The 72,089-nt window shown below is 33.2% G+C and overlaps 1 protein-coding gene across 1 annotated transcript; it reads right to left on the bottom strand.

Annotated features, from left to right (window-relative positions):
* Nucleotides 1-19,018: 19,018 nt before the first annotated feature.
* On the bottom strand, nt 19,019-52,818 carry LOC146746000 (uncharacterized). The gene is made up of 16 exons (XM_085499459.1): nt 52,725-52,818; nt 43,645-43,902; nt 42,869-42,955; nt 29,569-29,826; nt 28,565-28,831; nt 27,209-27,505; nt 24,339-24,460; nt 23,477-23,623; nt 23,104-23,317; nt 22,880-22,990; nt 21,894-22,048; nt 20,946-21,065; nt 20,615-20,726; nt 19,649-19,745; nt 19,429-19,525; nt 19,019-19,075 (listed from the first exon to the last, which is right to left on the bottom strand). The coding sequence occupies exons 1-16, from the start codon at nt 52,816-52,818 to the stop codon at nt 19,019-19,021; spliced, it is 2,493 nt and encodes an 830-aa protein (XP_085355585.1).
* Between the last annotated feature and the right edge of the window lie 19,271 nt (nt 52,819-72,089).

Genomic DNA, 72,089 nt, shown 5'->3' on the forward strand with positions numbered 1-72,089 from the left:
ATATAACAGTGGATCATCACAATGGTTTTATGTGTCATACAGACAGATAAAAATCAATGATTTCATCAGATCAAATAAAGTTGAAATGCCACCTTATCACATCGATGGCTTGAATTCATCTACTGAATATGAAATATATGTAACAGCTGAGAATGTGATAGCCTGGAGTGAACCAAGTAAGACTATCATATTTAAAACTACAGGTAAGAAAAGTCCATTTAGCAAGTATATATTCGTGACAGATAATACATGTACAATCCACGATTCAATTGTATGACAAATAAATTATAAGGCAAAAGAGATGAAATTGATTTCACCATCATCTATAATTTCTAGTATTGCAGTTTTCTGTGCTTTTTATTTGCGCCAAAACCCATTGATATGGTTGATCATTTGACTCTTCTTTATCTGATTCTTGATATGAACATGCCTATATTTATAGTTAGAGTATTGGTGTTTTGGTACATATATCAATTATTTTCTGTGCGATGGCCATCCACTACGTCCGCGCCTTTTAATAAGTTAAACGACGTCGTACAGGAGCGTGTTATCCCCGTTTTTATCGATGTGTATATGGAGGGATCTAGCTTAGTAGAAAGACAGGTTTGTTGTTATTTGGGCGGTATGTTTATGAAGCACCTACTATTGGTGGGCGACATTCTGGTTGATGAATGTTGCATGTCAGTTTGCATTTCTATATTTCCACCATAATGTAGGATTCAGCGCATTCCAAATGGGTCTGCAGTAAAATTTGTAAAGAACTACTCATATTTGCGTGTTGTTATAAACAAACGTAATGAAGTTTCTGAATCGCAGATTTTCCCAATGTTTTCAAACTACAGCTTTTTCAAATTAATTGTGTTTGTATGTCATAAAATAATGCACTCAGAATGTTGCTTAACCTTGGACACAATACCAGTATGACTCAAAACTATTTTTATAATCGAATTTATTCTTTTGAGGCGAGGGGAAGGAAAGCCATGGTTAATGTCTACTTAAGAGCTATGACTAGTAGCAATACGTTGATTGCATTTTTATTAAGTCCAAATGTAATGAGATTCAGCAGTACTGTTTATAGTTGGTTGGAGAATGTTTTTAATCATTGTTGTATCTGTACTTATTTATTCACTGCTTTGACGGTGTACTTTGCTTTCTCTTCATATTGTGTATACATTTTCGATTGGCTAGATAGTTCACTGTATATGCAAACGTGCAAAGGTAGTTCGCCCCAATTATATTGTTATTGGTATGTGGAATGTGTTTTGTACTTGCTATACCAGTGCTTGTTATTATGCCTGTATTGCCATCAGAATTGTCAAAGTTTAACAGCTCATATCTAAATTATTTTGAAAAGACATATTATACAATACTACATGTCCTTGACCACACTAATTCATTCGTTCATACTACCTCATTCTAGATAAGCAAATTATATATGCATTGTTTATGATTGGTAATAACTTCGAGTAAATTAATACTGTTCTTGTCATTTTTTAAAATAACAGCACCCATCGGCAATGAACACTTGCCTGAAAACGTCTCAACCAATACTGGTGTTTACATTGGCCCTTTGGTTGGAATAGTTGCAGTAATTGCAGTAATTACTTCAGTGGGTATAATACTCATGAGAAGAAAGGAGAAACGGAATAATGGTGAATATATATATCACTGCAATATTTGAAACACAGCGATAGAATTATTTAATATAGACATACATAGCATACGTTTTACAATACACGCCCTTTGTCGAAAATTACTGTACATGTACAAGTTATTAACGACAGTAAGTGTATTTCAATATTTGTCAGACACTATGGTACGAGGAAGACATCACCATGAATTGCCGGAGAGAACTTCAACAGGTAAATTAGAAATCAATGGGTTATTTAAACGATTGCATTAGATCTCAGTAAAACGTAATGCCTTCATTATATATGGTTAAACGACCTATACGTGTTGCAGGACATTTACATATTATATTGCAGCTGATTTAAACTAGTTGTCCCAGAAGATGTATGCAGTGAAACCTATTGGAAACAACACGCGTAATCTTGGTCTAACTTTGTGTGACACATGTATTACATACACTCAATGTGAAACATGCAATCTATTTTTTCATCATTACGTTTAGTTAATCATGTTTGATTCAATAACTAATTTAGAATGTCTTAAATATGTCGGAAACAAAATAAGCGTGCACACCCGTTGTTTTGCAGTTTGGGTGTAACTGTCTGATTAATATAATGTATTGTTGGACACATAGTTCGAATATATGTTCTGAATATGCTTGCAAAGTTTAATTATCAACCTCCATAAACCTCCATGTCTCTGCTTGATTGCTCTTTTTTAATCATGAAATATACACTAAATCACGCCGTGAGTTTTTTTTGTGCATGCAGTAAATAAATAAATAGTAAATAAATAAATCGCACAGTAAAAATATTTTCTTAATTTGAAAACTCCTCGAATACATATATCATGTGTGTCATTATGTATACTGCCGTGTATGCGCGAATTTAAGTTGTTCGTCATATATGTGACTTAGTTTACATACATCTGTTATTTGATTAAATTAGGTAATGAGAGCAACCACATAATAAACACCTAAATAAACATGGTAAGCCATATATTCGCGTTGTGTATTTTAGGTTATGGAAATAGTACAATACCTACGGACTCAGATATCAATGTGCCTATCTACGAGAATGTTAGGCCGAAATTATTAAAAAAGGTAAAATATTTAAATTGTTATTGTTTATTCAATCTTACTATAGGAAAGTTATGAACAAACGAGATATGCAAAAACGTACTGTACCACCAACAGGAAATATATTAAATAATTATGTTTGCTTTTGTAATAGCCTACTAACGATGACAGTGTGTACGCCTCGCTTAACCACGATGGAAAAGAAAATATTTACATGAAAGCAGGACAAAAACTATTAGAATTTCGAAGAAATGATATAAGCATGAAAAGTATAGTATCTACTGGTCGATTCTATGAATTGGCAAAATGTGTTGCTTGGAGTGGAGCAGGGGGTCATTCAGATGTTGTGATTAAGAAAAACATCGGTTAGTAATGTTACGTCTTTCATGGATACGTGTTCCATAGTTTATGCCATATGTGTCTCTGTTTGTATGACGATATATTGATATGGCTCTTGATAACAATCATATATGGCGATTATTATCTTGTCTGACTATTATGACATGTGGATTATAATATTCCATGTCATTTGAAGGTTTTGAAGATAATATATGAAGGTAATAGATGCTATTTTGTAGATCCTTTGAACAATCAAATTGAGGAAGAGGTCTCCAAGGAAATTGAAATAATGCAGTATATATCGAATCATAATAATATTGTACAATTTCTTGGATGCTACACAGACACAGGTGAGTGGGCGATACATCATCATTGAAACAAAGTGATTCTTGTTTTGTTAATAATCATCATCATAATTGTTTATTAATATGTCGTTTATACCTAGTTCCTAGATATATAGTAATGGAGTTACAGTCATCAGATCTAAAATGCTATCTTCATTCTAAACGCATCGAGTCTGACTTAAACGATATTAATCAAAGCAGTCTGTTATATTTTATGGTTGACATTGCAAATGGAATGGGACATCTGTCTAAATTACAGGTTGGTTTAACATCGCTCACCAAACATGTAGATCCAATATTTCGTCTAATAAAGATTGGTTTCAAATGCTATCCATATTTCCATTTAATTACATGTTATTTATATTTCAAATGTTTTACACATGCGTTTGTCATTTATTCTTATTCCAGATTATTCACAGATATTTGACCACTGAGCATATCTTAATGAATAGCCATAGACAATGTAAAATATCCAATTTTAGCTACGCAAGTGACGTCATCGATGATCTACGTTTCTTTGAAAAAACTCAGGTATATAAATATATTAGAACGTCTTTTTTATCCATCGGCTATGTCTAATTCTACGTGAACGATTTTGTTGAGACATACACAATACCGTGTACAAAAGAAGCAAAAAAGTACAGCTGAGTTTTTCTTATTTAATTGCTTAAATTGACTTCATGTCATCTATGTATACCTTTAATGAACAGGAGTTACCATTAATGAGACATCATGCATTGTTTTCTAGAACAACTATCCATATCAATGGATGTCTGCTGAAACATTGTTGAACAGAAGATTTTCACTGAAGAGTGATATTTGGTCTTTTGGTGTCGTCATGTGGGAAATTGTGAATCTGGGTAAATAAATGTATTCATGTACACTATATTTAGGGTTTCTAGCCATATGGGGCGAAACTCTATTGTAATTGCTTTGGTTATTATTATTATTCCGCTGTTTTTTAAAACATTGTAACTTAAAAAATAATGCTCCAATTGATTAGGCATTTTGTATGCTGATAAAGGGCCATGAGTTGTGGTGCATACCCAAAAACAAGCTATGTAGGTCACATCACCTGGCCGCCACCTTAGGTAGTACACAAACAGGAAGTGCTCAATTGCATCATTTTCTGGTGGTTTAGAAACTTCGGATTTTTTGTGTTGCATAATTGGCTCATGTCTAGCAAATATCATCAATAAAATCTTTAGCGGTCTTGTGACCAAAAACTTTGAAAAAAATCTATTTAAAAATGGCTCATTCTACAAAGTTTCTGAAGCAGATTTTTTTAAAATGGCTTCCTTTGGCAGCTATCTTGGATTTAGTAAAAAGTGAAATTACGCTATAACTCACGAACAATTGGCTTGATTTAAACCAAATTTGGCATACAACTTGGCATCCTTTCAGTATGATGATTATGTGTTCATGAAAATATTTCTCATGATTCAAGTGGTTTTGGCGGCCATCTTGAGTTTATCAAAAAAACGCAAAAAAAAACTCAGAAAAATATCTTCTTAAAAAGTGTACCGCTTGTTTGACTAGCAATTTAGATTATGGCACCTATGTTGATAGCTCTACAAAGTTACTGAAACAGGTTATTGACAAATGGCTTCTATTGGCAGTCATCTTGGATTTAATAAAAAAGAAAAAGTTCTATAACTCATGAACTATTTGCCAGACTGATACAAAATTCGATATGTAGAATCCTTGCATTAAGTTTATAATATTCATGTGAAATCAAATCCATATATTGTGTAGTTTGTCTTCCATCTTGCATTCTAGACATGAAACGTTCATCAAATAATCACATCAAGCAAGTGCAATTTGCCTTGAGCCATGCAGGCTCGGAACCCGTCATCGCTGCTATGCAGCTATATTTTATATTTAAAACTGCGTCAAGTCAAGTTGGAGAAATATTGTACGACAATCTCACCCACCTATGTTATTCTGTTTAACACCAGGTGCAGTGCCATACCAAGGAGCGTCTGAGCAAAAAGTGACAAGCATGGTACGAGAAGGAAATCGAATGCCAAAACCAGTACATTGTGGAAATCATATGTAATTATAATTTCTGATTTTGTAAATGCTTTAAATACAGACAATATCCCACCAATGAGAACTCAACTTTGAAACTATGTCAATACATATATCCCTTTAGATTCGAATTACTGACTTCATGTTGGAGACGTCATCCAATACACCGACCATCATTTACTCAACTAAGAAAATCTATTAGCCAGATAATTCAAGACAAAAATGTAAGTAAATTAATTTTGAATTTGTTATCAATTGTATTGAGTAGCAATTCGCGGTAGAAGTACAATACCTCTTGATTGACACGTGTTTATTATTTATGTTTCTTACAGGTTCATATTAACGTTCCACTACTTGAGTCGCCATATGCAAATGTTTGAATATGAAATAGAGTTATGAGTATACTTGAATTTAACATGTACATCCTCGTGGAGTAGATTCATAATTTCTAATTACTTGTGCGATTAATTTTAATATTAATGAAAGTATTAGTTACCCAAATGCAAAATAGTTGCCTTAAATACATTATATTTCCTTAAACTTTGTACTCGTTTATTTTCATCTTACTAATATTTTCAATATATAATATGCAGTTGTCTATAAGTGAATTATAATCCACAATTAAGAAATATATGGCTAGAGCATTGACAAATAACCGAGAAAAGTATAATGTTAATCAATTATAAAGTCGATGACGATATTAAACCTTGATAATAATATCTTAATAAATCGCACTCTTTTTTAGCTATGTTTATATTTCAAATCAGTGTCACGTTGTTGATTTATTCTTATTTGTATTGTTGTACAAATATTGTATTTATGATTCACTGTAGTTTTATCCTTAATGTTGTAATCGATCCATTTAGCTTACTATTAGTTATTTTGTATGTATGGACTGTGACAAATATCATTTCGTAGAATGACAGTTATGATCCCGAGCTTAATAAATGTATATGTTAATTTCTAAGCATCTATGTATAAAAATGGTGTTATCGTGTTCCTAATATGCATTAAAATTAGTATTTGATATATAGTATACGCATCTCAGTCGTAACTGATTGGTAATACCACGTGACCATGTGATTGTAAGTTAGTTAACATGTCTATATTGTAGTTGCTGTTGTTCATCATAACGTAAATGAATCACCTGTTTTATACTATTTTTTATTAAACCTAATGTTTATGTACTATTTGTTATTATTGCTATGCGAATTAAAGTGTTTACAATCCAAGTAATGTTATGCACAGTTTCACATAATCGAACTGTGATCTTATATTAAACGACCATTCAAGTTAATAGCATATCCGTTGGCCTTAATCTAAGTTATTAAAAATAGCAACACAGGAATTGTATTTCAGCTTTGATTTGAATACACGGTTAGAAGACAGTGAACACATTTTTTATTCTCGGAATGCAGCAGTAGAATGTTGTTTTATATTGAGTGATTAAATTGCAGTGATATCGATTTGTATTATCTTTGTATTATTGTTTTCTACATACACGTGTAAAATCGGACAGATCGTTTTGATACAATTTTTGCTCCGCTGAGTGATTAATAAACATTTAAAGAATTGTGCTTGCAAACAAAATCAACACTTTTTACTACATTCAAAAATGACTTTTGAACTGTGAAACAAATTCCATATGCAATGGATGCTGTGCGTAGTTTACTATAGGAGTGTATAGTAGCGTTTACATTCAATAAATTATATACACAAATAAATATTTATTCTGTCAGGATCCCAACTAAATTATATGTTAACGCATTTGTATATGTCGTAATTTGTGTTAACGGTCGTGGTACACCATAACCTACGACAGGGAAATGCGTGATGAATAAATGTTTTAGTTAGCTAAATAACAATATAAAAAATACATAATTTATATATTGTGTCTTTGCTTTGACGGACATAAATATTTACAATTTTGTTTTGATATGATGTGTGGCTAGTATAAAATTCAAATATATGATGTTGAAATAGTTTTAAAAATTGAGTCCCAGGCAATGATAACAACACACGCTAAAACCGCAAAGGCTCATGGGTAGAAACTTGTTTGTAAACAGTGACACGCTATGGCCATCTGACGCATGCTCACGTGACAACTCCCGCGCTTTAATTATATGCCCAGATTCGAACCTAGCCACTGGTTAATCGTTTCTGTGAATAATTTTGTTATTAAGGTGTACATTCGTCGCTCGAACATTCACTATAATTGAGTCATTCATTTAGTCTTGCTTGTGTCTAAGCTATAAAATCCTTACATCTCATTCTTTTACAAGTTGAAATATTTATATTAATTCATCGTTTGTCTACTTATACACAAGCGGCATAGTCATATTTATATTTTTCGGGACTTCCTGTTTCAATAGGATAACTTTGGACTATATCAACGTGGGCAACCGATAACCTAATACATGTAACAAATATTGACTTTTTCTAACTTCTTTGTATGTAAATAACTTGCTAAGTTTTTGATCTCTCAAATGATGTGTATTTTTATATCGCGAGCCATTGCGTTTTATCATAATATTAGTGGAATTAAGTATGTGTATACTTTGATAATATGAGCACATGTAGTGTATAATATGCGTTTCTGTGACACTATGTAACGCTTTTTGGAAACATCTCATTTAAATTGATATCGAAATATATTCTTGTATTTATCATTCATTTGACAACTGGCCAAACATAAGTAAAAGTAAAAATAAACTAGAGCGAACAATTTTATTTTGACCTTGGAGCAATGAGACGGACTTTTCGACCTTTATAATTTAATTGCCCAATGGACATAGACATCTTGGTGCTGAAAATACCAAGAATTGCACCTTGATTCCACCATGTGAACACACAAATTTAAAATAATAATATATGTTTAGATTGTTTTAAATATATTTATCACTCCGGTTCATTTTGAATGTATTAACTGCAAGTACATCATGATACACTTTGATATACGACAGGGAAGTGCGTGGATAAATGTTTTACGACGGGAAGAGCGTGATTAAATATTTGTATGTAACGCTACATAATTTACTTCTTACAAGTTGAAATATTTATATTAATTCATCAGCTGCCTACTTATATACGAGCGGCATAGATCATATTTATATTTTACGGAACTTCTTGTTTCGATAGCACAACTCTGTATTGTATCTACGTTGGCACCTGATAACATGATAACAACATTTTCTTTTTCAACAGCCAAACTTCGGTAAAATTAAAAATTACCGAGGACGAACAATTTATTTCACCTTGGTGTAAGGAGATGGACTTTTCGAACTTTATAATTTACTTGTTAATGGACATACATCTTGGTGCTAAAAATACTTTTTCAACAAATAAACTATACATGATATGTAGGTACACTGCCAAAACACAAAATAATACGTAACACGGTGACGCCGTTCCACGGCAAAGTCCATGAATCTTAGATTCTTTAGCGAAACTGCCAAACCACAGATCGAATTTCACAAAGCGCGATTGAGAAACTTACTGCAAGCGCTACTGAAAAACATGTAGAATGTTACAAAATCCTAGTCGGCAAGCCTCTTCGTCTTGAAAACAGGCTCTTTCTTTGGTCGCTAAAACTGTATACCCAAACTCGATTAGGGTGAACATTTGTATGTAATATCAAAATCACGTAATATCATATACACATCAGGCAATGATGTCTCGTCATCATAACATTTGTACTGCATAGTGTCATATCTACATCATTTAACGTCATATCTGCAACACGTGTTAAATACTAAAATAGTAATTGCAGAATATGTAGATTACAAAACTCGTATAAATTAAAGTTGGTAATTCCGTGTAAAACGTATTGTTTATGCATAAGATCCGACATGTTATATTCATAGACCTTTACAGATACAATCTATGGAAAAACAACACCGGCAGCCAAATACGGTTGCTTCGAATTGAGGTCAAAGTGCAAAAAGGATACACACAACTCAAGCACACTGTGGTGGCAGTATTGATCATTTCGCTCATAAAGTGTCTGAATTGCAGAAATCTAATTTGCATATCAAAGGTATTGAGGACATGAACCTAAGTTTCTAGTCTTTAATTCAAACACAATTGACCTTGTGCTGACCTGTATTGTTTACCGCATTCCATGGTATTCAATGGATTTTTGAGCTGTGTGGGTTGTAAAGACTAGATAAGCGTTTTAATTCAAATGAATGACTCCCAGACTCTTATTACAGTAATGTTCACAATCAAACTACAATTTTTATATGTGTCGTGTTTCGTGTTATAAAAAACAATGAGAAATCCTACTTCGCATGGCTTCTTTTTCTTTCCAATAATAATAAGTTATCTGTAACAATTACGCATAGCATATGAATGCAACTATAGAAATTAAACTCCGATATGAAAACGGTCGTAGGATATCACTCGTGAAAATAACTTCGATACTCCCAATACATTAGGGGCAATACCATGGTTATCCGTTACAGCATGTGAGGTTAGGTCTTTGCGTCACGTTGATACCAAATGACATGATGTATATATACTATTACCTAAAGCAGGAGTTGTACTATTTGATGTATCATGAGATGGTACAATTGGTAAAATATTTTGGAATCATATAGGCTTTCCACAATAGAATACACTTCATTTAACAACTTTTTTTTTCTACTAGAAGTGATATGTCCACCTTATAGCTGGAATGATCCTGATTGTGTATTATTGCTTCATTAAATTATATTATTGAAAATTATTTGATAACATTCTCACATGTAACTGGTAATGTCCCGTAGTGGCTTAGTAATTTTTCTGGTGTGTCTGTAGATAACCCCGGGAGATCCAACCCAATTAGCATATACTGTAAATATCCTCAGATTAGGACTGATTGACCAAGATGCAGAATTAGGAGATGAGAATCCAGTGATAACACATTTCAATGTAGCGTCATTACCTTCTAAGATATGGATATCGGAGGGCCCTGTAACCTAATTGGCAATGCATGTACATGATTGAAAATAGAATAAACGTAGTGTTAGTTTCGGAAAACAAGCTCTGTGATCAACGAAAATTATCCCTATATTAATTTGATTAGTTTTGTTTATCTTTTGTTTATTTTTGTCGCACAATCACTGGTTGGCTCTTGTACACTAAATCATGTTTCCAAAGAATAAACTTTGTAATAGGCAGTTTCGCAAGTTCTAATAATATATTTTGTAATTTTTTAAATGTAGAATTATAAATAATAGCTAAATAATATATAAAAATGTGTGGCAAATAAGTAAACAAAATATTAACATCCGCGTTATAATGTATCGGTATTCCAAAGTAATCTCATGCAATCTAACACACATTATATTCGAAGGCAAACCGATTAGAAGGCGCATTACGCATTTGCAAAAACTGTGATGAAATTTAAATTCCAACAAAAGGCATCAAAAACTGAATTTCATACAAATCAGACGGTTTCACATGTATACAGCAGTTTGAATAGCACTCAAAAAATCCAAAAAAATATTCTTTTAAAAGGTAAAAATAAATGATTTTATCAAGAGTTACTTGCACATATAAAGGCAGGCGATGTAAATAAAAGTCAAGAGAAGGACAAATTAACATCAATGTCTTACTATTTACTCTGCCACTACAATAAATGACAGTCATACATTTTGACAAATATGTGTGACGTCAGTCTTTCATAAATTATTTATTAGCACATGTGTGACATTTGTTACAGGAATATATGTTTACACAATCAGATTTTAAATATGCATAAAATGTAGGGTATACACAGACAAGTATCATGTAGCTGGTGAAACTATCGTATTACCAAAACTTTCCGTGTCCCTTTATTTGTTCTCATGGTATCTACCTGGTATAGAATAATTCGATATAGAAAATTGACATTCCTTACCATAAAACCATGTCTACAAACATATTAGTAATTAATTCTCTGGTATTCCTCACTCTTGTGTAGTAACCGCCCATACAGTAGTATCATTCCAAGCAGCACGGCCGCTAATCTGAAGTCATTCGTCCGCGATGTCGTCACTCTTGTTCAAAATACCGGGGAATACATCTAAGCATGTATTCTCTCTGTATAACCGACATTGGGCATTCTTTGACAATTGTCAACAAAAATGTTAAAAACGCATGCTACTTATTGTGTTTGAACATGACATGACATTCCAGGTAGTGATTGTGGTTAATCTAGTGTAGGTATTGTTGTTGGGATACTCACAATTTTGCTGGTTACTATATCATATGCTGTCGTGATTAGTTATGTATTACATAAACGTCGATGGATCAAACACAACCCCTAATCAGTGTGTAATTAACATGCATATTATAAAACACTAAAAATAACTCTTTCCTCAGTCTTTAATACTAAGCCATATTTATTGCAACATATACTATTTTATTCAGACTCCCAAGGATGATCGCGAGTATACAGGTCTATCAGCCATCGGAAAGGAAAAGGACCACATCTACGAAATACCAGAGAAAGTAATTTAGATTAGATAACTACCACCACCACTATCATGACGAGTTGAACACCTTTATCTCATATTGCTGAGATATTATATTGTATTACCTTATTGCATTCAAATAGTGGTAAATTTTGTCAGGATGTTGACAAAGGTGGCGGTTATATATCACTCAGTACTGGTACCAGAAAAAAAGAATCTGAATATGAGATGCCACTACCACGATAAATAGATGAATTAAGCACCATATTTCATACTGATAATGTCAAGTAGTGTCTCTCTCTATATACACTATTTATATTTGTGAGTGAACTACCAAATTGTTATTTTAGAGGACACCTTTGGATTGATCAATGGATACATCTAAATAAATTCAACAAGATAACTACAGTTACAATAAAAGGTCGTGTTCAATTAGAAACTTATAACACATATATTACCAAATACAAAAAATATAGTGATAAATGTTGTATCGTACTTGACTAGTATAACTATATATTCTCATATTTCACTGATATCTAAACATTTTCTGCCGATTCCCAGTCCACATTATGCTAATTTTGTATAAAAGTATGATTTCAATCTCTAGATGTAAACCTTGTGAAAAGACCATACATTCACACTTGTTTGACCTGATCAGAATATATGATCATTATATATTGCCACATTGTAGATACATGAAGTAAGTGAAAAACTGTTCTATAACATATGTATAGCACGGATTAGTATACACACAGCCATGACACCATGACGTATTACTTCCCCGAAAAGATTTTGACAGTTTTATCACTTACATTCTTTCTCTACATACTCTTAGCATGGCCTACATTATGTTTTAGTATCTATGTTTGCTCAACACAAGAACAATATATGCAGTTTGTGGACGCACATTCTGCCATCACATCGGGGTGAGTGACTTGTGACGACTAAATGAATTAAAATGTCGCTTCATTTACTCATTGTAATAACAGCGACGTTAGACTGGCACAGTCTGGGCGATTTACTTCTTTTTAAATTCATATTTAAATACAAAAATAATAGCGAAATGGAGGTGTTAACGCGAAATCCCCTGTAACGACGAAATCACCCAGACTGGACGTTTTTGCCTCGCCCTCTGTGGTGAAAGCTATAAATATTGTGTTTTCATACTAGTTTATGTTAATGATCAGAAAGACAGGCAAGAACGTTATCCAATCAGAGTAATTCACCCTTTAAACTATATCTAGTTAACCTTTGTATCTGAAGACTTCACTATTTTTCAAGTTTCTCGATCACTCGTAACAAACGAATTACTATTTGTAACGTTCCGTACAAATTATTCTAATGGAGAGAAGTAGCCTGCGTGTAGCTTGATCTTGCATGGGTTACAGTAAAGCGCGATCAGCACAGAAGACATCAATTGATGGTTTTACTGACGGCCACGACGTTTTTGTTTCCCTTCTCACCGGAAGCGGCAAATCGATTGCATTTGAAGTTGCTCCGTTCTGTTTAGATGAAAAACAGTTTGGCACTGTCGGATCAGATAACTTGAAAACCCTAGTAATTGTCGTCACTCCTTTGGTTGCGTTGATGCAAGAGCAAGCATCAAAGCTGCAGAAACTTGAACCGAAGACGTGTTATTTTCATGCAAAAACGAACACTATACCAGACGACGTTCAGCAAGGTAACTTCGACCATTATGCTTCAACTGGGTATTCAGCAGTACGGAAACCATTCTAGCTAACAAACAACTGTTACTCTCCAATATTTACCTCATTACACAGCGCGCACGCCCCCACTCTTTTTCTGTGTCCGTTCAGTGATGTCACTGCATATCATGAATAATTAATAGCAACGGATTAGCATCGAATAAGACCAGTCTGTGGTGATTTCTCGTTCACCCCACCTTTCGCAAAACTATTTTTTCCATTTTTTAAGTGCGTTATTGTTTATTCAAGTATGATATTAAAAGAAGAGATCATCAAATAAAATGTCTGAAAATAGTATTAAAGAAAATAGAAACCGACCGTGTAGTAAATAAATATATCTTTTTCCGAGTGTTGAACTGTCAATCTTGAGAAGACAACGTGATATTATATACCCATACAGACCAAATTTGACAAAAAGGAACATAGTAAAAAAATATCAGCTGGCACAACGCATTGTAAGACTAAATAATATTTCTACATATGACTACTGAATATCCACCGTAGATATACGCCAATTTAACCGTTCGAGTGAATGACGGTCTGATTGATACTATTTATTTGCAAATAGGCGGTGACCATTACACATTTTGAGGGGCAAGACGGTGTATTATTGTGTCATTCAGTCTTGAGCAGAACTGTTTTAATTTTTTTCAGGATAATATTGCTGAAATGATATTCATTCCCTGTCAAATATATGTTAGTTTTATTGTTTCAATATTTTTTTTGGTAGCTGTTTTCCATAAACTGGACATATCATCTGAGTACGTGATAATATATTGTTTTGAATGAGACAGTGTTTTTCTATTACAAGTGAAGTTTATACGAAATTATACAACACGTCAGAAATTTAAAACATTCATAAATACAATCAGCTGAAGACGTTTGACATGAATTGAGGTCAATGTGTAAGGTATTGAGGAGATAAACCTAAGTTGCCAGTCGTTACTTCAAACATAAGTGACTCTTTGTGTTAACTGTTATTGTGTACCGCATTCCATCGTATTCGAGCGGTTGGTTTAAAATATATCTTTAACGTTTCCATTCAAAGTTATGGCTCCAAAAATCTTTGTTTATGTAATATCCACAAATAAAATAAATACGTTCATTTATATATGTTTGACTTTGTATATAATGTCGTCATTTGTCATGCACAACGATCGGGTATCGCACAAACAAATATCCAACTCATAGTCATAAAAATATAAATCAATGCATATATAAAACATCGCATATTGGACCATCATAATTTTTATCAAAACAATAACAATGCAAAATTTATAATTATTTTAAATATGCTAAATTTTGAATCTATCTACTAGTTCACCAGAACCATACTTACTTATGTCATTACATGCGCATTCGTCGCTCACTAATTGCTAACCATTTTACATATTCAATACGTACTAACATGCAGGTGATAGGAACAAAGATGAGGAATCGGTTTTCATGCGCATCTTTATTATTATTATGTGGTATATTAGATACAATTGAACAAAATAAAAAAGTGTTTATTTTAGGTCTACAAGAGTTCATAAATCAATATCCATAAATGACAATGCCAATTCCGTAAACTCGCAACCCCTTTTGAATAGTAGACAAAATAATTCAGTAAATTCTTTGGTAAAGAATCTAGACAACCCAGGAATGAATCGACCTTTGAATGACGCTATATGGAGTTTGGATATCAAATACAAGTATGGAATGTCATCTATAAATGTTGGCAAATGTCATCAATGACTTGTTATTAGAAAGTAATATTTTTTTGATGAAATTTATTTGCTCGTTTGTAAGCAGAATTATTATTTCCAGTAAGCTCAAGTTGACAATCCAAATGTACGGACATGCTATTATTAAATGCTTTTATTTCCCTTATATCACGTCCAACCACATTCTGTTAGTTACCTTTACACTGCGCTGGCAGGTCTTGGATTTGAAATTAATTTGTTATAGTTTTGATATGTCTTTATAAAATAATGACCACGTTAGAAAATATCTTTATTATCTAATAATCTCATATATCTGTTTGATTACAATTCCAAACACGTTTGGACGATTATGCATTCTAGTTGGGGTTATGATTCGAATAAGTTGCGAAATTAACGACCTAATGACCAAACGTCGTTTTGAGCATAAATCAAAATAAGTTAAACGTTATTAGCTCGAAACCATTACATTTATTTGGAATAACAAATGATGTGTGAGCCTCCCCACCCCTCCCGTCGTACTATCTACCGGGCGTTTCCTCTGTATGACTTTGGGTCATAAAAAACGTATACAATCCAAAATACTTGCCATTGAAGACGTGAATAGCTATGTGCATGTCAAAGTTCATGAACCCGGATATTTTAAGTTACTTAAATCACAGAACCACCATGTTTACTTCCATTAAATTGTTTTGGCTGGTCTTACAAATGAGTACATGGCATTATACTCAATATAGTAGTGATATAGACACATTCCATTACTGCTCGAAGGGCCCGTCGATAGGCATGTTGTCGATGTTCAATTAAATTATCTTCACTGTGTAGTGTAAACATTTATCGTATGTATATCATTTCCGTCGTACTATTTTACACATAACAGCCAGAATATCATAGTATTTACTAATGGAATATTATTTAAATCATTCACTACTTTGTATTTTATATGAAAAACCTCAGTAATTAGTAATTCAGTTTCTACATTTCGTCACTGATATAACTCAATCATAATCTGTAGAAATGTATATATACATTATAAACACCCGATCACACATTATCGCAAGCAGTCGATATTCTATGAAACTACGTACAACTCGAGTTTAAGTTGATTGTGTCCATGCCAATTCCACCGTTTGTATTCAATTTGTTTCATTTTCTCAGCTTCTGTTACAGTAGCAGTGTATGTTACTCTACCAGGTCAAAATACGCGTTCTATTTTTACGCGTTAAATTTGGCTCTTCCGTTTCACCCCTCCGGCCCTCCAGAATGTTCTACTTCCGCAGTCTAATCGTAGGTTTTTCGAAAACGTCTAAAAAACACAAGAATTAGTAGAAATGTTCCTGTTTTGGGCAGATTATTTATTAATAGAGAATAATGTCTTTATTACAAAAATGCTGAAAAACCGTGGTTTTTTGCCTTAGTTATTTTTTTTTATTGGCGAACATAATCAGTGTAAGCAAGTCAGAGATATGGCAGGAGAACCACATTCATTAATACAAAATGTATACATCTGTCAACGTACCACATACCTAAGGGTAGTATTTCATTCAAACGTGTGACTATAGATCTAGTGGGGCTAAACCAACCTATTACTCTACCCGGTATCCAAAGGCTACTCTACTATAAAAGCAAATGACTGCAAAGCCTTGGTATGAATTTATAGGTGATTTGGGATTCCTGTACAAGTCCTTTCTGATCAGAATAGACATTTTGCGGGCGAGCTTATGATGAAGGGCATTCATTTGCTGTCTATACGCAGACTTGTTACTACTGTATATCACCCAGACTAGTGGATTATGTGAATATTTTAATGGAGTACCTAAAACCAAGCTTAAACATGTACTAAGTGACCAACGGACTGGGACTGCGATTTATGGAAGCAGCTCGGGCAAGTTTGTTTTTTTCTTTTTCATTTAAACTCCCATATCACAGAATGTTGAGAAAATGCACGGAACGGTCATTTTGAATACATGAAAATTAGATATATTTCGCAAGCCTAGATTTTCCTAATATGTCAATCTAGGCACCTCCCGGAATGTATTGTGAAGAAATTATTTCTGTTGCAATTTGTGATGGGTCAAACCATAAATTGACTGTACTATTAGTGGGTAACACACAACCTACATACAAATCGTTAGAAAGCATTACGAACGTGCAATTGGAAAAGCAAAATAATACGATAAAAGTGTTTTTTTCATGTGATTACCATGTTTCAATAATTTCAGCTGAAAAATTAATTGTCTACGTTTTATCTTCATCATATGCTCACTGTTTGTACTATTACGTACATAATGTGTTATTTATATTAACTTTCATGTCAACAGCGAATACTTTAGAAAAAAGGGTATAAATTACAACCAAAAATGTCAATATTGTAAACAGATCTCACCATATCTCCATACACACCATTTGTTTATATCAGCTTGGAGAAAAGAATGTTATTGTGAATTATTCGTAAACATAAAATTGAGTTTGAGCAAAACAACGTTTGTTTAGAGCAAACTAAGTAGCTTTTATTTGAAGAATCAATACAAATTACCAGCATAAACATTATAGGTATTCTATGGATGTAAGACAAATTACTGTATTGTAAAATTTATATGGTCATGTATTTTAACTTAAATTGCAGATGCAAATATTATTAATATGGTTGGCGATGAGACAATAAGTTTATTCTCCATACATGATGCTAAAGTACTGCAAATAAAAAAGCGGCAATAACTGAAGATACATGCAGTGTACAAGATAGTATAGCAGTGTACAGAGCCATCGGAATTTCGAGATAACATTTCTGTGCTGAATAACTAATAGGGTAAGAAAAAGTAGAAGTTGTCATTAAAACACAAACCAGAATTTTTGTTAGAGATCTAGTTGTCTTAGATATAATTGTCAAAATGGTTATCGTCAGTTTCCTTGAATGAAAAACTCAATTTGGTCTTTCTTTTCAAACAAAATATACAACATGGTACAGGTATTAGTGAGACTTTTTCAAGTTATGTTACTTCAAGTTATGGTAATCAGTTTCATTAATATTGTTACAGGTTGTATGAATTGTATTTTTCCATTTAATCTGGAATTCCTGCGGTATTCATTGGCGGATGCCAAGATAAATAAAGTTTGATAAATAACCAGTTTGACCGTATTCATATCCTCAAGCAAAAAAATGTATGTGAAATTTGCACAAATTGTATTTTTAATTAATTAGAATTATTGTAATTTGTATTCAATGACATTTATTAAGAGATTGAAATGTGTTGCAAGCGAATTATTAATTATGATAATATAATTAATTCTCATTGCTAAACTTTCTGTGGTAGATCAGTGTAAATAGTGAGCATGTGTACAAAATTATACTCGACTATTTACAATAAACACCTTTCCTAAACATAATTGAATTAATATACGCTATAACATATGATAATAACTGAAAAAAAACACGCTCATTGGGTATATCAAGCTATTATGTAATCAAGCTATTATGTGATCTGAGTATATGTTGTTACAATTTACTATTAGCCGTAAATTATTATTATTATTATCAAATATTATGCAACTCTTAGTCAAATAATTTGAATTTAAAATTGTTGCTAGCAATATTACGTAAATCCCCCGGATATTCTGCGAAATAATTCATGAACGTAAAAACACATACAAATTCAGTGATATGAAATAAAAGTTGTTGATGAATAATACTGTAAAACTTGTATGCATTGTCACCACCAAAGTTATTCGTTCCAATTACAATGACAGCACCCTATTTTCTGTCAAAATTGATGTTCACATACTGTTGATTCTTCAGAAGAGAACGCTGCTGCAAGAAACAAAATAATTGTCATCGGGTTTAAGAATAGCTAAATGAAATCTAGAGGAACAACTAGATGCTCAGTAGAATTGAAGATATAACTAATAAATTAGTATTAGTACCGATGTACAGGTTTCTTAATCAGGTTTGTAAACGTCATGTTGCCGCTACACAAACACATATTTAAAAATACAACGCTCCGATTACTACTGCCCTCTGTTCTCATAAAACACTCATTGTTTGATTAGTAGAAAAAATACAGTTAATATATAACTTATATACATAGACTCCGGTATCAAATATACTATTTCAATAGCATACATAATATAGAGTTATATAATGTAGTTATGAATGTGATTCACCTGTTTTTTCAATAAACCTTCCAAGGTTTTTACGATTGTAATGAATGTCGGTCTTTTGTCTGGATCTTGTCTCCAACATGACAACATCAAGTTGTATCTACAAATAAAGATTAGAAAAATATAAATATATAAATGCAAGATTGCGATTGTCTCGTTGTTTTTAATTCTCATCCACCCAATCTACGTTAACTTAAAACATCATGACTGGTGAAATAAATACATGTTACTGCTACAGTGTTCTGGTTTTGACATTCGATATCCTGCTTGTAGCTTCCTAATTACATCATCGTCTGACATTCCCTGGTAAGGTTCACCACCTGAAATATGTGTACAGGAAACGAGAATTATTATACGCCTAGCTCTGTAAACTATGGCGCTGACCAATACAATAATTTACAGGAGTTATTGTACTTTGTTTAATCCTTGATCTCTGTACGTTATCAATGTAAACACAAATAACCACGAAGAATACAAGCCGAAGCGTACGCTGTATGAAAAGCTGAATTCGGGCGTTTTGTTTATATTCTTATTATTGTATTTTTTTAAACCCCAATAATGTTAATTCTGAGAGTTCGTTTCGTACTCAATCGACCACAACCTTTCATTTATGCTTTAATAAACATTGTAGTATCGAACATAAACTACAATCAAATTGATCAGCTGGGGCTTAGATACTGCTGCTATGACGGAACTCGTGGATAACCAGCGCCGACATTCCCTCGTATACAAATCACTAAATGTATTTAGTTCTACATGATTTGAGTATTGGGAATCCTGACCATTATGTCCCCGTACCTTGAAACATTAAACTGCAGGCAGTATAGTGGAGCCGAAGCTGCGTTCGATATCATGAAAATTATAGCTTATAATAAGCCACTAAAACTTGGGCAGCAATGGTGTACTGCGAGTTGTAATCTCCACCTAATAAGAGCATTCTACCAGCATACAACGACGTTGGCAAAATATAAATAGTATCTAGTATAATACTATAATTTGTGCGTCGCTAAAAGTGTTTGGTACAATGAGTATATGACGACTTGTCTCCTCGAATATGTCAAACATTAATTTTCAGATACCTAATATTTGTTAATAGTTACAATTATTATGTACAAAGGTGTGTATAATATATGTTTAATTTGCGACTGGTAGCTATTTACATATTTGATAATTACATGTTAAAACTCACCTAGAGTACTTATTTCCCACAAAACAACACCAAAAGCCCAAATATCAGTTTTAGAGGAATAATTATCACCAGAGAAAAGTTCTACTGCTTTCCAACGATGCTGAATTCCAGCCTGTAGATTTAAATTTAAAGTAGATTGAAAACAAAATTATTTCTGGGTAAATAATGAGATAAGACCGTTTTAATGAAATATTTGATGTCATCGACAAAATGATTTGTTTATTTTCTAACAGGTTCTTCAGTTTATTATCGAGTTTGATATTGTTTGAATATGTTGTTAATTTCACAATTTACAGACTCTTCTACATATTGTACCGCTACTTGTACTTACAAAAGTATTAGTTACGGCGGTTGATGTAGTATTTCTGACAGCATACTTCATGTCTGTTATCTTGCAGATGTTCCCTTCTCCAACAATAATCGTTTCGGTGCAAAGGTTTCTTAGTGTAATCTGTTGAGAGTAGAGACACAATCTGAATAAATTGAAATTGAATAGATTGTATAAATTGAATGATGATTATATCAATTATTGTTATTATCAAGGAAACACATTTGGAAAAACAATAATTGAAATATTATTAATGTTAATGTTAATGTTAATGTTATTGCTACAATACATATACACATCATATATTTAAGAAATAAAACACCGCATTAGTCGGATATAAGATATTGAACAGTACTGAGCTGCAGACAATCATAATCTTTGGAACTCGGTTATTTTTAGCGACGATGTGCAATTGCCATATTCGACATAATTTAAAATATCATATTAAATACAATGTATATATCCATGACATGATTTATAATGAATATATTTAATTTCAAATATAATAATCATGTATAAGTATGTCAGATATCGCATTCATTAAAACAAAATGGCTGCCAGCCTGCCATTTTGAGTTTGATCTGAAAAACAAAATAACGTGGAGTTAAATATCCAATGTAAGTACAAGGTTTGAACAAAATCGACCGATAAACGACCGAGATCCGGTTCTGGAATTCAAGAAATGCTTGATTTTTGATGATATTTTAGCACAAAACAGGCCGTCATTCTGCCATCTAATCAGAGTGTGAAACAGATTAATGTGCATATGTATGATCTATATATCAAATTTGAGTGTAAGCAGTCCAAGCATGCCTATGGAACAGGTCCGGGCGCAAGCAATTCATCTGCATCTGAACGGGGACTAAAAACATTTGATATATGAACGTTTTTACTATATAGAAATAAATCCGTTTCAAATAACTAAGTAACAACATAATACTCATTCTTTACATCACGTGTTTCCAAGTGTTCCATTGCTTCTGCTATTTGTAATGAATATACGAGTACGTTATCTTCCTTTTCGTCGTTAATGTTCTTTGCGCTTTTCAATAGGATAGACTTAAGGCTGTTATTTCCGATGTAGTCCTGTACGAAATACGATGGTTCTAATAAAAAAAAAAGTTTAAAATAGAATCCCGTGAGATGAGGATATTCAAAGCACAGAGAGTAGGATACGAATAAATAACGAAAATTTAGGATTAGTTTTAAACAGGGAGCCTTCAGTTACTGGATTCCTGTTTTCAGACTTACAGTGAGAAAGCAATTACACAGTATGTAATCGAATGATAATATCTTTGATAACTACTAATATACAAAAAGTTTATATTTGTTTCGCTTCTCAGCTAGAAAATAAAAAAGATGCGTGAACACCGCAAGTTTCAAGTGCCTGAGCGTTGTCAGAGACAAGTGTTCGATGATACATTGCACGTGTACCGCATATCGGACATTACCACGTCTATATGGCTACAGGAATTTTGATTTCTTGTAATTGTTTAATGAATTGAGCACGTCAGGTATTTTGTATATTGTACAGACATTTTTGCATACAGATATTTGATTTGTATCAAGACGGTACCTTGAGATTATTTACAATTTAAGTACTAGCATTCCTAGTAATTATAATATTATTATCATTGATTGTAATTCAATCTAATATATTTAGTAATTGCTGACTGAGGTTTACATGTTTATCCCCGTCACGCTTAAGATAACTGAAATGAAGTTTGTTGTTGCGCCAATTCGTAATCTGGCGTTAATGTAATATTAAGTATTCTGAATGCTTTATTTATTACAAGTTTTACAAGTTTCTTCTACCTTGTTAAGGTACATGAAATAAGTGAGGTGGAGATTACATTAATCTTTGCATAAATAATTTTATCAACAAATACCAAAAGTAAAATAGTGGAAAAAAGAACCTAGCTAGTTTATTAACTAACCTGTTACAGTAGAATATCCTATTAGTGTTAAAATATATGGATGTGGAGTTACGGTCTTCATTATGCATATTTGGTTTACAAAGATATCTTTCATCCTCTGACTCGCATGTCCTGAAGAGAAAAAAGAAACATAACAAGACGTTAATTATTACAATGACATCGATTTCAGCAGCACATTTCAGCACATTTGCATACGAAAGACATTCCATTCATACTACTCTCACTTTTTAATCTCTCTACTTCAACACGTGTGACGCCATCTTTACCACCAACATACCAAGCATCAGCCACAAAACGCTCACGTTCTGGATCGTCATATAATGCTTCTTTGAAATGTAACCTTTCTGGTGGAATGTCCCAAATTTGTTCACCCAGTTTCATATATATTTCATTCCCTGGCTTTTCTCTATGAAGATCTTCATATACACCTGTATCATTCTGGACAGTAATACAAATATGGTAACATGACGATAAGCGTGCATGGGTTTGCGTTTTACAAAATAGTACGTAATATCACGTGACACATGAGTCAACAGGCCTATACCATGTAACATCATATAGTATATAACTATTGCAATCCAGATTATATTTTATTACCTTGACGGAAATTTCTTCCATAGGCATAATAGTCGCATATTCTGCTGATGAGGTATTAGTGTGGATAGCGTCTTTCAAAGCCAATGAACGGCAATCAGCTTGATTACTCGGCGTTTCATCCTGATCTTGTTTCTTCATACCAAAACACTGATGTGAACGAATAATAATTACAATAAAAGCTCAAATAAGCATTACATGTCTCCAAGTTAGGACAATACTGCATATATCATGTACACATGTACATGTACATTTAATCAGCATAGATTAGTATGGCCATCGCTGCTTAGAGTGACTTATGATCCAATAAATGTATTCTGTACACACATTTTATGTAAACACATGTACATTTGTAGAAATAACAAACTACTCAAATTACATCGTAATTTGCAGACATTAGAGCGATAGGAAGTTGAATGACACTGTCTGCTTGTACTCAATCGCATCAAAATGAAGATCACACCATATGACTTATTGTTTGAATTGGGCCATAGATATTAAAAAAACAAATTTCGCATCAGATGCTATCTCAAGACTGCGATATTTATTTTAAAACATCTTACATCATTTTTCAATTAATCTTATGTGGCAGGCAAACTATGTGTCCACGTGCATTGAGCTTGCCATCAGACTGCTGGCGATACATATATGCTACAATCAAATCTTCAAGTCAAAGAGGTTAGCGGTAGAGATTGGAGGTAAATCAAATATGGCGGCGACAATCACACGATAAGTAAACTTGTTATATGTGAAGAGGGCCATCTCCATCAATATACGAGTAATAGAGCAATTCCAGGATTTTACAATGAAAAACATTTATATGAAGTTGGTATATTACTTCAGTGACAATTCACATACAATTTACCTTTACATCACGAGTGCGTTTCAAATACAAATAGTATCCAACTACAGTTCCCGCAATACACACCAATAGAACAATAATAACACTCAAGATAATTCCAATGTAGTTGGTGCCTGACTTATTTCCTGTAATAAAACAATAATAAAAAAAGTGTTGATTATTATGTTTTCATTCATGATTTTTCGGGCAATATAATTTGATGGGATAATCCTTATAGTTATTTGAATCCTTGTCAAAATCTTAAGTGGAAACAAAATATTAGTAGTGTTTACTAGCTTCTTATAGTTTCGAACTAAGAATCGCAATTCAAATATCTGGAATTTTATGGGTTTTTTTCATATCTCTATGAAATTATCCGACATACATGACAACCTAATTAGAAATACTTCTAATATAGCATGAAATGAATTTACTTAGTGTTGTTATTCTTGTTTATTATTTACATGGGTTGTAATCAAAATAGGGGAGGTATATTAATTATACATTTTATATACAGTAAACGGGAGGCGTAATTTTGACTCTGATGATTGGTAGTTAACTGGGGGCATTGATTAAAAAAGGGCTTCCACTCAACTTCACAGACTTGTGGTTATATAAATTGCATCATTTTGGTGCTAAAATAAGCTGTTCATCGTGAAATATGTTAATTTGGGTAATATTTGTAATTTCAATTATCAGACACAATATAATCTGTCAAACTCTCCTGCATGCCTTTCAGTTGTGATATATATATAATATGTCTTGAAAAACGATTTATACTCAAAAGACATGTTTTTCATGCACGTTCATTCATTTTTTCAAACAGACTGTATATAAAATGACTATTTATAATCGAATTGTAATTATCTTAGATATGCTTTATAATTGAACTTTTCATTATTTTGTTCACAAAACATATATTATTTGTAATGGTAACCTCCAATAATGATAATTGAACATACTTGTCAAGGTGAAAATCATGACCTTAATTATTGGTGGCTACAACTAATTAATAAGATTTATATAGTATGTACATATATATGCAATGTTATATGTTTATATTGTAAATAGATATAATGCCACTAGTTTTATTCACCAGTCACTAAACTTTCGGAATAGACCGTACCTAATATAACCAGAGTTATTTGAGGCAATGAAGTTGCCAGCTAACTTGGAATGTGCGTGTTTTACGCCTAGACCATTCGAATTCTTGCTGTTTGTCACGCCTTCCTTGTGTAGTTTTCACACGTTTAGCAGCAGGCTCCTGGCAGTTTAAATATCGCCACGTACTTCGATGTAGACGTAACTCTGCAATTATTGATACCAGTGTGTTCGATGCAAATCAAAGATGGCGGAACATAAAATGTAAGCGCGAATTCTATTTGTTTGAATCGGAGGCTTGATCGGCCTACAACCAATCAGATTGTTTGTTACAGTTTCCACGTTCGGCGCATTTCGCGATCATTCGGCGAGCTTGAATTATGACTCGTATGCCTAGGTCGATAAGTGATGCCGTTTGTTGATCAAACGTGCAAAAATCGCAATTTTGAAACAATTCTGGAGTTACCGGTACTGTCGATATTTATTATATATTTGGTCTTACAATCATACTAAATAATGGAACGTTTTTATTAAATATAAATTTATGGTCGGTCACAAGGACTGATGGTCTTTCACAGCTCTAGGCCCTTTAGACGTTAATTTCGAACACTGGTCAGGAATCATTTTGAAATGCAGAATAAAACATCAATGTTTCCGAAAGAAACACAGAACAACACATCACATCTTTACACTTCATACTATAATCAAGAAATACCAGTCACACACTAAATCAAAGAAAGCTTAGAAAAGAACTCCTGTGATCTAAAGGTATTGGCGTTACCAAAAATATATCATCAACAAATTGAACAAATATGAGATCGCTCCACCTGAGGTACCTTCATTTATAAAGTAATCAAACTAATGTTATTTTAAAGATTGAGAATTCAAGATATCATAACGCAATGAACGAATCAAAAGGAGGCCTATCTAAGATACCTAAATGTTCAATATCAAAACAATCAGATCTGCAGTTTTTCCTTAAAAAGTCAAAAATATCACTTTTTACAAAAAAAAATTAAAAATTTCAACAAAATTAAAAATATCATCCTGAAATGAACAAATCTGCGTGAGATCCATCTGTACTATCTATATGCATAACATCAAAGCAATCCGTCATGCATTTTTCATCAAGAAGTCGAAAATATTCATTTTTACCAAAAATGACAAAAATATTCACCAAAATTAATGATTTATAGATATCATCACGAAAAAAACACACCTGTGTTAAATATACCCAAGGTATATTTACACTTCGTATCAAAGCAATACGGCTTGTAGTTTTTAAGAAGCAGAAGTTGATGCAAACAACAAAACAAAGAACTACAGACATCACTCATATGAGAAGCTCTGCTTGAAAGAGTCAACAGGGGAGCTAAACCTACTAACCTAAAGCCAACAAACGACCTTGCGATCGGAAGAGCTCCGCTGTAATTGACAAGTACAGTGATTGCAATAACCACATTATTCAAATATATTTAAAACGCGACAATTGATCTTGAGATAACCTTGACCTTTCCTTGAAGATCATGATTGAGTGGTGACTTCCTGACCCACAATAAACATGTCACCTTGAGATGACTCTGATTTTGAGATGACCCTGATCCTGAATTCCAATCAACTCAGGCATGATAATAACTTGATTTTTGCAGTTCACAAGTTTTGACGTCCTATTGTTACGTCAGTTCTATTTTTTGGTAAATCAATAAATTACTCTGCGGCGCTCGATTGCTAGGCAATGCCTGCTACATATTAGTGTTAAACACAAAAAAGCTATTCCGAACAAGATAACTTACCATATGTCTTAAAACGGTAAGTGTTTGATGAATCTCCATTGCCAAAGCTGTTTGCAGCACGTGCTCTAAATTTATATGTAGTTTTAACATTTAAACCTGTTATTGTCAATATTTCAATTACACTGCCACCACCATCTTCTGGCCATGGTTTATAAGTGATATTATTCTCAAGACTGTATTGCAGGTAATATACAATGCTGTCTGGTTCACCGCCATCAAATCCTGGTATTATTTCTACAGTAAGTTGTTCATAACCAGTCTCCACAATAACAATATTTTTTGGATGTCCAGGAGGTCCTATCAACAATGATAATTATTTTAAGCAAGTTTAATGAATTTATACAAAAAAATCCCAGAAAGAACTGAGGGTTTAGTTATATATACAAATACAGAATATATTTCTTTGTATGTCAGTGGAAGAGCTGAAAATAAGTTATTATTATAAATATTATCCACATAAGTCAATATAAAACAAACTAAAAAAAGTTCCCGTTTTTTAAATTTCTCTGTTGAGTGGTTCTTAATATGTAAATGAAATTAGGTCAATAATTCTTATGCAAATGTGGTAAAAAATGATTTTAAAAGGAAACCGCTCAATACCTCGGACTGCATCAAGTTCTTATGTTTAAATTTCAGTTCCAAAACTCTGTAAACTAATGCTTAGATTTCTTTATATCATCCATTCAAAGACACAGCCATGTGCTGGAGATTTTCTATAGTTATCTATGATTTTTTAGTATGGCTGAAAACTAAGTTTAGCTCTAGAAAAAAGTTCTACAAGTTTACTGTTTGCTGTCACACCATCTGAATATCAAAATATTGAGCAAATCAGAGAAGAAAAAAAAACATTTAGAAAAACTTTCCGAATGCATATAGCATATCCACAGATAGCTGTGTACTGGTGACATTCACCAAACTTTTACCATCCAATCTGTTAGTACAAATCAAATAGGTGTTTGGTAATCACTGCGAGGTACATGTTTTTCATAATCTAATTTTAATATGCATGTCCATACAGAATAAATCCCCCTGAATAAACTGACAATTAAAAATAATAATAATAAAATCATGATCCCAAAGTGAATAATTAAAATAGTAATATTAATGTCAATATCGATAAAACCCAGCTTTCTACTAATTAAATCATAATTATAACATGTTCATTCATATGCATAACACTAGTTTGTGTTTATTACAACTCTAACATGTACCTGTTGGTGCCAGCTGTCAGAGATACATGTTCTGAATATTGGATTAAATTTGTACACCAACATTTATTCCTGTTGGTATCACATCAATCAAACATAGTTGTACAACACTACTCTCAATGCAAATTCTCAATCCGAATACCATTACCTGTTGACAACAACTGAATCTGAATGATGACTTCTCCAACACTATTTGACGCTGTAATATTGTAGAATCCAAAATATTCTTCAGTTACCTCATCAATATAGACCACACTGCTTGATGATGAATCAGTTTTATTGCTTAATGTTACATTTCCATTCTTCCATTCACTGAAGGTGGTGAGAGAAGGATTTGCATCTACAGTTAAAATCATTATAACTGGTTTACCAATTTCACCAGCAAAAGTGTTTTCACTAATAACAGTAGGTAAATCTATGATTGAAAAAAAACGAGACAAACAAACAATGCTTAGAAAATACTTTTGCATGCTCATAGCTACAGATGTATACTACATGAAAGAGCATGAGCCACCGTAATATACAGATAGAATAATTAGTTCATCATAATTTATTTTTGCGTCTAATTATTTTATGTACATTGAAATACGTTGTTATATATTTTCACTCATTTTTTACAGAATCACTCAATCCATTTTCATATACCAGAAAAAACAAACATTTTAGACCAAAATGACCAATTTTCCCGCAAAGACCACTTAATTTGGATAAATCAGGATACAACTTGCACCTGCACCTACATAAATCTGATCAGTGTATGTGGGAGATATGATAGTGCACGATTAGGCGGACATACCAACAATTAAAACCCTTCTTATATTACATATAAAATCGCTTTTACAATCTAAGTATATTCAGAGTGCTTAAAATTGGGTGAAAATGTAACTGTTTGACCTATATGCAAGACCAATACTTAACATGCCCAGAAATAAAATTGCATCTGTGCAATTTAGTGATACAACTGAGTGTTTTAAAAGTTGGAAAGCGACACACATCTTTGGCCTTTTTTTGGCCAAAAAATGCCAATTTTAACATATTTAACGTGCTCAGATTCAAAAACAAAATTTGGCGTTTATGCAAGGGCTTTGTCATCGACTTGATGAATTATTAAGTTAAACGCTCATTTAGCATATTTATTTGCAGTATACTCACATTGTACATCAATGATTGTGAATGACTTCACTTCAGTCACACCAGTATACAAAGTGTTGGTAGCTATACATGTATATTTATCAGCATCATGTCTGTGTATTTTAGTATATTCCAACAAATTATCATATTTAATCTTCACACCATTAGAATCCTCCCATGTTACTGTAGCCTCAGGATTTGAGCTGACATGACAGGTTACTGTCAAACTCTCACCTTCAATTATTGTTATTTTATCAGTTAATGTAATAGTTGGTGCATCTACAATACACATGAGATAAATTATATGTATGAATATAAACAATGCTGTTTTAACCTGTGTGTGTGTGTGTGTGTGTGTGTGTGTGTGTGTGTGTGTGTGTGTGTGTGTCTGTGTGTGTGTGTCTGTGTGTTTGGATTGCTATATGTTGCGAGGACAAAAATACAGATATATACCTACTTCCGAGGACATACACACCTTCCGAGGACCTTTTTCATAGTCCTCGGAAAACATAATTTATATTAATAGTTAATTCGATTATTAATACGTTTTGCGTAGCTTAGGTTTAGTATCGGGGGAAGGTATGGTTCACGTTATATTAATATTAATATAATTGTACCATACCTTACCCCGATACTAAACCTAAGCTTCGCAAACATTTCTATGTTCAGTCACGGGATATTCAACTCTTGTTTAATTAAACCTAATTAAAATGCAATTCTCCATTGTATTGCATTGTAATTGAGTTTAATTAAACTCCAATTAAAACGCAACCCTATATAGGAACGCGTTTTAATCGAGTTCATATCGCAACTATATTAAAAGTTAATTCAACTATATTAAAAGTTAATCCAATGAAGTCCTCGGAACATATTGCAATACAAGTATGTGTGTGTGTGTGTGTGTGTGTCTGTGTGTCTGTGTGTGTTTGGATTGCTATATGTTGCGAGGACAAAAATACAGATATATACCTACTTCCGAGGACATACACACCTTCCGAGGACCTTTTTCATAGTCCTCGGAAAACATAATTTATATTAATAGTTAATTCGATTATTAATACGTTTTGCGTAGCTTAGGTTTAGTATCGGGGGAAGGTATGGTTCACGTTATATTAATATTTAATATAATTGTACCATACCTTACCCCGATACTAAACCTAAGCTTCGCAAACATTTCTATGTTCAGTCACCGGATATTCAACTCTTGTTTAATTAAACTTAATTAAAATGCAATTCTCCATTGTATTGCATTGTAATTGAGTTTAATTAAACTCCAATTAAAACGCAACCCTATATAGGAACGCGTTTTAATCGAGTTCATATCGCAACTATATTAAAAGTTAATTCAACTATATTAAAAGTTAATCCAATGAAGTCCTCGGAACATATTGCAATACAAGTATGTGTGTCTGTGTGTGTGTGTGTGTGTGTGTGTGTGTGCGTGTGCGTGTGCGTGAGCGTGTGTGTGTGCGTGTGCGTGTGTGTGTGTGTGTGTGTAAATACAAGAAACAAAACTGACATTGTTATCCATTTTTAAATTTATTAAAAATTACGTCTGAACACTGACTGACATAAAAGTACAATCAACCTCAACCGAGCCCAGATTGACTTTGTAAAGTGACATGGCTTACCAACTAACACACTATCTGTTTATACAGAACGCACTTAATAAATTCAACCACCTAAACAAGACAACATTTCAACACCTTAGAAGGAAGAGGATCCAACTCGCATGGTAAGGTAATGAAATAATCAATTTTTCAACATGAATGTAGCGTAAATGTGCCATACAAAATGTCAATAGATAAATCAAGAGCTTGTGTAGCATGACAATGAAGGCGCCTGTGATGATGAACGTTCACAAAGGATGCAAGGCATGGCTTGTAGTGTTAACGCAGGTGTGTCAATATAGACCTGATATGCTCCGACATCTTCCTTTAGCCTTAATCAACCAGTCTGGCAGGTGTGTTTCTACTGTGATTGCCGCTGCCCTATTCTGAAGCTGTGGATTGTGTATATGTGGATGTTGAATCCGGCTCTGGTCAACAGCTCATGCAGGTGAGTAGTTAGATTTATACATGTGAGCCAGCTTTCTTCATTTAACTGGAAAGATTGTGTTTGGGTTGACGAAACTTGTAGTTCGATTACACATGTTATGCCGGGGTGACATTGTGTTGAATTTGCCAACCATAGCATAAGTTTGTAGAATGTTAATAGTGATAGGTGGTCAGGGTTTCCTTAGCAACCTTTTGCTGCCAAGTAGTGTGTGTTGCAACTGCCTGTGGTCGGCGATGTTTGGTTAGCCAGAGTTGGTGTGTACCGGTATACAACTTTAACGGTTTGTATGTTAGGCCACTCTGAGCCAGGTATGTGACAAATCGAATGGCCATTTTTGAAACAGTTCCCTTTTACAGTGACAATGGATATTGTCTGGACAAGGTATGTGATATTTGGACTTCATGTTGTACCTTTCTTCCAGATGTAGACAACAATTTTATTATCACAGTGAAACAATATAGGAATTTCTCCTAAATGAACAAGTGATGAAAATAGGATAAATTGTTTTCCACTTGATGGTGATTTGGAAAAGTTGCTGGCCATGATATGGTGAACCAATGGTCAATGTAGAATCCTTCACAACCCATGGAGGCTGATGCATCTGTTAAAAGTTCAAGCTTCGGGGCTGATGACCAGTGTGATTCTAAGAATGATGCAGAGACATTCCAAGATGGTGGAAAATTGCACCACCACTGAACATCTAGTTGAAACTTTCAGTCCATGATGCCATACCATTAATGTTAGCAATGCATGTTATGAGGTTAATCAAGCAGCAAATGAAAATGCATCCAAGCAAAGCTCAAGGTGTCAATCAGCGACAGGAGCTCTCGTTTCATGCTGGAGGTTTTATGGAGTCAAGTGGGAAGTACTTTTAGTAGGTCATGTAACTTGTCGTCTGGTACCCTGATGACCAGATTTGCTATATCGAGTTCAATCTTGAGGAATATGAACATAGATAAGAGGCCTTTGACCCTGCTCCCTCTGAGATGTTGCAGTAAACTCTTTGTCTGGGTGGTCATGTAAGGATAATGCTAAGGTGTGTAGTTTGAGTGGTGGTTGATGTTGGGTTAGCTCCACCACTGCAAATTAATTAACTATGGTCGGTGGCAGAGGCATTTGTTAATGCTTCCAGCTTGATAGGGACTGCTGCATGTACCATTGTTGAATCTTCAACAGATCTGAACTGATAATGCTGACGATGTACGGTGTTACATGGTAGTATGGGTTTGTGCTGATTTGCTGGTTAATGATGCACTCCATGTCCTTTCCTGCCTCATAAAGACATGTCGGAATAATGAGTTGTGGGTATTGTTGAAAATGAAAACAATCTATTTAAGAATTGGGAATCTTCCAGTTGATTGATGGATATCATGCTGCTTTCATGTGAGCGACTTATCATAGGCAAGCCAAGCTTCGAGTTGATAAATATCGGCCTTTGATGCGATAAAACGGGAGTAATTAGTAAGTGGATGGATTCTGACGGAAAGTAGTCTTTAGGCATGGAAAACAGAGAAGCACTGAGACCAAGATGCATAGCTGGATCATAAATGATGTAATTCCATGTATGTCTGGAAAATGTTTGTTTTCAAAGTCTGAGTGTGTCGAGATGTAGATCACCAGGTACAATGAAATTGTTTGTCTTTCTTCGAATCTGTATTGCAATTTATGCAAAATCCTAATAGGGATTCAAACGCAATAAAGATTATTATTGTTATGAAGATTTGTAGGGAGAATGGCAGCTGATGGTCCTGCTGGCATAGAAAGCCGAATGGCCCTGTGGTAAGGGCCCTGTTTGTTTACATATCTGTGGTTAAATGTTGCATTACAGCTCATGTGCAGCAAAGTACAAATGTAGGTAAATTGCCAAATCAATTATCAGTATAAGACAAACACTTGAATGGCGAGTTGGAGATTGCATGGTAGCGAGTTGTGCTGTCACACTGATTTTCCAAACTGATTAAAGTTTGAGATTAAGTGATGTCGTTTACAGGCTGGAATAAAGCAAGTGCTGTAGTGATTCGGGCTTTAATGAGATCATTGATATTACTGGCGTGTTCTAAAACGTTCTTATTGGATGAACGATTTAGCGTTGACCCTAGTTGCATTGTGCATCATACTAGAATCAATGAGGTGGACTGGTCTCCATGTAGCACAAGTTAACTTTTTGGTCAACTTAGCTTTTGCCATGTTTAATGTCAGTGTTTTGGGGTACAATTATCAGTAAATGATCAGATTCACTGAAGGCAGATGAATACTGTGGAAAATGTGTTCAAGTCGCTTGCTGAAATAGGAATGAGTTATGCTAAGATAAAGCAAGATACCAATTTTCCAGTTCCACAAATCAAGTGAAGATAATAAGAAAATGAGGTGACGTCAGGGCGATATTCATGATGAATGCCATAGTGACCTTTAACATTTTGTCCCTAAAAATTGTTATGCCATGTGAGTTACCAATATGCCAAATTTTAAGATTCTATAGCTATTCCTCCTTGTAGCTCAATACTGAACATGCATAAATACATAATGTGTCGTGAAAATGCACTCATATTGTTCGTGTCACAAATGGAATGCAGCTGCCAAATCTGAAGACCTTGCTACCGCACGCACACATACATGCATGCACACGTACACAAACACATTCACTTCTGTCTCCATCATGTAATGCACTCTTAGCAATACATGTATATACTACAGATTTATTTCTCTGAATATTATTAATTGTGATATACTTACATTGTACATCTATACTAATTGTAGTTGATGCACTTCTGTCTTCATCATGTAATGCACTCTTAGCAATACATGTATATACTCCAGATTTATCTCTCTGAATATTATTAATTGTGATATACTTAAATTGTACATCTATACTAATTGTAGTTGATGTACTTCTATCTCCATCATGTAATGCACTCTTAGCAATACATGTATATACTCCAGATTTATCTCTCTGAATATTATAATGTTATTACGAAGATACCTCAATGTATGCACGAAGACAGTATCGACTGACGCACAGCAGAGGTCGATGCGGCGGCAAACTGACTAAGTGTAAACATTGAGGTATCTTCGTAATAACCTTATTATTACACATATTTTCCTTCCAAGGATACATCATGGGAATGCCGAAATCCAAAAAGTTTAGAATAGAATCAGCGAACATCATTGTGTGGAGTCCATTCAAACTCTGGTGGCAGCTATGTTTGTTTGTATTATTAGAGTAAGCTTATGCGCGTAATCATTTTATATTTGGAATTCGCATTTCCTAATATCGTAGGATGAAAATACTGCAAAATTACTGCACGCTATAACATATGGCTTAACGGTGACAGATGTGTAATTATTAATTGTGATATACTTACATTGTACATCTATGCTAATTGTAGTTGATCCACTTCTGTCTCCATCATGTAATGCACTCTTAGAAATACATGTATATACTCCAGATTTATCTCTGAATATTATTAATTGTGATATACTTACATTGTACATCTATACTAATTGTAGTTGATGCACTTCTGACTCCATCATGTAATGCACTCTTAGCAATACATGTATATACTCCAGATTTATCTCTCTGAATATTATTAATTGTGATATACTTACATTGTACATCTATACTAATTGTAGTTGATCCACTTCTGTCTCCATCATGTAATGCACTCTTAGAAATACATGTATATACTCCAGATTTATCTCTGAATACTATTAATTGTTATATACTTACATTGTACATCTATACTAATTGTAGTTGATCCACTTCTGTCTCCATCATGTAATGCACTCTTAGAAATACATGTATATACTCCAGATTTATCTCTGAATATTATTAATTGTTATATACTTACATTGTACATCTATACTAATTGTAGTTGATGCACTTCTGTCTCCATCATGTAATGCACTCTTAGCAATACATGCATATACTCCAGATTTATCTATCTGAATATTATTAATTGTGACATACTTACATTGTACATCTATACTAATTGTAGTTGATGCACTTCTATCTCCATCATGTAATGCACTCTTAGTAATACATGTATATGCTCCAGATTTATCTCTCTGAATATTATTAATTGTGATATACTTACATTGTACATCTATACTAATTGTAGTTGATGCACTTCTGTCTCCATCATGTAATACACTCTTAGTAATACATGTATATACTCCGGATTTATCTCTCTGAATATTATTAATTGTGATATACTTACATTGTACATCTATACTAATTGTAGTTGATGCACTTCTGTCTCCATCATGTAATGCACTCTTAGCAATACATGTATATACTCCAGATTTATCTCTGTGAATATTATTAATTGTGATATACTTACATTGTACATCTATACTAATTGTAGTTGATGCACTTCTGTCTCCATCATGTAATACACTCTTAGTAATACATGTATATACTCCGGATTTATCTCTCTGAATATTATTAATTGTGATATACTTACATTGTACATCTATACTAATTGTAGTTGATGCACTTCTGTCTCCATCATGTAATGCACTCTTAGCAATACATGTATATACTCCAGATTTATCTCTGTGAATATTATTAATTGTGATATACTTACATTGTACATCTATACTAATTGTAGTTGATGCACTTCTGTCTCCATCATGTAATACACTCTTAGTAATACATGTATATACTCCGGATTTATCTCTCTGAATATTATTAATTGTGATATACTTACATTGTACATCTATACTAATTGTAGTTGATGCACTTCTGTCTCCATCATGTAATGCACTCTTAGCAATACATGTATATACTCCAGATTTATCTGTCTGAATATTATTAATTGTGATATACTTACATTGTACATCTATACTAATTGTAGTTGATACACTTCTGACTCCATCATGTAATGCACTCTTAGCAATACATGTATATACTCCAGATTTATCTCTGAATATTATTAATTGTGATATACTTACATTGTACATCTATACTAATTGTAGTTGATGCACTTCTGTCTTCATCATGTAATGCACTCTTAGCAATACATGTATATACTCCAGATTTATCTCTCTGAATATTATTAATTGTGATATACTTACATTGTACATCTATACTAATTGTAGTTGATGCACTTCTGTCTCCATCATGTAATGCACTCTTAGCAATACATGTATACACTCCAGATTTATCTCTGAATATTATTAATTGTGATATACTTACATTGTACATCTACACTAATTGTAGTTGATGCACTTCTGTCTCCATCATGTAATGCACTCTTAGTAATACAGGTATATACTCCAGATTTATCTCTCAGAATATTATTAATTGTGATATACTTACATTGCACATCTATACTAATTGTAGTTGATGCACTTCTGTCTCCATCATGTAATGCACTCTTAGTAATACATGTATATACTACAGATTTATTTCTCTGAATATTATTAATTGTGATATACTTACATTGTACATCTATACTAATTGTAGTTGATGCACTTCTATCTCCATCATGTAATGCACTCTTAGCAATACATGTATATACTCCAGATTTATCTCTCTGAATACTATTAATTGTGATATACTTACATTGTACATCTATACTAATTGTAGTTGATACACTTCTGTCTCCATCATGTAATGCACTCTTAGTAATACATGTATATACTACAGATTTATTTCTCTGAATATTATTAATTGTGATATACTTACATTGTACATCTATACTAATTGTAGTTGATGCACGTCTGTCTCCATCATGTAATGCACTCTTAGTAATACATGTATATACTACAGATTTATTTCTCTGAATATTATTAATTGTGATATACTTACATTGTACATCTATACTAATTGTAGTTGATGCACGTCTGTCTCCATCATGTAATGCACTCTTAGTAATACATGTATATACTACAGATTTATTTCTCTGAATATTATTAATTGTGATATACTTACATTGTACATCTATACTAATTGTAGTTGATGCACGTCTGTCTCCATCATGTAATGCACTCTTAGTAATACATGTATATACTACAGATTTATTTCTCTGAATATTATTAATTGTGATATACTTACATTGTACATCTATGCTAATTGTAGTTGATCCACTTCTGTCTCCATCATGTAATGCACTCTTAGAAATACATGTATATACTCCAGATTTATCTCTGAATATTATTAATTGTGATATACTTACATTGTACATCTATACTAATTGTAGTTGATGCACTTCTGACTCCATCATGTAATGCACTCTTAGCAATACATGTATATACTCCAGATTTATCTCTCTGAATATTATTAATTGTGATATACTTACATTGTACATCTATACTAATTGTAGTTGATCCACTTCTGTCTCCATCATGTAATGCACTCTTAGAAATACATGTATATACTCCAGATTTATCTCTGAATACTATTAATTGTTATATACTTACATTGTACATCTATACTAATTGTAGTTGATCCACTTCTGTCTCCATCATGTAATGCACTCTTAGAAATACATGTATATACTCCAGATTTATCTCTGAATATTATTAATTGTTATATACTTACATTGTACATCTATACTAATTGTAGTTGATGCACTTCTGTCTCCATCATGTAATGCACTCTTAGCAATACATGCATATACTCCAGATTTATCTATCTGAATATTATTAATTGTGACATACTTACATTGTACATCTATACTAATTGTAGTTGATGCACTTCTATCTCCATCATGTAATGCACTCTTAGTAATACATGTATATGCTCCAGATTTATCTCTCTGAATATTATTAATTGTGATATACTTACATTGTACATCTATACTAATTGTAGTTGATGCACTTCTGTCTCCATCATGTAATACACTCTTAGTAATACATGTATATACTCCGGATTTATCTCTCTGAATATTATTAATTGTGATATACTTACATTGTACATCTATACTAATTGTAGTTGATGCACTTCTGTCTCCATCATGTAATGCACTCTTAGCAATACATGTATATACTCCAGATTTATCTCTGTGAATATTATTAATTGTGATATACTTACATTGTACATCTATACTAATTGTAGTTGATGCACTTCTGTCTCCATCATGTAATACACTCTTAGTAATACATGTATATACTCCGGATTTATCTCTCTGAATATTATTAATTGTGATATACTTACATTGTACATCTATACTAATTGTAGTTGATGCACTTCTGTCTCCATCATGTAATGCACTCTTAGCAATACATGTATATACTCCAGATTTATCTCTGTGAATATTATTAATTGTGATATACTTACATTGTACATCTATACTAATTGTAGTTGATGCACTTCTGTCTCCATCATGTAATACACTCTTAGTAATACATGTATATACTCCGGATTTATCTCTCTGAATATTATTAATTGTGATATACTTACATTGTACATCTATACTAATTGTAGTTGATGCACTTCTGTCTCCATCATGTAATGCACTCTTAGCAATACATGTATATACTCCAGATTTATCTCTCTGAATATTATTAATTGTGATATACTTACATTGTACATCTATACTAATTGTAGTTGATACACTTCTGACTCCATCATGTAATGCACTCTTAGCAATACATGTATACACTCCAGATTTATCTCTGAATATTATTAATTGTGATATACTTACATTGTACATCTACACTAATTGTAGTTGATGCACTTCTGTCTCCATCATGTAATGCACTCTTAGTAATACAGGTATATACTCCAGATTTATCTCTCAGAATATTATTAATTGTGATATACTTACATTGCACATCTATACTAATTGTAGTTGATGCACTTCTGTCTCCATCATGTAATGCACTCTTAGTAATACATGTATATACTACAGATTTATTTCTCTGAATATTATTAATTGTGATATACTTACATTGTACATCTATACTAATTGTAGTTGATGCACTTCTATCTCCATCATGTAATGCACTCTTAGCAATACATGTATATACTCCAGATTTATCTCTCTGAATACTATTAATTGTGATATACTTACATTGTACATCTATACTAATTGTAGTTGATACACTTCTGTCTCCATCATGTAATGCACTCTTAGTAATACATGTATATACTACAGATTTATTTCTCTGAATATTATTAATTGTGATATACTTACATTGTACATCTATACTAATTGTAGTTGATGCACGTCTGTCTCCATCATGTAATGCACTCTTAGTAATACATGTATATACTACAGATTTATTTCTCTGAATATTATTAATTGTGATATACTTACATTGTACATCTATACTAATTGTAGTTGATGCACGTCTGTCTCCATCATGTAATGCACTCTTAGTAATACATGTATATACTACAGATTTATTTCTCTGAATATTATTAATTGTGATATACTTACATTGTACATCTATACTAATTGTAGTTGATGCACGTCTGTCTCCATCATGTAATGCACTCTTAGTAATACATGTATATACTACAGATTTATTTCTCTGAATATTATTAATTGTGATATACTTACATTGTACATCTATGCTAATTGTAGTTGATCCACTTCTGTCTCCATCATGTAATGCACTCTTAGAAATACATGTATATACTCCAGATTTATCTCTGAATATTATTAATTGTGATATACTTACATTGTACATCTATACTAATTGTAGTTGATGCACTTCTGACTCCATCATGTAATGCACTCTTAGCAATACATGTATATACTCCAGATTTATCTCTCTGAATATTATTAATTGTGATATACTTACATTGTACATCTATACTAATTGTAGTTGATCCACTTCTGTCTCCATCATGTAATGCACTCTTAGAAATACATGTATATACTCCAGATTTATCTCTGAATACTATTAATTGTTATATACTTACATTGTACATCTATACTAATTGTAGTTGATCCACTTCTGTCTCCATCATGTAATGCACTCTTAGAAATACATGTATATACTCCAGATTTATCTCTGAATATTATTAATTGTTATATACTTACATTGTACATCTATACTAATTGTAGTTGATGCACTTCTGTCTCCATCATGTAATGCACTCTTAGCAATACATGCATATACTCCAGATTTATCTATCTGAATATTATTAATTGTGACATACTTACATTGTACATCTATACTAATTGTAGTTGATGCACTTCTATCTCCATCATGTAATGCACTCTTAGTAATACATGTATATGCTCCAGATTTATCTCTCTGAATATTATTAATTGTGATATACTTACATTGTACATCTATACTAATTGTAGTTGATGCACTTCTGTCTCCATCATGTAATACACTCTTAGTAATACATGTATATACTCCGGATTTATCTCTCTGAATATTATTAATTGTGATATACTTACATTGTACATCTATACTAATTGTAGTTGATGCACTTCTGTCTCCATCATGTAATGCACTCTTAGCAATACATGTATATACTCCAGATTTATCTCTGTGAATATTATTAATTGTGATATACTTACATTGTACATCTATACTAATTGTAGTTGATGCACTTCTGTCTCCATCATGTAATACACTCTTAGTAATACATGTATATACTCCGGATTTATCTCTCTGAATATTATTAATTGTGATATACTTACATTGTACATCTATACTAATTGTAGTTGATGCACTTCTGTCTCCATCATGTAATGCACTCTTAGCAATACATGTATATACTCCAGATTTATCTCTGTGAATATTATTAATTGTGATATACTTACATTGTACATCTATACTAATTGTAGTTGATGCACTTCTGTCTCCATCATGTAATACACTCTTAGTAATACATGTATATACTCCGGATTTATCTCTCTGAATATTATTAATTGTGATATACTTACATTGTACATCTATACTAATTGTAGTTGATGCACTTCTGTCTCCATCATGTAATGCACTCTTAGCAATACATGTATATACTCCAGATTTATCTCTCTGAATATTATTAATTGTGATATACTTACATTGTACATCTATACTAATTGTAGTTGATACACTTCTGACTCCATCATGTAATGCACTCTTAGCAATACATGTATATACTCCAGATTTATCTCTGAATATTATTAATTGTGATATACTTACATTGTACATCTATACTAATTGTAGTTGATGCACTTCTGTCTTCATCATGTAATGCACTCTTAGCAATACATGTATATACTCCAGATTTATCTCTCTGAATATTATTAATTGTGATATACTTACATTGTACATCTATACTAATTGTAGTTGATGCACTTCTGTCTCCATCATGTAATGCACTCTTAGCAATACATGTATACACTCCAGATTTATCTCTGAATATTATTAATTGTGATATACTTACATTGTACATCTACACTAATTGTAGTTGATGCACTTCTGTCTCCATCATGTAATGCACTCTTAGTAATACAGGTATATACTCCAGATTTATCTCTCAGAATATTATTAATTGTGATATACTTACATTGCACATCTATACTAATTGTAGTTGATGCACTTCTGTCTCCATCATGTAATGCACTCTTAGTAATACATGTATATACTACAGATTTATTTCTCTGAATATTATTAATTGTGATATACTTACATTGTACATCTATACTAATTGTAGTTGATGCACTTCTATCTCCATCATGTAATGCACTCTTAGCAATACATGTATATACTCCAGATTTATCTCTCTGAATACTATTAATTGTGATATACTTACATTGTACATCTATACTAATTGTAGTTGATACACTTCTGTCTCCATCATGTAATGCACTCTTAGTAATACATGTATATACTACAGATTTATTTCTCTGAATATTATTAATTGTGATATACTTACATTGTACATCTATACTAATTGTAGTTGATGCACGTCTGTCTCCATCATGTAATGCACTCTTAGTAATACATGTATATACTACAGATTTATTTCTCTGAATATTATTAATTGTGATATACTTACATTGTACATCTATACTAATTGTAGTTGATGCACGTCTGTCTCCATCATGTAATGCACTCTTAGTAATACATGTATATACTACAGATTTATTTCTCTGAATATTATTAATTGTGATATACTTACATTGTACATCTATACTAATTGTAGTTGATGCACTTCTGTCTCCATCATGTAATGTACTCTTAGCAATACATGTATATACTCCAGATTTATCTCTCTGAATATTATTAATTGTTAATTGTGATGATGTCGTTATCTGATCATTTGTTGGTGATTTCCATGTATATGTAGATGCTGGATTACTATCAGCTGTACAGGTTGCTGTCAATGTATTGCCTTCAATCACTTTACCATTGTTACTTTGGGTTATTGATAATGACTCAGGAGGATCTGTGCATCAAAACAAAAAAATTTAAAATATGTTAAAATTGTGATCAACATGCAGTAGATTTATAAATACAATTACTTTTGAATGTACGCTAATGATGACTCAATGTACTAATAATTCTGCTAGTCCAATATTTCAGTGTCAACAATTACAACACATTTACAGTAGTCAAAGTTACACATGTAGCTAAATATATTTAAGCAAACTTAATTTTGAGAAAGGGAATAAAATTTAAATAACTCTACTTTGCATTTAAACAATTATATGACAAGATAATATTTTAGCTAGATATAAGAACATGTATACAGTACTAGAGAAAATTAAAATGAATAGCAATAGGCTGATTAATGCAAAACAAAACAAGCTCTAGATCTTTATACTCGTATGGATTATCAAAATATTTTAATCCTGGTGGAAAGTTGAAGCAGAGATAGTAAGATAGTATGGAGAGTAAATGATAATGTCGTAAATCAAGATATAAAATATAAGTTTTGAGAAGAGTATAATGCCATTCTGTAACACAATAGGTACACAGGTAGAGTAATCTGTCATTGTCAAGAAATATCAAAATGTCAGAGTCATTGAAAACTAGGTTATAATAATCCCATATTCCCAATATGGATAAAATTCCATATTGTTTGTGGTCAGATAGAGTACAACCCAGAGACTGTAGAAAATGCTATTCACTTACACTGTACATCCACTGTAGTTGTTCCTGTCTCAGTTTGTGTACCAGTAAATAATTGGTTCGTAGCCTTGCAGATATAACTACCACTCTCATCTTTACCTATGTTGGATATTCTCAGTTGATAACTAGTAGATATCTCTGTATTACCTTTCCACCATGTTATACTAGAAGTGGATGGATTAGAGTCTACTGCACAGTCTATGGATAGTGTTTCACTTTCTGTCACATGCTTTAATGAAGGAATATTTATTTCAGGAGCATCTGTAAATAGGACAAACAGAAATAATAAATTTCTTATTGAAAATTAATTAAATACAAGTCATTGTCAATGACACGTTGGATTTAGGGGAAATTTTATTCATGTCAAAAATAAAGCATTATGGAACAAAAGCATAGTTAGTAATTGAGAGTGAACAAGACATGAATGTCACAGTCCCCGTTATTTAATTATAAAATACTCATGTTAAAATAATACATGGAACATCTGCAAACAGATGAATTAATATGTACTCTATGTGGGTACAACTCATCATTAAGTGATTTCCCTTAAGGTAGAGACGCAGGTTTGTGGGCACTTTTTTAGCTTTTTATTATCCAAACAGTCTTGGCTATAGACTGTTAAAATTTTGTAGAATTGTGAATAGTGGAACATACTCAAAAAAACTCAAAAATATAGATAACAGGTGCAAACATTCTCTCTTTTGAATGCTTAGCAAGATTTAGCAAGGGTGTACATAAATAATAAAAAGAAACATGATGAAAAAAAGAAATGAGGGATCTCCATATTATGCACTATATTTAACTTTAAACAAAACTAAAATACATTTAAATTTGGAACTGTTACAGCCATTTTAATTATGAGCATCAGCAAACTTCTTAATGAGTGAATTGTTATGCAAATTAGCAGTTATCTCAGCTTCTTTTTAGTGCACATCCCAGAACTTAAAAAAAGCTTAACAAATGATTGACAATGTGTTTATCTTCAAAACGCCGTCAGGGCATTGTTAATGACATAGTCCCCCGTCATGTTTAAGTGATTTTGTCAAACAATAAAAAGCATAGTCAGATTATGTTTAAATATTGGGATATTATTTAGCCTTTTTACTACAAATGTGCATGGAACAGGTATGAAGATTTTGAATGAAATTGAAGTTTGAATGAAATTAGTCAATGACCCAGAAAGAGTTAATGACATGTCCAAATGTTGATTTTTGGGACAATTAATGGCTGTCAGTTGAAGGTCAACAAAATAAAACAAAGCGATATCTTGCCTTTGTACTAATATAGTTGATGACACGTTTGAATTTTGTGATTTTATTCGTTTTTGAAGAAAATGTTCACCATTTGGCTAAATTTCAATGAATAAGAAAAATAACTGAAAACAAAATTTAACAAGTTATATCTTGCCTTTGTACAAAATTTAACCGAAATTTGTACAATCATCTCTGTAAAATAAGGAGAACACGTGTAAAAAGCACAATGGCTACCAGTGCGCCATTTTGATTCGAATCATGGGAAAAAGGACGTGCATCAGTAATCCACCATGACTGACGTCAATGTATAGTTTGAACGAAATCGGTCAAGGCATGTCTAAGAAACGGTTGATGTTTGAATTTTGTGACTTTGTTCGCTTTTGGCAAAAATGGCTGCCATTCGGCTAAATTTCGATGAAAACAAAAAATAACTGAAACAACATTCAACCCATTATATTTTGCCTTTGTACAAAATTTAACCCAAATTTGTATTATGATCTCTGTAAAATAAGCAGAACACGTGTAATAAACAAAATGGACACCAATCTGCCATTTTCAATAAAATCATGAAAAAAAAGACGTACATCAGTAACCCACCATGACTGATGACAATGCTAAATTTGAATGAAACCGGTCAAGGCATGTCCAAGAAACGGTTGATGACATGTCCAAATGTTGATTTTTGGTGTTTTTTGGGACAAAAATGGCCGCCAGTCGGTCAAAGGTCAACCAAATAAAAAATAAATTAATGTGCACATGTCACTATGACTTGTCTTTGTACCAGCTTTAAAGAAAATCTGCGCCTCTGAGAAATGATGACGGACGGATGGAACACAAGTCATTGAAAATGACACAGTCCCCGTTAATTTTTTGAAAGTTTTCTTTGTGCTCGTCATATTAAAGCGGAGGGGTTGTCGCGAGCGTGTCCTTGAAACTTGAGTTCCAAGTAGCGTATACAACAGATTGTTTATTTACATCAAAACACGTGTTCTGTGTAGTAGTAATATGGTCAAAAATAAAAACAGTCGTTATTCGGCTATCTTTGATCTGGTTATGAAACACACTGATAAGTATGATGTAGTGGCCAATATGAATGAAAATGGTACATAAATTGTGGAAATATAGTATAGTAAGGCCAAAAAGTCAGATGGCTGTCAATCGGCCATCCTTCACCAGATTTTGAAACAAATTGTCATGGACATTCATCCTAACATGCATAAAGTACATGTATGTGCCAAATTTGAATGAAAACTGACGTCCAAGCACGTCCAAGATACCGCATAAAAAACAAGCAGCCAGTCGGCTGAGATAGCTCCGCTGTTAGCAATGCATATTTCAATTAAAGAACAGAAGATATCATTAGAAAAATGAACAATATGTATATTATGTATAGCAACATGTAGTACCTATATATGTAATATCAAAGCAATTGGACTTTTGGTTTTTAACAAGAAGTCGAAAATATCACGTTTACCTAAAATGACAAAAATATTCACCAAAATTAGAGAATTTAAGATATCATCACGAAATGAACAAATCTGAGAAGGTCCACATGTAGTATCTATATATGTAATATCAAAGCAATTGGACTTGTGGTTTTTAACAAGAAGTCAAAAATATCACTTTTTACCAAAAATGAAAAAAATATTCACCAAAATTAGAGAATTTAAGATATCATCACGAAATGAACAAATCTCAGAGAGGTCTACCCCAGGTACATACACACCAAGTATCAAAGGATTCAGGCTTGTAGTTTTCAAGAAGAAGTCTAAAAGGTAAAACATTGACAGGGACGACGGACGCTGACAATCACTCATATGATAAGCTCCGCTCGACAAAGTCGACAGCGGAGCTAAAAAAAACAAGTTGCCTGCCAGTCGGCCATCTTTGATCCAATTGCGAAATAAATCGTCATGAACATGTATCCTAACATATATAATCTATGTACCAAGTTTGAATGACAACTGACAAAGCATGTCCAAAATACAACATTTTCAAAAAACAAGATGGCTGCCAGTCGGTCATTTTGAAGCGAATCGCTAAACCAGTGCATGTGCATATGTCCCACATAAGGTACTAGGCACATGCAAAGAATGAACGGAATCGGTCCACAGGATTCTGAAATATGACTCTGGACAGACTGACGCACGGACGGACGGTCGGGACATGTATCCTAACACGCATGATATATGTACTAAATTTGAATGAAAACTGACAAAGCATGTCTAAAATACAACATTTTCAAAAAAGAAGATGGCTGCCAGTCGGCCATCTTTGATCCAATTGTGAAATAAATCGTCATGGTCATGTATCATAACATGTATAATCTATGTACCAAGTTTGAATGACAACTGACAAAGCATGTTCAAAATACAACATTTTCAAAAAACACGATGGCTGCCAGTCTGCTATTTTGAATCGAATCGCTAAACCACTGCATGTGCAGTCTGTTATTTTGAATCGAATCGCTAAACCACTGCATGTACACATGTCCCACATAAAATACTCGAAACATGCAAAGTATGAACGGAATCGGTCCAAGAGATTCTGAGATATGACTCCAGACGGACGCACAGATGCACGGACGCACAGACACGTGGACGCACGGACGGAGACCGAATTATAAGTCCCCGAACGGGGACTAATAAAACATAAGTCCCCGTAGGAACTGGATGGTTTCCAGTCTGTTATTTTGGATTTAAATACGAAACAAATCATCATGGACATGTATCTCAACATGTATGTTTGTGTCAAATTTGAATGAACCCAACAACATCATGTCCAACATTTTCCAAAAAACAAGATTCTTCGATCAGATTATGGAACAACCTGACATAAATATGTATTCCAATATGCATGATATACGTGTGCCAAATATGAATAACAATGGTCCCTAAGCCTTGGAGATATCATAGTGTGGTGAAAAAGCAAAATGGCTGACTGTAAAACAAATGACAAAGCATGTCCATGATACAACATTTCAAAAAAACAAGATGGCTGCCATCTTTCATCAATTGTATACTGTTACAGACCTGGTCTAACAGCAGCACTGTTTCATCAGAGCATAGTATAGCAATAATAAGTGTATGTGTATAGTTACATAAACATCATAGTGAGGAAATAAATAACCTTGGCTTTGTTTCCATTTTTTATACTGATTTAACAGCTCCGAAAAATCACGTGTTTTAGAGACTTGGCATTTACCTGTGCACCCCGTCAAAAAAGTTTGCATATGCTAATTTAGTCAATCATGTGACAGGTAGAGCTGTAAATTACGCATTTTGGGGACAATATAACAAAATTACTAGTGCCATCATTAATTTCAACAACACTTTTACAGTGAAGAAACAGAAATGGTCACAACAAATTCTCACATTTTATAGCAAGATTAATTACGTACCACCAGAATTTACAAGATTAAAATTATTTGAGTCTGTTGAAACACAATCAAAGTCTTCATCATTATCTTCATGGTTAAATGTGTTTAATAAAAATGACCCAAAAGTTGGAGAGGGATCATTAAATGAACTAATCTAACAGAGGTCCTCCAAGGTAAATGTATACCGAGTATCAAAGCATTTGGAATAGTGATTTTCAAGAAGAAGTCAAAAATAGCATTTTCACCAAAAATGATAAAACTAAAATTACTGAATTGAAGATATTGACGAAAATATTCAAATCTACCGGTAATAGAGGTCTACCCAGGAAACACAAAAATCAAATCAAAAATAGCATTTTTACCAAAATTGACAAAAGTGTTTGCTTAAAATAATGAATTGCCAATATCATCATGAAATGAACAGATTTGACAAAGATCTGTTTATTTAACTACTAGTAATTGTAGTTGATACACTTCTGTCTCCATCATGTAATGTACTTTTAGCAATACATGAATATACTCCAGATTTATCTCTCTGAATATTATTAATTGTGATATACTTACATTGTACATCTATACTAATTGTAGTTGATGCACTTCTGTCTCCATCATGTAATGCACTCTTAGCAATACATGTATATACTCCAGATTTATCACTCTGAATATTATTAATTGTGATATACTTACACTGTACATCTATACTAATTGTAGTTGATGCACTTCTGTCTCCATCATGTAATGTACTCTTAGCAATACATGTATATACTCCAGATTTATCACTCTGAATATTATTAATTGTGATATACTTACACTGTACATCTATACTAATTGTAGTTGATGCACTTCTGTCTCCATCATGTAATGTACTCTTAGCAATACATGTATATACTCCAGATTTATCACTCTGAATATTATTAATTGTGATATACTTACATTGTACATCTATACTAATTGTAGTTGATGTACTTCTGTCTCCATCATGTAATGCACTCTTAGCAATACATGTATATACTCCAGATTTATCTCTCTGAATATTATTAATTGTGATATACTTACATTGTACATCTATACTAATTGTAGTTGATGCACTTCTGTCTCCATCATGTAATGCACTCTTAGCAATACATGTATATACTCCAGATTTATCTCTCTGAATATTATTAATTGTGACATACTCACATTGTACATCTATACTAATTGTAGTTGATGCACTTCTGTCTCCATCATGTAATGTACTCTTAGCAATACATGTATATACTCCAGATTTATCTCTCTGAATATTATTAATTGTGATATACTTACATTGTACATCTATACTAATTGTAGTTGATGTACTTCTATCTCCATCATGTAATGCACTCTTAGCAATACATGTATATACTCCAGATTTATCTCTGAATATTATTAATTGTGATATACTTACATTGTACATCTATACTAATTGTAGTTGATGCACTTCTGTCTCCATCATGTAATGCACTCTTAGCAATACATGTATATACTCCAGATTTATCTCTCTGAATATTATTAATTGTGATATACTTACATTGTACATCTATACTAATTGTAGTTGATGCACTTCTATCTCCATCATGTAATGCACTCTTAGCAATACATGTATATACTCCAGATTTATCACTCTGAATATTATTAATTGTGATATACTTACACTGTACATCTATACTAATTGTAGTTGATGCACTTCTGTCTCCATCATGTAATGTACTCTTAGCAATACATGTATATACTCCAGATTTATCACTCTGAATATTATTAATTGTGATATACTTACATTGTACATCTATACTAATTGTAGTTGATGTACTTCTGTCTCCATCATGTAATGCACTCTTAGCAATACATGTATATACTCCAGATTTATCTCTCTGAATATTATTAATTGTGATATACTTACATTGTACATCTATACTAATTGTAGTTGATGCACTTCTGTCTCCATCATGTAATGCACTCTTAGCAATACATGTATATACTCCAGATTTATCTCTCTGAATATTATTAATTGTGACATACTCACATTGTACATCTATACTAATTGTAGTTGATGCACTTCTGTCTCCATCATGTAATGTACTCTTAGCAATACATGTATATACTCCAGATTTATCTCTCTGAATATTATTAATTGTGATATACTTACATTGTACATCTATACTAATTGTAGTTGATGTACTTCTATCTCCATCATGTAATGCACTCTTAGCAATACATGTATATACTCCAGATTTATCTCTGAATATTATTAATTGTGATATACTTACATTGTACATCTATACTAATTGTAGTTGATGCACTTCTGTCTCCATCATGTAATGCACTCTTAGCAATACATGTATATACTCCAGATTTATCTCTCTGAATATTATTAATTGTGATATACTTACATTGTACATCTATACTAATTGTAGTTGATGCACTTCTATCTCCATCATGTAATGCACTCTTACCAATACATGTATATACTCCAGATTTATCTCTCTGAATATTATTAATTGTGATATACTTACATTGTACATCTATACTAATTGTAGTTGATTCACTTCTGTCTCCATCATGTAATGTACTCTTAGTAATACATGTATATACTCCAGATTTATCTCTCTGAATATTATTAATTGTGATATACTTACATTGTACATCTATACTAATTGTAGTTGATGTACTTCTGTCTCCATCATGTAATGCACTCTTAGCAATACATGTATATACTCCAGATTTATCTCTGAATATTATTAATTGTGATATACTTACATTGTACATCTATACTAATTGTAGTTGATGCACTTCTGTCTCCATCATGTAATGCACTCTTAGCAATACATGTATATACTCCAGATTTATCTCTCTGAATATTATTAATTGTGATATACTTACATTGTACATCTATACTAATTGTAGTTGATGCACTTCTATCTCCATCATGTAATGCACTCTTACCAATACATGTATATACTCCAGATTTATCTCTCTGAATATTATTAATTGTGATATACTTACATTGTACATCTATACTAATTGTAGTTGATTCACTTCTGTCTCCATCATGTAATGTACTCTTAGTAATACATGTATATACTCCAGATTTATCTCTCTGAATATTATTAATTGTGATATACTTACATTGTACATCTATACTAATTGTAGTTGATGCACTTCTGTCTCCATCATGTAATGCACTCTTAGCAATACATGTATATACTCCAGATTTATCTCTCTGAATATTATTAATTGTGATATACTTACATTGTACATCTATACTAATTGTAGTTGATACACTTCTGACTCCATCATGTAATGCACTCTTAGCAATACATGTATATACTCCAGATTTATCTCTCTGAATATTATTAATTGTGATATACTTACATTGTACATCTATACTAATTGTAGTTGATGCACTTCTATCTCCATCATGTAATGCACTCTTACCAATACATGTATATACTCCAGATTTATCTCTCTGAATATTATTAATTGTGATATACTTACATTGTACATCTATACTAATTGTAGTTGATGCACTTCTGTCTCCATCATGTAATGTACTCTTAGCAATACATGTATATACTCCAGATTTATCTCTCTGAATATTATTAATTGTTAATTGTGATGATGTCATTATCTGATCAGCTGTTGGTGATTTCCATGTATATGTAGATGCTGGATTACTATCAGCTGTACAGGTTGCTGTCAATGTATTGCCTTCAATCACTTTACCATTGTTGTTTTGGCTTATTGATAATGACTCAGGAGGATCTGTCCATCAAAACAACAAATTTTAAAATATGTTAAAATTGTGATCAACATGCAGTAGATTTATGAATATACTTACTTTTGAATGTGCGCTAATGATGACTCAATGTACGAATAATTCTGCGAGTCCAATATTTCAGTGTCAACAATTACAACACATTTACAGTAGTCAAAGTTACACATGTAGTGAGATATATCACAGCAAACTTAATTGTGAGAAAGGGAATACAATTTAAATAACTCTACTTTGCATTTAAACGATTATATGACAAGATAATATTTTAGCTAGATATAAGAACATGTATACAGTACTAGAGGGAATTAAAATGAATAGCAATAGGCAGATTAATGCAAAGAAAAACAAGCTCTAGATCTTTATACTAAAATATTTTAATCCTGGTGGAAAGTTGAAGCAGAGATAGAAAGATAGTATGGAGAGTAAATGATAATGTTGTAAATCAAGAGATATAAAATATAAGTTTTGAGAAGAGTATAATGCCATTCTGCTACACAAGAGGTACACAGTTACAGTAATCTGTCATTGTCAAGAAATATCAAAATGTCAGAGTCATTGAAAACTAGGTTATAATAATCCCATATTCCCAATATGGATAAGATTCCATATTTTTTGTGGTCAGATAGAGTACAACCCAGAGACTGTAGAAAATGCTATTCACTTACACTGTACTTCCACTGTAGTTGTTCTTGTCTCAGTTTGTGTACCAGTAAATAATTGGTTAGTAGCCTTGCAGATATAACTACCACTCTCATCTTTACCTATGTTGTATATTCTCAGTTGATAACTAGAAGATATCTCTGTATTACCTTTCCACCATGTTATACTAGAAGTGACTGGATTGGAATCTACTGCACAGTCTATGGATAGTGTTTCACCTTCTGTCACATGCTTTAATGAAGGAATAGTTATTTCAGGAGCATCTGTAAATAGGACAAACAGAAATAATAAATGATAGGTTTCTTATTGAAAATTAATTAAATACAAGTCATTGTCAATGACATAGCCCAAGTTGGACTTAGGGGAAATTTTATTCATGCCAAAAATAAAGCATTATGGACCAAAAGCATAGTTAGTAATTGAGAGTGAACAAGACATGAATGTCACAGTCCCCGTCATTTAATTATAAAAAACTCATGTTAAAATAATACATGGAACAGATGAATTAATATGTACTCTATGTGGGTACAACTCATCATAAAGTGATTTCCTTTAATCTAGTATTGTACTGATAATTAAAAACTTTTATTGACCAATGTCCAAAATCTCAGAGTACACAAGTGCAACCAAACTATGTCTCATACATGTATACATGCTCAAGAAACTGGATAAATAAATCTGAGTAAACCTTGATGTACCTTTAATAACAACTTGACTTCTTTGTTAATTCAGGTTATTGGATATTACCAGGACCTGGCGTTGTTTCAGTATCACCACTATAATTCCCATCAAAATGTAGTCCTGACCCCCCTCTAGTTTCCACTGAGATTTGTAATGGTACGACCCATTGATCCACTAGCCTGACAACTGAGCTATCTTTAGACAACATGCGTCAATGTGCCTGGCCAAGATTTATAAACAGTAACTGCAAAGTGTTTTCACTGATCTTCAACTTTGTGACCCGGTATTTCAGTGATGGCTCTTTATAATGGAATGCAATTTTTACAGTTTGAAGATATAATATACAATAACATTTCTGACCACTTTTTTCAAAATTTCAATTTAAGTATTAATAAATAAAGCAAACAAAAATCAAAGAAAGCTTAGAAAAAACTCCTGTGCGCTGAGAGTATTGGAGACACATTAAAACATAATTCTTAATTACTTGTACTCTACTTGAAATATTGATTGAAAAGCTGAAAACTAATTATGCAAATCAGGAATTCTGTCAATGATGGAGAGATATAATCTAGGTCAGGAGAAGCCCCATGTCCCCAAGGTTCTTTTCCCTTCCGTCACGAACCACGTGACTAAGCCCATATTAGGGCTGGATATCCACTCTGGTTCTTTTCTCTCTGCATCGAGGACTTAGACCAATGCTACGGAAAGAGTGGGGTGGTTGGAGGGGGGGGGGAGTCTATGGTGGGTATGAACTATGTGAATAGGCGGGTTTGGAAAACCCTCTGCCTAAATTCACTACGTTCAATTAGTCTTTTCCCAGTCCGGGATGAAACACTCTACAATAATCACTCAACACCTTAGTTAAAGGGTGGTGTCTTACCTTGCCAGTGCTGTCCCCGGAGCAAGAAGCTAAATGGCTGCTGCGGTGACAGTTTTCGGTGTGCCCGAGAAAGCTAGACCCCAACCCAATACCGGGGGTAGTAAGCTTTCGAAGTAAAGACCGAAACAGTTCTGCATGAGAGCATAGGCCGCAAAGCGGGACCTGCGAGCTTCCAGGGGGCGCTGATGGTAAAGAAATCTGTCCACAAAAATGCCGGGACTGACTTATCACCTATGTACAGGGACCGCCCAAGGTACCGGCTGTATCCGACGCGAGCGAACTGTCCCCTTTCCACTTAAATATGGGATAGAGAGAGCGTGTTCGACTGTGCGTCTCATGACAGGGTCGGTTCCCTCTGGGGACGCCCGTGGGTAGGTAAGAAGGGAGTCAAAACCCACAGTGGAGACCGGACACAAGGGTAACATTACTGTTGTACCATTTTCGCGTGACGAACCCTGGTTGGCTGAAAGTAGGGGGGAGGTGCAACTTGTGTCCTGACCAAAAGCCCTGCCCCGAAATCGGAGGCTTGGCTGCCAGCATCCCTTTTGGCATTCAGTGCCTGAGGCCCCAGACAAGACCCAGTGCAACTAGCCTGAGCCTAAGCCTCACCCAAATCAGCGGGAGAGCCACGGCTGGGAATGGGGGGGTCCCCGGAAGAGACGTGTTTGAATGCAAACGATGCTTTTATGTCTCTTCCTGCTTGCTAACCGGGGGGCTGCAGTGGAGACAGCTCGCTCCGACTGCGTCTGATCTACCCGGCCTGCCAGGGACGCAATTGCCCCGATAGTCCTTTGACTAAAGCCCTAAATTCGGAGGTGAACCCTACGCGGTGCGAGGAAGGGTCCACAAAGGGACCCGCAACATGCCCCATAGAAGGAAAGCCTCCAGGGGCACAACCTCGCTGTAGCCAGTAAAATCGAGTAAACCACCGCATGAAAAAACAGACTGTGAGGATGCCCTCCGATCGGCGGGGGGAGACCGGGAAAAAATATAGGTTCCTCCACCATCCGGCCTCCTACTCGACGTCTTGGTACACGAAGCACCGGTAGCCAAGTGTGAGGACTTTCCACTCATGCCAAACACGCAACTCACTTTAACCGATTTTTTTACTGGACGCGCGACCTTGATGTGAAAATACGAGCGACGCGGTCAGTCTCAGTGATTTTGATGGCTCTGAAAAAAAATCTCAGGCCTCAGAACTTCAGTGAAAGACACACGCCTTCAAGGCAAAAACCCCAAACCCCGCACGCAGCTAGGGCAAAAGTATTTCGGATGCGGGTTCTATTCCGGTAAATTCTGAATATAACCAAAAAACAGCAGTGAGCCCTGCTGCTGCCATTACATCTATTCATTTCTAAATACATAGATCAAGCATAAGATGAGGACGACATGCATAAGGGAAGCAAATTACAGTAGGAAAAGGAGACGTAACGAAACCAACAAGTGATTGAGCTACGACGCCCGGGTTTTATTTCTTTGTTGTGAAAAATCCTACACACAAAGGGGAAAACGACACGAGGGTGAAAATGACAAGGAAAACTTATCCTAACAGCTACAATGTCGGATGCCGCATAGTGGCAACAACCCAAGCAGAAACCCGGACAGGAAAAAAGCAGGCGATCCAGGCAGAGATGCTAGACTTGATCTCCACTCGATGCGGAGAAAAAGCAGAGTGGATATCCAGCCCTAATGGCGCCGCCATATAGGCTCGGTCACGTGGTTCATGACAGAAGGGAAAAGAATCTTGGGGTCATGAGACTTCCCCTGACCTAGATTCTATCTCTCCGTCATTGGCAGAAGGCTGATTAATGCCTACAGTTCAAAATAGTCATTTTGACTGACCGGAGTCTATGGTGGGTATTTGAACGTAGTGAATTGTAGTTAATGCACTTCTGTCTCCATCATGTAATGCACTATTAGCAATACATATTGTATATACTCCAGATTTATCTTTCTGTATATTAATTAATTGTGATATACTTACATTGTACATCTATACTAATTGTAGTTGATGCACTTCTGTCTCCATCATGTGATGAACTCTTAGCAATACATGTATATACTCCAGAATTATCTCTCTGAATATTATTAATTGTTAATTGTGATATACTTACATTGTACATCTATACAATTGTAGTTGATTCACTTCTGTCTCCATCATGTAATGCACTCTTAGCAATACATGTATACATGTATACTCCAGATTTATATCTCTGAATATTATTAATTGTGATATACTTACATTGTACATCTATACTAATTGTAGTTGATCCACTTCTGTCTCCATCATGTAATGCACTCTTAGCAATACATGTATATACTCCAGATTTATCTCTCTGAATATTATTAATTGTGATATACTTACATTGTACATCTATACTAATTGTAGTTGATCCACTTCTATCTCCATCATGTAATGCACTTTTAGCAATACATGTATATACTCCAGATTTATCTCTCTGAATATTATTAATTGTGATATACTTACATTGTACATCTATACTAATTGTAGTTGATGCACTTCTATCTCCATCATGTAATGCACTCTTAGCAATACATGTATATACTCCAGATTTATCTCTCTGAATATTATTAATTGTGATATACTTACATTGTACATCTATACTAATTGTAGTTGATGCACTTCTATCTCCATCATGTAATGCACTCTTAGCAATACATGTATATACTCCAGATTTATCTCTCTGAATATTATTAACTGTTAATTGTGATGATGTCGTTATCTGATCATTTGTTGGTGATTTCCATGTATATGTAGATGCAGGATTACTATCAGCTGTACAGGTTGCTGTCAATGTATTGCCTTCAATCACTTTACCATTGTTGCTTTGGGTTATTGATAATGACTCAGGAGGATCTGTGTAACAAAGAACAATACATAATTTTGTAAATGCACACCAGATGTAGAAGTGGAAAAAACAATTTACAGCAACACAAAATTGAATAAGAAGCAGTAAAGACTATCTATGAAATAAACAGACTGCCAAAAGATACCCAAGTCACACAGTACCAGAAACGTACAAGATCAGATATTTACTACAAGAGCCCAAATTGAAGGAGTGATCATGAAAATGGCCACCACACTCTGAAATAGGGGGAGGGGCTAGATGAAGTCCTTAGTTGTACAACACAGGTTAAGGTGGGTAAAGGTATCTGCCACTGGTACTATTACATATAGTATTAACAGCCTGAGGAATGTCTCGACTGCATGGTCCAGGTGAAACACTCACATGATAAAGGATGTATGGGGCTATAAACAGTATTCCCTACATACATGCGCAATGTATATGGTAATGAATTAGACTCAGAATTAAGTATAAAAAATTATGATTGTAGAAAAAATGCACCACCAATTGAGCAAATATGGTACCAGTCTCGTCCAATTTATTAATTACCCACCCCTACTTTTGGGACATTTTTATTTTCATGTTCACATTAGGCTAAGCACCCATCTTTTCCAAAATATTCAAATTTTACTGTCTAATCATAAAACGCATAGAATTCTACCACTGTAATTAAGTTGTGAATGTGAAGACCATGGTAACCGTGCATAAATCACACTTCAACAGTGAAAACGTGAAAAGGCGGTAAATATTTCTATATTAAATTTACCTTTCAAAAATTGCTAATTACTGAAATATCTTCCAACAGAATGTAAATTGACATGCTGTATGCTGGTTCTTAGTTTTAAAAAGAGTAACCTGGTATTTCAATCAATAACTGCTGCTTAATTATTCTTCATAGTACAAAAATGTATATGCTACTAATACTAGACATATTTAGGAAGATTATGCAGCTTACTTTAGGAATACGATGGTTTTGAAAGCAAGCTAAACTAGCTTAAAGATAGCTAAACTTTATGCTCAGACTTCACTGAAATAACATACACATGTATGATAGCAATTACTGAATGTTGCCGTAATCTGGCGAGGAGAGTGCATAAAACATAGCACTGAAAACATCACTGTTGACTACCGTAGTATTCTCTCTGGCAGCAGAAACATCAGATATGGCTTCATTGCTTTGCAGATGGGGAGGAATTGGTAAAGTGTAGATTCTGGATGAGACTAGATGTGTTTAGGGAACATTAAAAACTTATGTTACCTCAAATGTTAAAATCTATTTTGATATGGATTGACACACAATGTCTCCTGCCACCACAATGAAATTTACATCACAGACACAGGCATTGTAAACATGTAAATTCACATGTTCAATGACAGCAGAGCTAATTAACCATCACATTGGCTATTCTCTATAAGATCATATCAAAATAAAAGAATACTACAGTGCATTGTGAAGGAAAGATAATATGAGAGACTATGCAAAGTTACGGACTTATCACACATACAAAGGAAATCTCAAAATGGTACACTACATTTACACTTATAAATAGTCGAAATCATATAAGAGAATTAGCCAAATTTAGAATAAGTAATCACAAATTAGAAATAGAAACAAGTCGCTATACAAGACCCAAGACACCAATGGACGATAGACTATGCACACATTGTAACCAAATAGAAGATGAAATATACCACATAATTGATTGTAATTTATACACAAAATAGAAACACTTTGTACTATGCCATAGAGTTAATCAACAAAGACTTCAGAAACAAAAACAAAAGAGAAAAAATTGACTATATAATGCAATCAAGAGATAAGATAATTATATGCTCTGACTATTTGTTTCAATGTAAAAAAACTAACACTGACTAACAATGATAATAAATATTATGAAAGTATGTGTGAAAGGACTAATTTCACAATTAAAATACTAGTAGCATAGTCTAATAGTGCAATTTTTTTAGTCCCTGTTCAAACGCAGTCCGAAAACAAGGACTTATGTTTTGACCTCTGTGCGTCCGTGCGTGTGTGCGTCCAACCCTGCATCTTAGAAATTCCCGGACCAATCACATTTGAACTTCACACATACATCATACATGGTATTATACATATGCACATCAATTTGTTTCACGGTCTGATTCAAGATGGCCGAATGGCGGCCATTTTTGTACTGAAAAATCATCAAAATCAAAGAAAGCTTAGAAAGAACTCCCTTGTGCTGAGAGTATTGGAGACACATTAAATATAATTCGAAATTACTTGTACTTGAGATATTGATGGAAAAGCTGAAAACTAATTATGCAAATCAGAAAATTAATATGAACAGATTTGAGTGTAAAACTAATGAGGTCTGCGCAATGTAATAGAAAATCTATGTACTAAGTTTTATTGAAATGTGATTAGAACCAAAAAATTATGAATTACTATGCTAATTAGGGAATTAATATGAACAGATTTTCATCCTAAACTAATTAGGTTTGTACATTGTCCTAGAGCATCTTTGTAATGGAATAATTAGTACTTTAGATATCAGTGTGAAAGCTTAAAAATGGTTAATTATGCAAATTAGGTAATTAATATGTACAGAGTTTAACCCACAATTATCCAGGTCTGTCTATTGTCCTACAGCATCCATGTACACAAATTCATTGAAATGTGATGATTAGTACTTGAGATATCAGTGTGAAAGTTGGAAATTCGTTAATTATGTAAATTAGATGATTAATATGTATAAATATTTACCAAAAACTAATTGGGTCTCTGCATAGTTTTAGATTCATTGAAATGTGATGATTAGTACTTTAGATATCAGTAGATAAGCTAAAAAATAATGATGCAAATTAGGTAATTAATATGCACAATTATTTACACTAAAACTAATCAGGTCTGTGCAGTGTCTTATGACATCTATGTACCAAGTTTCATTGAAATGTGATGATTAGTACTTGAGATGTCAGTGGAAAAAACGAAAATTGACTATTATGCAAATTAGGAAATTAGTATGCACGGATTTTCACCAATACCTAGCATTAGTTCAGAGCATCTATGTACCAAGTTTCATCAAAATCCAATGAGTGGTTCTTTAGATATCAGTGGAACAGTCAGCTAAAAATTAGCTAATTATCATGCAAATTAAGTAATTAATGAGCATGGATTTTTACCAAAACCTAATCAAATCTGCGCATTGGCCCAGAGCATCTATGCGCCAAGTTTTATCAAAAACCGATGTATGGTTCTTGAGATAGCAGTGGAAACACACATACACACATACACACACACACATACATACAGACACACTAACTGCATAGACTCCCATTATGTGCTTCGCACACGAGTCAATTAAGCATTTCTCGGCTGTCTGCAGATGGATTTTGTTCAAACTAGGTATATACATTGGACATTATAGGACCTTGATGCACATCATTTTATTTTTCAGATAAGATTCAAAATGGCCGACTTGCGGCCATTTTGTTTTAATGAATGTGGTTCTATAGTACCATATCTCTGACTTGCTTTGACTGATTATGTTCACATTTTAAATATTCATTATACAGAATGTCATAGATATATTGGTTTGACGACCCTATTAAAAATGGCCGAATGGTGGCCATTTTTGTGCTAAAAAATCATCAAATATCAAGCATTTCTGGCATTTATGGCATCTATTAGTCATTACGGGTTCCTGATGAAGGTCATTTCATTTTTTCAGATTGGATTCAAAATGGCTGACTGGCGGCCATTTTGTTTTAATGAATGAGCTTCTAGAGCCATATCACTGACATGCGTTGACTGAATTTGTTCAAATTTTATATTTTCATTGTACATCATGTTATAGACATGTACTCAAAATGGCTGATTTTGTTTTAATTAATGCTTTTCCAGAGCAATATCTCTCAATATGGACAAGTACTCGTTTGCCGATCAGATACAATGTCAATCATTTTAATGTTAAACAATCATCATAATCAAATTCCTACATGGTTATATTCCAGCTATATTACTATAAACAAAACTATATATCTTAAATTCTATAACTAACAGGGACTGTGCCATGCATGGCTTGTTATTATATAATTTTTACTTAATACACTATGTTTTCAATATTTCAATTTCATTGATGTAATATTTTCTTTATGGTGTCAATAAAGCACTATTCTATTCTATTGCATTGTATACTTACATTGCACATCAAATACAATATCATTGCCACATGTTGGTGACTGCGTCAGTGTATCATGGCTGTATCTACAATTATATCTGTTATTTGCATTAGATCTGGTTACCAGTTTATTCCATTGCAGTGGTCTATTACCCTTCATATTGGTGTCAACACCATTTATCATCCATACTAGTTCACCAGGGGGCGCTGCTTTGTTTAAATTGCAGGTCAGTGTAACTGTAGTCCCATCAATTACTTTATTGTTGCCATCATTGGTAGAACATACTGGGTCCTGATCTGATAAATTGAGAAATATGACATTATTTGTTATTCAAACAAACGACCTGACAGTCAAAATAGCTCCGCTGTCTTCATTATCATGGAACAAGAATCAGTGACGTGGCATTGTGGTTGTAATATTCATAGTCAGTCATTTAGAGAACATTGCACTTCTATAGTGTTCATAAGGATAGTGCATTTCATTGGACAAATATCATTGAGGCTAAACTTAAGAAATCGTGGGTGTGCAAGAAATAGTTAAGAAAAAAAAATGTTTTTGTTTGAAAATTGTGGTCGCGTTTTTAAAATTTTATCCTTCCTAATAACATTATACATATACGTAATACATAAAAATATTCACTAAAAATCCAAATTTGCATATACCCCAAGTACCATTGCTGCAAATATAAAAGCAATTGGACTTACGGTTTAGGACAAATTATCGAAAATAACATTTTTACCAAAAATGACAAAAATATTTATTAAAAATCTAAATTTGCATATTTTGACACAAATTTAACAAATCTGACAGAGGACCACCCCAAGTACCTTTGGTACAAATATGAAAGTAATTGGTCAAGTACTTTTGAAGAAGAAGTCGTTAAAAGGAAAACTTCACAAGGACGCGACACATTTTTTTTTACCAAAAATGACAAAAATAGTCACTAAAACTCCAAATTTGCAAATTTTGACACAAATTTAACAAATTTGCCAGAGGACCACTCCACGTATTATTACTGCAAATATGAAAGCAATTGGACTTGCGGTTTAGGACTAGTTGTCGAAAATAACATTTTTTTACCAAAAATGACAAAAATATTCATTAAAAATCTAAATTTGCATATTTTGACACAAATTTAACAAATCTGACAGAGGACCACCCCAAGTACCACTGGTACAAATATGATAGTAATTGGTCAAGTATTTTTGAAGAAGAAGTCGTTTAAAGGAAAACTTCATGTGGGCACGTCACATTTTTTTTACCAAAAATGACAAAAATATTCACTAAAAATCCAAATTTGCATATTTTGACACACATTTAACAAGTCTGCCAGAGGACCACCCCACGCATCATTGCTGCAAATATGAAAGCAATTGGACTTACAGTTTAGGACTAGTTGTCGAAAATAACATTTTTACCAAAAATGACAAAAATATTCACTAATCAAAGAAAGCTTAGAAAGAACTCCCGTGTGCTGAGAGTATTGAAGACACATTAAAAATTAATTCAAAATTACTTGTACATGAGATATTGATGGAAAAGCTGAAAACTAATTATGTAAATCAGATAACTAATATGAACAGAACAGAACAAAAAATTATGAATTATTATGCTAATTAGAGAATTAATATGAACAAATTTTAACCCAAAATTAATCAGGCCTGTCTATTGTCCTAGAGCATTTATGTACCAAATTTTATTCAAATGTGATGATCAGTAATTGAAATATCAGTGTTAATTAATTATATTAGATCTGGATATTCCCATCTAAGAAATATTAATCGTATTCGTAAATCATTATCCCAATCTGATACTGAAAAGTTGGTACATGCTTTCATATCTTCTCGCTTAGACAGCTGTAATTCATTATTGTCTGGTCTCCCTGTAACTAAGATAAAACCTCTTATTCGTGTACAAAATGCAGCAGCCCGCCTTGTCACTCGTGCTCGAAAATATGACCACATTACAGACATTTTTATTAAACTTCATTGGTTACCAGTTGTACAAAGAATCAATTTCAAATTACTTTTACTAGTGTATAAATCTTTGTATGGTTTTGCCCCAAATTATCTATGTGAATTAATCGAATTTTATGTACCGAGTCGTAGTTTAAGATCTGAATCGAAGTTTCTTATTAAAACTCGTCAGATGTGTAGTAAAAAGTCCAAGGTGTTATACAAAGACCGTGCTTTTGAAAATTTAGGTCCTAAACTTTTTAATGAATTACCTCTGTCTGTTCGTTCTAGTCCTTCAGTAGACATTTTTTAAATCCAGACTGAAAACGCACTTATTTAAATGTGCTTTTAATATTTGACTGATTGTTTATTGTATCAGCGCCTTTGATCTTCATATGTTGGAATTGTTGCTCTTAATTAAATAGAGTTATTATTATTATTATTATTATTATTATATTAATTAGGTGATTAATAAGCATAAATATTTACCAAAAACTAATTGGGTTTCTTCATAGTTCTCTTTAAAAGTTTCATTAAAATCCAATTTGTGGTTCTTTATATATCAGTGGAACATTATGCAAATTAGGTAATTAATATCCAATTAAAACTAATCAGGTCTCTGCATAATCCTAGAAGATCTATGTAGCAAGTCTCATTGAAATATGATGATTACTACTTGATATATCAAAAGTTGAAAATTAATTAATTATGAAAATTAGCTAATTAATATGTACTCATATTACCCTAAAAACTATCAGGTCTGTGCAGTGTCCTATGACACCTATGTACCAAGTGTCATTGAAATGTGATGATTACTACTTGAAATATCAAAAGCTGAAAGTTAATTAATTATGCAAATTAGCTAATTAATATGTACTCATATTACCCTAAAAACTATCAGGTCTGTGCAGTGTCCTATGACATCTATGCACCAAGTGTCATTGAAATGTGATGATTACTACTTGAAATATCAAAAGCTGAAAATTAATTAATTATGCAAATTAGCTAATTAATATATACTGATATTACCCTAAAAACTATAAGGTCTGTGCAGTGTCCTATGACATCTATGTACCAAATTTCATTGAAATGTGATGATTACTACTTGAAATATCAAAAGCTGAAAATTAATTAATTATGCAAATTAGCTAATTAATATATACTGATATTACCCTAAAAACTATAAGGTCTGTGCAGTGTCCTATGACATCTATGTACCAAATTTCATTGAAATGTGATGATTACTACTTGAAATATCAAAAGCTGAAAATTAATTAATTATGCAAATTAGCTAATTAATATATACTGATATTACCCTAAAAACTATAAGGTCTGTGCAGTGTCCTATGACATCTATGTACCAAATTTCATTGAAATGTGATGATTACTACTTGAAATATCAAAAGCTGAAAATTAATTAATTATGCAAATTAGGTAATTAATATGTACTCATATTACCCTAAAAACTATCAGGTCTGTGCAGTGTCCTATGACATCTATGTACCAAGTTTCATTGAAATGTGACAATTACTACTTGAAATATCAAAAGCTGAAAATTAATTAATTATGCTAATTAGGTAATTAATATCTACTGATAATACCCTAAAAACTATGAGGTTTGTGCAGTGTCGTATGACATATATGTACCAAGTTTTATTGAAATGTGATGATTAGTACTTGAGATATCAGTGGAAAAGCCGAAAATTGATTAATCATTATGCAAATTAGGCAATTAATATTGGACAGATTTTTACCCAAAACTAATCAAATCTGCGCATTAGTTTGGAGCATATGTGTGCCAAGTTTCATCAAAATCCAATGAGTGGTTCTTTAGATATCAGTGGAACAGTCATGGAACAGCTAAAAATCAGCTAATGATCATGCAAATTAGGTAATTAATATGCATGGATTTTTACCAAAACCTAATCAAATCTGCGCATTGGCCCAGAGCATCTATACACCAAGTTTCATCACAAACTGATGTATGGTTCTTGAGATATCAGTGGAACAGGCGGACACACACACACACGCATACACACACACACACACACATACATACAGACACACTAACTGCAAAGACTCCCTTTTTGTGCTTCGCACACGAGAGTCAAAAATTCAAATTTGCATATTTTGATACAAATTTAACAAATCTGACAGAGGACCACCCTACGTTTAGAACAAGTTGTCGAAAATAACATTTTTACCAAAAATTACAAAAATATTCACTAAAAATCCAAATTTGCATAATTTTGACATAAATTTAACAAATCTGACAGAGGACCACCCCAAGTACCTTTGGTACAAATATGAATGTAATTGGTCAAGTACTTTTGAAGAAGAAGTTGTTTAAAGGAAAACTTCACACTAGACGCCAAGAAGTAAAAAATATCACTTTTTACCAAAAATGACAAAAATATTCATCAAAATTAGTCAATTAAAGATATCATCATGAAATGAACAAATCTAGGTGAGGTCTACCTCTAATACAAGGTAGTTCTCAAGAAGAAGTCAAAACAGTACAAAGTTGATGTCGACGGTGACGTCGGACAATCACATCACTCATAAGCTTCTCTTGACAAAGTTAACAGCAGAGCTAACAAAAAGTTTTACCAACTGTATGATATTGCTCAAAATATTAATACTCTTGTATGGTTTTGCAGGCATTAAACTTAATGCATGAATGAATAGTTGGCACGATAAATAAAACCCCAATAGTTCCTGTTTTTGAACTTTACAAAATGGAGATCAGATACAATTACTACAAAAGGTAAAGATTTCTTTTTTACTTAATTTGTAAATTAAATTAAACAAGCCATGCATGGCACAGTCCCCATTAGTTATCAAATTTGAGATATATAGTTTTGTTTATAGTAATATAGTTGGAACATAAACATGTCAGAAGTATGGATCCAGAAGATGATGCTTGATTATGATGATTTTTTAACATTAAAATGATTGACATCTTGTATTTGATTGTCAAACGAGTACTTGTCCATACTGAGAAATTTTGCTCTGGAACATCATTAATTAAAACAAAATGGCCATGGGTCAGCCATTTTGAAGACATCTATAACATGATGTATAACGAATATATAAAATTTGAACATAATCAGTAAAAGCATGTCAGAGATATGGCCTGAAAAGCACATTCATTAAAACAAAATAGTAACTAGTCAGCCATTTTGAATCCGATCTGCAAAATAACATAGTTGAACTCTGGTGACCTTGCCCTTTGTTATATAATATAATTCCCTTTATCATAGTTTGTTTCAATATAAATATACATTGTCATAATTAATTTTGAATACAAACAAGTTTTGGGGTTGAACCAACAGTGGGGAATCAGTCTACCGAATGACCTTAAAAGATGTAAATATCTTACAAAAACATTGGTGCCTTATTTGTTTAATTATTTTAAGGAACATAATTTCCAGCTTTATTGAAAGTAATTTGAGATATATTAGAATAAAAACAAATGTCTCATTGCAAAAAAAGTGCTGCATTTAGATGTGAATAGATTCATAAAGCATGCAAGATAACAGAAAAATTTAGCTGGCTTTAGTTCAAGTATTTTGTACAGGTGTCTGTCAAAAATGAATGATTCACTGAGACAAATATGAACTGCCTCATTGTGTGACTACTGTATTATATGAAAAGTAAAAAAAAAAAACACCCTTTATGAATAGCTATCATGTTGCAAGCTCTGCTTTTTATGCAAATCAACTTAAATAGTTGGTGTCCAGTGGAGGGAGAAGTCAACAGTACTGTTGCCTCCTGAGAAACTACATCTTCAAACACTGCAATCTCTGAAGTGCGTTTTTAAACTAGTATTATAAAAACTCTATCATTCTGTTCTAATAGCTGAAACATATTCCTGTGAGTTTTCATTTGTCGAATGAACTGTTTGTCAAATACAGAATACATATATTTTAGAATAATTTTCTTTTTAAAATGTGGATGAAATGTTTTGCTTTTAATGTATTATTTATGTATTGTTTTTGATTTGATAACTTTGAACTAAACAGATTTTCTATTAGCTTCAGATCTTGATCAAAGTTAGGCACCCAGTTCATAGGAGTGCTTATATTGATTTTCTGACATCTTGTTTTCTGTAAAGATTGTATTGGTAGGTTTGCAAATGTGTATCAGACTGTGCAATCTCTCCACGAGTTGGTTTTGAAACCTAGTATGGGATTCTGAGATACATTACCAAGGATATTATTACAAGATAAAGAATTTGCTTCATTGAACACATACAACAATGCATATTTCCACTGAGATCATTGACCTTTGATGTGTATCACCAGTGATCAGTCAAGTAGAAACAGTCAAAATATTTTATCAGATTTTCTCAATTTTTGCATGATATTTTCATACAGGACAGCTGTTGTTCAAACTCAGGGAAGACTTTATACTGATGAATAAGGTGACCAAGTTTGATAAAGTTTGGAATAGAATTAGTAAAGTTATTATGCACACATAACAATAACAATTATTAACGACGACGACAACAACAACGACGATGACAACGTCGGACAAAATTTGTCCCTTAATATACCTTTCCCTTCCATCTTTGATGGTACGGGCAAGGTAAAAATGACGTTCATCAGGAACCCATAATGTCTAACGTATGTACCAAGTTTGAACAAAATCCATCCATAAATGCTTGATTTTGCTGTTTTTTGTGACAAAAATAGCCATCATTCGGTCATCTTGAATCAGGTTGTGAAAGAAATTGATGTGCATATGTATAATATTATGTATGATGTATGTGTGAAGTTTGAATGTGATTGGTACAGGCATGTCTAAGATACGGGGACTAATAAGACAATAGGAGAAAGGCTCACACTCAAGCCCACAGGAATAACACACAGGATGTAGGTCATCATTACACAGATCGACATGAAATCCTCAGTTATTTCACTGGAGCTTTTCAACTTTTCTCCAGCCAACACAGGTTTGTCAACCATCTTGAAATTGACAACTGATAGATGTAAGCAGGTAAGACACTTTGGCACAACTCCCTAACAGCTAAATTAATGGCACAGGTTAATTAAACTGTCTAGCAGCTACCAAATTTCCAACTTGCATCTTCTGGTGGAAAAGTGGAGGTAATACCCATACTTTGTGAGTGACACCAATATTTTTCATTTCTGGGTGTCATCTGCCTAGCAGTAAGACGCACTTTGTCTAACTTAAACAAATAGTGGTAGTAATTGGTGTAACGCCATAAACTATGTTTGGAAACAAAAAACAACATGAACAGTAAGTCAGAAAACTGAGTATGGAACAACATTGACCACTGAACCATTTTGAGTACATTCAGTAAAATAAAATAAATACATACAAGTTTTAAAAAGTTTAAAAGTGTCACATGAAGTGCAATGTTGTTGTAAAATGTGATTGTAATCAGTCAAAAAATGTCAGAGACATGTCGAAAGAACAGTTTTCATTGTGAAATGGAATAGAAGAAATTTGGCGATTTTGAATCTGATCGTCAAACTAATACCTGTGCATATGTGCGACATGATCAGTCAAAGTCAGATATTGGTCTGAATTCAAAAAAAAACAAAATGATCGCAAGTTGCCCATTTTCGATGTGATCTGAAAAACAAATTGATCCAGGCACGTCTAAGATACAAGTCAGAATGCACGCACGAACACACAGATGCATGGACACACGGAGGACAATCCATCAGCCCCTGTTTTCGGACCACCAGTAGGCCATTTTGAATACATCTATATATCCATCACATGATGTAAAACAAATATATAAAATTTGAACATAATCAGTAAAAGCATATCAGAGATATGGCTCTAGAAACACATTCATTTAAACAAAATAGCCGTCAGTCAGCCATTTTTAATCCGATCTGAAAAATAAAATGATGTGCATCAGAAACCCAAATTCTCTAATGTATGTACCAAGTTTGAACAAAATCCATCCATTAATGCCAAGATCCAGTTCTGGAATGCCAGAAATGCTTAATTTTTTTAGCACAAAAATGGCTGCCATTCGGCCATTTTGAATCAGACAGCTAACCCAATATATTTATTTCATGATGTATAATGAATATATAAAATTTGAACATAATCAGTCACAGCATGGCCGAGATATGGCACTAGAACTGCATTCATTAAAACAAAATGGCTGCCAGTCGGCCATTTTTAATCTTATCTGAAAAACAAAATGATGTGTATCAAGGTCCTATAATGTCTACTGTATATTCCAATTTTGAACAAAATCCATCTGTAAACAGCTGAAAAATGCTTGATTTTAAAGGTTTTTAGCACAAAAATGACCACCATTCGTGTACGTGTGAAGTTTGATTGTAATTGGTCCAGATACAGGTCCGGACGCATGCACACACCTACACATGGAGGTCAAAACAAATAAAATATCATACCTAATACAGTCAATGTAGCTGACTTGGTACTAGGAGTCGGACCGAATGCTACACATTCCCACAACCCTTTATCTGTGTTCACATTCACAGGGTTTATTGTCAGATAGAATTCACCATTACCATGATTACCACTTAGACTACACTTAGAAATACTACATTCATCAGTGTTAATATTAGCACCACGCGATACGATCCTCGGTTGTAATAGTGGATCACGTATTTGGTGCCACTGTGGATATGAACTAGGCTGTGGACCATCAAATGCACATCTCAGTGTAACAGCTGTATTGTCTACTGCTACTGTATTTACAGGGTCTTCAGTCCATGACAACGCTGAGGCACCTAACAAAAGACAAATTAAGGTTAGTTATTTTTACTTAAAATAACAAAAATATTCAGTAATCAAAGAAAGCTTATAAAAAAACTCGATGAGAACTGGAGCACATGCAGTAAAAATATGGCATATTCAAAATTAATTCAAAATTTAAGAAGCCTGAAAACTAATTCAAGTCTGCTACTTGAGATGCACAATGTGATCCACAGTATTTTAGTTTATACAATGTATTATAAACAGAAAATTGAAATTAAAACAAAAACAAAAAGAATACATTTGATTGTACATCTCAAACTGGTTTGCAGTCTGATTTATTCCAGTGCACCTGTGCAACAAGTTTAATTTAAAATTTGATTTTTTGATTCTATCAGCGGAAAAGAAACAGCTTGCTGCATCTCCTGTCTGAAGCAAAGACAATCAAAAGTAATGTCTTTCTTGATCAATCAGCAATGGTGCAGCATGTTGCAGCTCGTATGAGTGATATACACATAATGTAGGTCATCATTACACAGATCTTTGACATTCCTAACATTGTTTGATGTATTTGATGATCTTGCTGATTTCTCTGATTTTTCTGTGTAATGTAAAGTTTGATTACGATCAGTCAATGTATGTCAGAGACACAGCTCTAGAAGAGAAGTTGCATTCAACCATTTTGAAATTGATCTGCAACATAATCATGGACCTTTTATATATATGTTCATTGTATGTATTAAGATGTATAACTGAGTAAACCATTTTGATGTATGAACCAAGCTTAAACAAAATCCATTCGTCAAACAAATGTGAACTTGATTGGTCAAGCATTTCAGAAATTTTCAAAAATGGCTGCCACTCGGTTATTTTCAACTCGACTGAGATAGCTCCGCTGTTAGCAATGTACAAATCTGAGAGAGGTCTACATGTACAAGAACCTATATGTATAATATTAAAGCAATAGGACTTGTGGTTTTTAACAAGAAGTCGAAAATATCACTTTTTACCAAATATATTCATCAAAATTAGAGAATTATTTATCTAGGTAAGAGGCCAGGGTCCTGAGCATGGAAAATTGCCTAAAAATAGGAGTGGGCTTATGTCTGGACATCCCCTGCGAAAAAAACGAAAATTCATGAAAATTGACAACACGCAGATCGAACTGCGATGGGGGATGGAATGCTGAATAAAAACGCACAACACAAATACATATGAACAATATGCAGCATTAGAAGTAAAAAAAATAATGTATTGCTTATAATGTAACAACTAAACCAGAATAAATAAAAAATCGCCACCGACAAACACGTCTAATATGCGTGAACTCAAAATGAAATAAAATGTCAGGGGTTAAACTACGTAAACTTTTTTCCGGTTTTGACAAATACCGGATCAACAGTCATACTACATGTAGAACAATAATAATTTAAGAATTTACACAGTAAAAATTACAAAAGTTCATGGGAAAATGTCATCACCATCTTCGTCACTGTCGCCGTCGAACAAAGCCCTCCAGCTTTGTCCTAAAGTTCGCTGATGACAAATTGGACTTATACTCCATGAATTTCGTCTGTCAGCTTGACACTTTTAATTCATGTCTAATCACAATAAAGAGACAAGAAAAATCGGGTTGCAGCAAACGACTCTGCTACAATGGCACACGATGCCTTTGTTTACAGTCTGTCAATAATCTTTGACCTTTAAGCATCTGCTTTACTGATTGGCTAAGAATGACATCACTACTAGTAAACTAGTACAATGAGATATAAGCTATTTTCCATAGTAGTTTTTGCCATGGCAATTAAAAAATAGAATCATCGTCTGTCTACAACACTGACAGAGATCCATATATGGCTCAGAATTATGGGCCCTACACATGCAGGACGTTCAGGACAATGCTAAATAGGACAAAACATCAATTGCAAAAATCAATACTAAATTACATATATACGGTAATCAATATATAATTTTTGCAAATGTTCTAAGTTTACTATTATCTTTTGAGATTTGTGACTTTCACTGGTTTACATATTTTTGTTTTATATTTGCTTTAATGTTGTTTTCAATCTTATAAATGTTTCTTTTTGGATTACCTGTTGTAA

Source organism: Saccoglossus kowalevskii, chromosome 5 (genome assembly GCF_978046115.1).
Source record: "Saccoglossus kowalevskii chromosome 5, keSacKowa6.1, whole genome shotgun sequence".
Taxonomy (NCBI): Eukaryota; Metazoa; Hemichordata; class Enteropneusta; family Harrimaniidae; genus Saccoglossus; species Saccoglossus kowalevskii.

Coding starts and splice junctions, on each gene's coding strand:
- LOC146746000 (XM_085499459.1), bottom strand. CDS start 52,818: ATGAGAGTGGTAGTTATATCTGCAAGGCTACTAACCAATTATTTACTG. Junction 22,049..22,879: donor AGGATATTCTACTGTAACAG/GTTAGTTAATAA, acceptor TTTTTTTATTAG/AACCATCGTATTTCGTACAG. Junction 19,746..20,614: donor GTGGGAAATAAGTACTCTAG/GTGAGTTTTAAC, acceptor CACATATTTCAG/GTGGTGAACCTTACCAGGGA.